The following is a 72,089-nucleotide window of genomic DNA, read 5'->3' as shown; positions in this document are numbered from 1 at the left end:
AAAATCAGAATGGACCAAATTGAAGCTAATGACTCTTTGAGACAGGCAGGAATTAAAAAAAAAAAGTCAAAAATAGGAGAAAATGCAAGTTATCTTACAGCAAAAGCAACTGATACAGAAAACAAATCAAAGAAAAATTATTTAAAAATCAATGGACTACTCAAAACTCATTGCAAAAAACAAAACAAGACACACATTCTCTCACACACAGACCCTTTGTGGGAATTCTAAGAACTCATAAAACTGCCCAAATTTCTTAGAACCAGAGATTAAATTGAAAATGGAAGTAATATATTGGTTGTTCCCAAAAAAAATTCACAACTAAAACTCTCAGAACATTATAGGCACCATCCAGAGCTTCCATGTCAAAGAAAAAATGCTGCAAGCAGCCAGAAAGAAATAATTCAACTACTGAAGGAGCCTCGGTCAGAATTACACATGACTTAACAACCACCACTATGAAAGAGTAGAGGGCTTGGAATACAATATTCCGAAGAATATAGGCTTACTGTAATGCACAGTACATTTGTAAAAAAAAAAAAAAAATCCCAAAAAACAATTTATTATATTAGGATTGCAAGACACACTCATCTGTGCATACAATTAAATTTTGCTGAAAAATAATACAAGCATCAAACCCAGTCGGAAAAAATGACTAACTTGATATCTTAGAGGTCTGTGTCTTTTACTTCTTGGAAGAGAGGTGATACATCTAGGTTTAGAAAGTGACATACATTTTCAGAAAATGTCAACATATGGACTTGTTATTTATTATAAAGAGTGGGCTTTTATATTTATTTTATTTTATGGGGATAGGAGAGTTTAGGGGAATGGACAGTAATGATATTAACACTGGGGGGGAAAAAGAAGAAAAGTTTTAAAAGTTTAAAAAATTAACAGGCAAGCAGGGAAATGTTGGAACTATCATACTGGATTTGAATTATTAAAGAAAAAAACCAAGCTGTACATAATGGAATAAAAAATTGAAATTCTACATAAAATTCAGTTTCATACAAAATCCCCTTTTATGTTACACTTTAAATATTAAATGTTTGTGTTTGTTGCTATTTAGTAAACATATTTTTAAAAGAGATTTTAGAAATAAAGCGAGGAGATTAGCTGATCTCTAAATATCCTTCTAACTTCAAATGCTTTGACTCTTTTATAAGACACTGTCCCATAAAATACTCCAGGCTCAGTAAGAAAGCATAGAACCATACATAACAGGGCAGCAGCAGTATTTTTTTAATAATATAATTTATATATTATATATATAATTAATAATACAATAATTTTAATAAGAAGAAAATAAGTAATTTTCGTATTAACATCAGGAAGACAGTGGGTCTTAAATTCACATTCCTAATCAAGCTTTCCCCTAGAAGCTAGCTGGATGTCCAACTAGATAAGAATGAAAAATCCCAGAAGGATCCAGCCCCAGAAGAAATCTGTTGTCATCTCCTCTGGTTAGGGTTGGAATTCAACGCATTCAATTCAATTCAAAGATTTATTAAGACCTACCACTAGCAAGGCAGGTTGATGGGAGTGTGGAAAACTCTGCTCTTCTCTATTCCGAAGGCAACCTAAGCCACCCCCTTCTTTCTCCTCCTCCAACCACCCAAAAGCTTCAACAACTGAAAACCACTTTTAATATCTTTTTTTCCCCGTTAGGTCCTGGGGCTGTGATCTGAAGATGGCAGTGGGCTGAGGCTAGTACTGTCATCGTCAAAGGTACTTTGTTTAAAGGACCTTTCCAACGTTACTCTCAAAGGAAGTTTGCTAAAACCTTTGTTTGAATATTCTCCTTTAAACAGACAACAAACAGACAAACAAACAAACCAGCCCTTCCCGGCGGCTGGTACTTTCTCTTGCTCCATATTCTTTGGGGGGAGAGTGTGACAGAGATTTGGGGTTGCCTCTAAAAGGAATGAACCCTGATTGCGACATGTTTACTGGCATGAAAACCCCCCAACTCAGGCTGCTTAAAATGGAAGCGTTAGCTCTTAGACTTGTGTCTTTCCACTGGGTCCCCATTCACAGCCCAAAAGACTCCAGCTGATCAACTCAATGGCCTCGGAGTCAAACGGTCAAGGCCGTGTGGGAAGGAAAGAATGGACCGCGGCACGGGCTATTCTCTCCCCTCTGCATGGATTTCACACTCTCTATCCTGTTAGGAGGCCTCACGTTTACTTTCAATGCTGCATGGGTGTGTGTGTGGTTTTTTTCCCTGTTTCAGTGGCCTCTGGATTTAATCTAGTTAGAAGATTTTCTGCCTAAAATTGTATTGTTAACAGCAATTGTTTAAATTTAGATTGGAAGGGACGCCTTTGGATCTGTGACCCTTATACCTCGGCTCGGGGACAGTCAGCTAATGTTTATATGCAAGGTGAGGAGGAGGTGGGCATCCCGAAGGAAATGTTGGAAAGGGGCCGAATCACTGCCTTCTCTCCCTCGAAATCTCTCAGCAGTGTTGGCCGACGTGCAAACAGATGTGAGCGCCTCAGCAAGTGCGCAGCGAGCAAGGGAGACGGAGGGCAGCCTTTCAGGGGCTCTCACTGGGTTTATTTTTTTAAGTGCCCTCATTAAGTAAGGAGAGAAAAATGGGCTCCCTGGGACGTTTTCTCCCGGTTTCAGGAAAGCCGGGGTGAAGGTGTTGATTTGGAGGTGGTGTGGGTCGTGTCACTTATTCGTCCGCATGCTAGCACAAGCCCCGGTCCAGGAAAGAGTGGGAGGAAAAAAAAATGTCATTTGCAGTCAGTCTACACTTCCCCTCCTGTCCAGCACCAGGGCAGCAGCGACAGCGAAGTGTGAGCCTGGCTCTCCCCAGCTGGGACTGGGACCGACCCCGCCTCTTTCCCTTCCCCCCTGCCCCCTCCCCAGTGGCTGGGGTGCACTTTTCAGGGAGCACAGAGAGAGTCGTTCACGTCACTCGGAACTTTGGGGAGTGAAAAGGGAAGGCAGAAGGTGCGGGCTGAATACTTGGGTGGATCAGTAATGGAGCTAAGGGATATATGCCTGTGGGGAATATGTGGGCATAAAGGAGCTCTCAGAGGGCCCATTCACACTGACAAAGGGAGGTTTGAATTGCAGCCGGCACAATAGCTTGAAAGGCCGGGCTCGGGGTGTTCTGAAACAAAGTGGAAATCGTCCTGCTCTGGAGGGCTCTAATAAGCTTTTAACTATTTTACATTATGGCATGGTCGCCTCTGGTCTTTGTGTGTGTGTGAGTGCGTGTGAGTGAGTGAGCGTGCCTGCCTGGGCCGCCGGCCCGGAGTGCCAGGCCCCAGTAAAAAGTGAGATTTATACTTTTTTCTTCATGGTAACTTTGCAGGAAAATAGAGTAGCCTCAAAGGCACAATTCAGCTTTTGGAAACAAACGGAGGGAAAGAAAACGCCACCATTTCTTCAGGCCACAGAAAGAGGGCTTAGGCAGGGCACTGGGGGACTGACAAGCAAAGAAAATGATCATTTCTATCGCAGGGTTTAAGAGCTGGAAGGGACTTTGGGGCTCCCCCTTTATTGGACAAATCAGCTTCCAGTCCTGTCTTCTCTGATTCACCACGATGACCAGAAGATGCTTTTGCTCAGCTCTTTCTCCCAGAAAGAGACTGGATTTCATTTTCAGTCTCTTCTGATCACCCTTTCCCTCTATTGCTAGTGACCCCCCCAAGAAAAAAAACAAATCTATTATGTTATACTTATATACGTACATTTTATCTTCCAAATAGAATGTAAGCTTCTTGGGGACACTGGTTATTTTGTATCTGTCTTTGTATCCCTAGCAATTAATATGGAGTCTGCTACATAGGAGTCCTTTGTTAAATGCTCGTGGATTGATCAGTCTGGAAAATATTGCTGGAGAATTTTGGTGAGACTTGGCACTTGGTTCATTTGGCCACTTGCTAAAGTATTTTAACTTTTCTCTCTCTGCCTGTGGATTCAAGCCTATATGATGGGAAGGAACTGGGGAAGGCCTAGGGAAGTGATTTAAAAACAGGGTTTTTTTCAGCCCAACCACAGAGGGAGTGATGCCCAATTTTTTTCTTTAATTGGCAAACATAGATTTAGAACTGGGAGAGACTTTAGACTAGTATAGCCACATTTTGCAGATGAGGAAACTGAGGTCTGGAAAGGGTAAGTGATTTGTCCAAGGTGACACAGATTGTGTCTAAAGCAGGACTCAAAGCTGGGGTTTTTTCCTCTTGTAAAGATGATTACTTGAAGCCAGATTATCAGCTTTGTTTCCTGAAAAGAAGTTAAATGGGGTTTTTTGCATAGATATTCTACACTATTAGGTCCCATTCTTTGGGAAGGAGACAAAGGATGATAGTATCTCCCTATGTAGTTTTAAAGGAATATTATATGTCTATCACACTCTGCTCAGGTCAGGAAGACATCAGGGATACTAAGCTCTGAATCTACTAGAAATCTGGCAATGACTATAGCTTTGCCCCATGGTTTGGGAATTTAGAGGGTACTGCTAATACTTGGAACTATAGGATTATGGGATCATAGATATAGAGCCAGCAGGATCTCAGAGGTCATTCAGTCTAATTCATCGCCTTTTGACTTGCCATACTTTGAAACCATGCCTCAGCTTCAGTCTCCCTTCTCCCATTGACCAAATCTTCCACTTTGGGGAGGACCCAGGCAAAGCAATCTCTGTTTCCCTCCTGGTTCTATTATGCATCTAGAAACAAGGTGGTGCAGTGGATAGACCCCTGAGCCTGGAGTCAGGAACATGAATTCAAATCTGCTTTCAAATACTAGCTGTGTGACCTAGGGCATGCCACTTCTGTCTGCCTTAGGTTCCTCAATTATAAAATAAGAATAATTATCTAATTACCATGGTTGTAAAGATCAAATGAGATAATATTTATAAAGCACTTAATACATTTTCTGTCACCTAGTAGGTGTTCAATAAATACGTATTTCTTTCTTTCCATGACTGTGTTTGATTTTTTTATTCCATTTGTGTGTGCTACCTTCCCCTACTAAAATAATAGTTTCTCAAAGGCAGACTTTCTTTTTTACTTGTATTTGTATCTCAGTGCCTGGTATACAGTAAGTGCTTAATAAATGCTTGTTGGTTCACCAGGGAAGCTAAGTGATTTTCCAAATGTCACAAGTGTAGTCAGGGGTGGGGTTTGAACCCAAATCTCATGAGCTAGAGTTCTTTGGTAATGTAGAGTAACTGATCTCAGCACCCAGTTTAAGAGCATAATTAGTTAAAGGAGGAAGCTATGGGAGTTTCCTCCCCAGACCTCTTGGATCAATATTTTGTGATATTTCCTCTAGTGTAAAAGTCTCTAAGGCTCTGTAAAAAACCAAAACCACCCAGTGGGCATCTGTGGAGCAAATGATCTTAGTTTCCTAGAATGTCAGAGTGGGCAGTACACTTGGACACTATCTAGGTCTAACACTCATTTTACAGAAGAGGAAACTGAAGCCAGAAGTGTTGTTACTATGTAGGCAAGGTGGAGCAAAGTCTGGATTCAGGACCCCTGGAGAGGCCATTCCTCTCTCCCTTCCTAAATTGAGAGGGATCAGGTAACACTTGGAAAACTGAATGGTTTCCTAATCTCCTACAGGTTAAGTGCTACTCACAGGAAAACTAAGCCAGTAGCCTGGGGTAGGGGCGGTGGGGGGTGAGGGGGGTAGAGGGGCTTGGGGTGTGGAGAGTTCTGCGTTCTCCATCCTTGGCAGCCTTGACTTTAGTTGTCTATCCCTTGACTCCTTTTAGGAGAAGAGAGAATTGAGGAAATTGGTGTGAACTTGAAGGAATCGCTAAATAAAGAACCTCTAGACCTTACCTTGGGCAGATGTTATTCAACACTTCTATCAATGACCTGGATGAAGTCACAGAAGCCTTGTCTGTCAAATCTGTAGAGGATATGAAACTGGGAAATGGAGAGGAAACATCAAGGAAAATAATAATTTTGAGTAAAAACGAATGTAAAACACTTCTGGAGGAGAATGGTGGAATATTATGGATCGTATTATTTTATAAAACAGAAAAGCAGTGGGAATAAAAAATGAAGGTTCAGAGAGGATTATGTGAAATGCATTGAACCACATCATCCCAAGAGCATTCATAGATGAAACTGGAAAGAAGGCAAAAACAAACAGAAAAGCAGAACAATGTTCTCAGCATTTCTATAAAGATCTATTATGATCCTCATGGTAATAATGATGTTATGTCACATTTCAATTCTAACACTTCAGTCTCTAACATACTGGTATTTGAGGAAGTTGAAATGATCCTTAAAAAAAAATAGAATCAGAATAAGTGGCTGGACCAAACCAAGTAAACACTGAACATATTCCTGCCGGAACTGATGCAATCAAGAGGGCATAAAAGAACAATTTTACAAGATTTCTGAGGGAGAAGAAAAAAAGCCCTAAAATGATGGGAGAAATCATAAATGATGATATTATTACCCCTAAAAGGTTACCAAAAGACTAGCATTTCCTACATACCTACTTTTTCATCCTTATAAAAACTTTATGAAAATAATTTACATATGCATTGCAAGCATCCTTGATGAAAATATGAAAAGGGGACAGAGAGGTCTTCATAAATAATTTACCATAGCAGACCACTTCCTTGCAATCTCACAATTGACCAAATCATGCAGGAAATACTAGATCCAACTGTCTTTATTATTTGCTGACTACAACATTTGACTCCCTTAAGCAAAACTAAGCCTGATAAGCTCTTCTCCAATAAAGAGTCTCACACATTTATGTAAACCACTATCACGCAAGATTATTTGTTCATTGTGAAAACAGAGATAACTAATCAGGGATCCTCCATATTTGTTAAGGAGGTTTTTTTTCTTTTTAAGTGGGAGTTGGCAAATAAAAGGGGAAAATAAATATTTGATAATTGAAAAAAATTAATAAAAAGAGAAAACAGTCAGCACAACTTGAATTTTTCTTCCTCTTTCTCCAAAAATATCGAACAAGGAATAAAAGATGAGAATGAAACTCACCAAATGTGTTCTCCATTTTCATGGAGGACTTCCTACACAGGCTACACATGGAAGAAGATTTTCTATATTTGATTATGCCCATGTTGACAGATGCACTTCTATTGATTAAGACTCAGAATATTATAGGGCCCCCTCAGTGAGATCTTTGATTACCCTAAAGAAATTAACCTAACAATCCAGATAGGAAAAACTAAAAGAATGAAAAAAAATGTCCAGTGTCCAAAATATGCCATGTACTTGAATGGTAAGCCCACAGAGTTAGTACATTGGTATATGTTTCTGGGATAGGTGCTGCAGTTGGATGCAGAACTAGAAGGACTGTAGACTAGACTGCACTTGGGGTACTGTGCAGTGCTTTCAATGTTCATAGGCACAATAAAGCCCCTACATTTTTAACATAAATATTTTACATGGTTGCCAGTCTTGGTACACTGCAGCCTCCAAACAGTAAAAGTTTTGGATGATCCAAAGGAAAATGGAAAGATGAATGGTGGGCAAAGTAAGATACAGTACATGAGATGTGTGCACAAGAAGTGGTCCAAGGGATGTCATTAAAGAACAAGGAAGAAACAGAGATACTGAGCCTGTCATGGAGTAAGAATCAAGGATGATAGATGGACCACCCAAATGCCACACAGGAACATAAGTCTACATGAAGAGATCAAGAAGGGTTCCATGAAATAAATATAATAGAACACCGACAAACCTCTCACAAAATGAAAAGGCATGAATGGATTACAAGTTGATTCTGATGGAGGGATCCATCCACATCCACAGATTCATTTAGTAGGGGTGGGGAACCTGTGACCTCAAGGCCACAAGTGTGGTGCTTTGACTGAATCCAGACTTCACAGAAGTCTGGATTAAATCCTTAAATAAAAGGATTTGTTCTGTAAAACTTGGACTCAGAAGGCTTCACCCAAGGACCTAGAAGGCCATGTGTGATCTTGAGGCCACAGATTTGCCACTCCTGGTAGATCTATTCTCTTTGGCTCCAAAGAGTAGAACTAAGTTTAATGGGTAGATGTAGCAGAGATGTAGATCTAGGTTTAATGTCAGGAAAAAAAACAACTTCTTAATAACTAGAGATGCCCCAAAGTGGAATTGACTGCGTTGGGAAGAAATGAGGTTTTACCCTTGTCTCAAGAAAGTCGGAAATAAAACATTTGCTAAGCACCAGGCACTGCGCTAAATACTCTACAATGATTATCTCCCTTGGTCTTCATCACAACCCTGGGAGGTAGGTGCTATTATTATCTCCATTTCACAGTTGAGGAAACAGAAGCAAACAGGTTCTTACCCAGTGTCACCCAGCTACTAAGTGTCTGAGGCCAGATTTGAACTTAGGACTTTCTAACACTGAGGCAACTAGATGGAGCAGTGGATAGAATGCTGGACCTGGAATCAGTCTGGTCTCAGACACTTACTAGCTGGGTGGCCCTGGGCAAGTCATTTAACCCTGTTTGCCTCCATTTCTCATTTGTAAAAGGAACTAGAAGAGGAAAAGGCAAACCACTCCAGTATCTTTGCCAAGAAAACCCCAAATGGGGTCACAGTCAGATATTACTGATAAGTAACTGAACAACAACAAACTCACTCTATGTCCAGTCCTAGCTCTGTATCCACTCTCGAAGGAGTACAGGAGGTAACTGACTAATAACTTTCCAGTCAGTTGGATTCTTTCCCTATTCCCTATCCATCAAATATGGAAGTATTTGATTACAGGATATCTCTCCCAACCTGTGTTGGGATCATTTTCTGAAAGACTCTATTTTTTGGAATCTTAAGTTTCTGTTCTGATTTTTGAGGACCTGTGCTAAGTATTATAGGGAAATATGGAGCTATGAACTGCAATGCCTGTCATCAAAGAATTTATAAACTAGGTAGGTAGATAAGACTAGAATGTGGAGCAGCATGGTAGTATGAGAAAATGAGTGGTAGACTTGAAATTGGAAGACCTGCAGCACTGCTTTGTCTCTATCACATTCCACCTTGTATTGTATTTATCTTATTTTAGTTTTTTGTCCAGACCTGAGATTCCACTGATATAAAGAACTCCCAGTGAAGTTCAATCTATGAAAGCAGATGGGCAGCAATTCTTCAACTTGGAGTCTTAGAGAGTTGCCTGGGGGCAAAGAGAGGTTGAATAATTTTCCCAGGTTCATACAGTCTATGCGTCAGAGGTGACACTTAAGGTCTTCCTGATGGAGGCCTGCTCTCTATCCACTATACTATGCTATTAATCCTTCAGCATTTATTAAGCACCTTCTATGTGCTAGGTCTGTTAGACATTGTATACACAAAGACAAAACCAGTTCTTGCCCTCAAAGACCTTACAATCTAGCTGGGGGATGGGGAGGGGGAACAATATGTACATATGTAATGCATTCAAAATAGATATAAAATAGTTTTTGAGAGAAGGCACCAGGAGCTTGGGCACCCAAGATTTTCCCTTTCCCCCCCTTATGTGAAGCTTTCCTCACATAAATGGTGGTGTCTGAATGAAGCCTTGAAAGAAATGACAGATTGTAAGAGGTATAGGTAAGGAGGGATTTCCATGCACAGAGGACATTGATTGCAGAGACACAGAAATTGTAAATGGAGTTACACCTATAGGGACAGACATAAAAGGGAGTAATGTTCAACACATCTGGGAAAATAGGTTGGAGCCAGTCTGTGAAAGACTTTGAATAAAGGCATTTATATTTTATACAGGAATCCACTAGAGCAGGAGTAGGGAACCTAGTGGACTTCAGGCCACATGTGGCCCTCTAGGCCCTTTTTGACAGTTTGGTTTTGCTCCTGCACTAGAGTCTTTTTGATCAGAGGAGTGAAATGGTTAGACCTACGTTTAAGGAAAATCAGTCTGGCAACTGAGCAGAGAATGGATAGTAGTCCGAGAGGTGATGAAGGGCTGGATTAGGATGGTGGTTATGCAAGAGATGAGAAGAGGATGGATATGAGATCCTATGAATTAGAACCAACAAGATTTGACAATTGAATGGATATGTGAAACGGGAAATAAAGGAGAATAAACGGTAGAAAATGCCACTGATTTTGTGAACATGGGTTATTGGGAAGATGGAGGTACCCTCAGAAGAAATGGAGAAGTTTGAAAGAGGCTTGGTTTTGGGGGAAAGAAAATGAGTTCTGTATTTTTGTTGTTGAGTTGTTTCAGTCATGTCTAACTCTCTGTGACTGCATTTGAGGTTTTCTTGGCAAAGATACTGATTTGCCATTTCCTTCTCCAGCTCATTTTACTGATGAGGAAACTGAAGCAAACAAGGTTAAGTGACTTGCTCAGGGTCACACAGCTAGTAAGTGTCTGAGGCCAGATTTGAACTCAGGGAAAGGAATTTTCCTGACTTCATATACAGTAAATGTGCATTCTATGCATTGTGCCATCTAGCTGACCCAAGATCTGTATTCGACATTGAATTTGAGATGTCTATGGGGCAACCAGTCCAGTAAGGTGTTCAACATATAGAATTGGAACTCAGGAGAGAGACCATGGCTGTATATATAGATCTGTGAATTATTAGCATAAAGGTGATAAATCCATGTGTGCTGAGGAGATCACTAAGAAAAACACTAGAAAGAGAGAGAGAAAAGAGGGAGGCCCAGGACATAGCCTTTAGCTGCATCTACAGCAAGGGAGAGTAATATGGTTGATAATGCAGCAAAGGATATCGAGAAAGGTCAGATAGGGAAGGGAAAAACAACATGTCTCGTAATACAAATCATACTTCATTGTGCACATGTTTTTATCTGCCCTATTAAACAGTAGAGGCAATGTGGCATAGTGGATAGAAGACCAGTCTTGGAGTCAGGAATATCTACTTTCAACTCCTTGCCTTTGACAAATACTGTCTACATGACCATAAGAAGACCCTTGGCTTCTCAATTTCCCACATAGCTTCCTGAGACTATAAATTTCATTGTCACACCTGAATTTCCCTATATAGTACTGATGAAATCTTGACCAATATCTACCTTAAAAAAAAATAAAGCATAAACTTCTCTTTGTTTTAATTTTAATTTTATTTTTTCTTATTAACTATTTATTATATGTAGATGCTAGATAGTTTCACTGCGGTACATATTAAAATTTTCCCTTATATTATGGAATTTTTCTCCAATGATATTAATATATCACTTGATATATTAATACATCTTTTTGATTGAATAACTGTTAAATTCTTATTATTACAATAAGGAAATTTTAGTCTTTGCGCTTGGAGGCCACACTGAATTAAATAGATGAAGGCAATGAGGTGTCCTCCAGGTAAGACACATGGAACATAAAGCTATCAAAAAAGCATAAACTTCTCAAAGACATCATGTTTTCATCATTGTGTCACCATTACCTACCTACAGTCTTCCACATCATAGAAACTTAAGAAATGTTTGTGGAATTGAATTAGATTGGGGGTAGACAGGTTACATTAAGTACCAAATTAGAGGAAAAAATGCATCCATAATTTTAGTTTTAGAAATTTTTTAAAATTAAATTTGCAACACTAGCCTTCCTTTATTAGCCTTACAAGGCATTACCAATACTTACTCTTGCTAAGATTCATAGATGTTCATAAGGTAATATCACTTTCCCCTACTAACTTGTCTCTTCACTGTATGAATTTAGGGCTGCTTCAGACCTCCTAACAGCTGGGATTTAATGAGTGTGGCTATTTCCTTTACTAACAGAGATTGCGATCATCTGTATGACTTGGTAGATATTCTTCCATAGTTGTTGTGATGAATTTTCCCATCCTTGGGTCCCCAGACAGTAGACATGTTGTCTATTTATATACTGGAAGTTTGATAGAACCTGTCATAATTTTTGCTTTGCTGACACAGTCTTCAAGTACCCAGAGTCACCTTCTCCTCACTATGAGACAAACAAATGGCAGAGGTGACATAGCGACACAATGGCTTAAATCACATCTCCCCCCAAACCTTCCCCCTTCCTCCAAAAAAGGAACTTGAGGTAACCAAGCCCGATTAGTCTTCACATAAATAATGGCTATAAGGGAATGTAAATTGCTTTAGAAATATGAGCTGTTACTATTCATTGGCTATTTGTTGGTGAACTGCACTAACAAAGGTGAGCCATTGCAGTCTTCTGGCCCCAGGTGATGATCTTGTGTCATTCTTGGAAGATGAAGCCTTCCTTATTCATATTCTTTCTTCCCCTCCTCCACTTAGGGCTGTAATGCTACCAGAGATGCTACAGAGATGAATGTCAAGATCATCTGTGGGCAATTAATAGCCATGGTGATGCAAATGAATTATGTTGTATTAAATATTATTATTTATGCTTTCAAGAATTATATGTATACAAGATAGTATCATAAGATCCCAGAATTTAGAGTTGGAAGGGACATTAGAGATAACCCCCCTCATTTTATAAATGATAAAAGAGAGATCACTTGTCTAAGGTCACACAGGGCTAAGTGACAGGGTTGGATTCAAGTTCAGCTCTTCCTGACTTTAGAAGTTGGCCGTTTTCAATCCAATCAGGCAATGTGTGTGGAAAAGGCACTAAATCTAGAAGTCAAGGGATGCATGTCCTACTCCCAGTTCTGTCACTAATCTGTTTTGTTTATTTGGGGAAGTCATGTAACTTCTTAGGTTCTTGGCTTCCTCATCAGTGAAACGAGGATGATGATGAGGTTATTCAGTCACATCTGACTCTGTGTGTCCCCATTTGGGGTTTTCTTGGTACAGACACTGGAGTGGTTTACCATTTGCTTCTCCAGCACATTTTACAGATGAGGAAAGCAAGGCAAACAGGATTAAGTGACTTACCCAGGGCCACACAGCCAGCAAGGGTCTGAAGCCAGATTTGAACTCAGGCAGATGAGTTTTCCTGACTCAGTTGCCCCCTAAATGAGGATAGTAATTTCTTACTTCATAGGGTTGTGAGCCTTAAATGCGATGTGAATAAAGTGGTTTGTAACTTCAAAAAAATGTAATAGCTAACATTTGTAGAACATTTTAAGGTTTGTAAAATACTTTACAGATGTTATCTCCTTTGATGACTATCTAAATCTGACTTATCACTATGATGATGACCACACCACTGGATTTGAGCCCTGAATCTCCCTGTTGTGGTGCTGCCATAATACTCTGTACAAGATAATTGCTCGGTAAATGTGTTTTATTGGGTCTGCCACTGGCATCGCCTGATGCCGCTGACACTCATTAACGAGTATTTAATAAGTGCTTGTGCTAGAAATGCTAGGACCAAAACAAAATTCCAAAGAGCTTACATTGCCTTGGGGAGTGGAGAGGATAACATGTATATAGATCAGTAAATGTGAAATCTATGTAAAGTAAATTCAGGAGGGAGAAGGGAACTAAGATTTAGGGGAAATAAGGAAAAGGTTTGTGTAGGAGGTGCCGTTTAGCTTAAAGACAGCAAGGAATTCTAAGAGGCTAGAAAAGGAATTTCCCCAAATGAAAAGGAAGGAAAAAGCCCCCAGGGCTCCTTGCTAAGATTGTGCTGGCTGCTTTCACTTCCAGTGATCTACCACTGCTGATAGTACTAAAAATAATAGCAAACTGTTCCTTTAGGTAGAAAATTACTATATGGTACAAATAGTGTCACAACCCTATTTGTCTGAGTGGTTAAAAATCTGAACGTACTTCAAAAAGAACATAAATGGCTGCTGAGTTATTTTTGATTAGGGATTTCATAACCATTAACAGTGAGTTCATCCTTATTTTCCAAGGTTTGACCCTGTCAGATATCAAAGCCTAAAAAATCAATAGTAATAAAGGCTTCCCAGAGTCACCACCTCTGGGGGCTCCCAGTCATAGACCTGGTGGCCAGTGCCCCCAGCAGGTGCAGGGCCGTGTATACAACCTTATCTTCTGATGCTTGAAAGTCCCATCTGTTAATCGCTGGAGCTTGGGGCTGTATTGGGTTTCCATGATTTTTATCTCGGTCCTTCTAGGAGTTCCTCTTTAGAAAGAGGAGACACGCTTGGCATTTCTGCAGAGGCCCCCAGTCTGAATGCTTGCAGCTGCTGGGCCTCCGCTGGTGATTGACAGCACTCATTGCCAGCCTTGCATCCGATATGCTCCCGTGAGTCTCCAAGCAGCTGAACTAGGGGCTGCCCATTCTGTTCCTGACAGACTGCTCCTGCAGGTGACCACGCACTGCTATTCAGGTAACCCCCCTTGCCCCACTCCAGGGCCACTCACTCAGTCCTAATTAGCGGCCACTTAACTTCTCAAGAGGCCCTCGTTGATTTAGTGGTAACATTAGAGAGAGGGGAAGGGGTGGGGGCAGGTGAAAAGATTGATTAAACTACTAATTAACTCCATTTCCTAACCTGTTAACAGGGGCTGGCTGATTCAGATGAAGAGATCTTGGTGTGAAGTGCTCTTCACAGAATAGATAAAGGGCTAACTCACTTTGTCTGCCCTGACATGTTAACTTTATCACTAGAGCAGTTGTCAGGACAGGAAAAAGGCTGTACAGTATGAGTTTTTAAGCAGAATGTGTGGTCTCTGGAGGAGCCTGCTTCATGAAGGGGTGACCAACTGAGAGAGTCAACATCTGAGCCAGAAAGGCCTGGGTTCAAGGCCTGGCCTCCAATACATACTAGCAGTGTGACCCCTGGGCAAGTGATTTAATCTCTGACAACTCTTTAAGACTATACATAGAAAACAAAGTTCTGAATTCCACTGGTAGAGGGAGAATAGAAGTAGAGACTCACCTGAGAGATCTTTATGCCAGCAGTTTTCTAACTATTTACTCTCAGGACCCCATTACACTTAAAAATTACTCAGGGCTCTCCCTTGTAAAAGAACTTTTTGCTTCTATAGTCTCCTTATATAGCCTTGCCCTATGCAATAATCACCCATAGTATCAAACAACTCAACAGCTAGCTATCTTTATTTACCATATTAGAAATTAAAATGTTTTAGTATTATTATTAAAATAGTTTTAAGTTTGCTGACTCACTGAAAGACTCTTGGACCACACTTTTGAGAACTGGTGCTTTATACCAATGAAATCAGGTCCATCTAGTCCCTTACATGAAAGTTTAAGTACATAAATATAAAGGTCATTTAAGAAAGAGAAACATTACACCTTGAAAAAAATACCTTTTCTGGCAAGACTTTCTGAATTTGGAGTTGCCTGGCTTTTTTTTAGGGGGGGAGACCATCAGCACCTGTTACATTCTGGCACAAATTTCCATGACTGGGCAGAAAGCTTTGGTCATCTTATCCAGGCACCCAGGGTCTCCTTTCTTGCCCTTTCCCCTCTTTGCACCAGTTCAAGGGTAGCTTCTCACAATTCCTTGTGCTGTCTCCTCCAGCTTCTAGTTCTCTGTTTTCATGATCCACATTGTCCTTGCCACCTGGGATCTGTCTCCTTGTCATGATCCTAGCTTGAAATTGTGTAGACCCTTCAGAAGGAGGCCCTTTCCCTTATTTTAAACTGCATTAACTAACTGAGCTCTAACCGCACTGCAAGGCACTCCTCTGTAGATAGGGCAAGATTTACATCCAAGAAGAAAGGAAATAGAAGGACTGATCTACTTTCCCCTTGTAAACAATAGGCACCATAAGTTAGTGGGTTTTATCCTCACTTTACAGACAGAAGCAAAATAAGGCATAGGAGGTTAAGTGACTTCCCCAACAACAAATGAGTTGGTGGCACTGCCTGAAGTAGAATCTAGGTCTTTACTTCTAGTCCACTTTAAGGGAGCATGATGTAGCAGAAAAAGCACAGGTCTGGTTGAATTCTATTCTGACAGAACCTGCTTGATCTCTGGCCACAATTTTCTATGAAATGGGTCAGGAATCTTCCAAATGTGACAGGTACTAGATAATGTCTAAGGCTCCTCCCATCAGTTCTAAATTATGTATAAATTGAGAGGCTTTACCTAGAATGAATATTGTCTGAAAATATGATGTTCTGTGTTGATTTCAGAGTTCTCAAGTACTAGTCTGTGAAGGGCATTTTAGTGGAAAGCATACTGATTTATAATCAAGGAACTAAGATTCAATTTCTGTCTTTGCTACTTATTGCCTAAGTGACCATAGGCAAGTTACTTAACCTATCTGGGTCTCAGCTTCCTAATCTGTAAAATGAGGGGGTTGGACTAGATGTTCATGAAAAAGCAAAAATTGTAAGCATTCATATAGTTCAAAACTTTACAATACTTCACGACATCTCTGTAAGCAGAGGTTCTACTGTTATCTCCAATTTTACAGATGAGAAAACTCAGTGACTTGAACTCAGATCCTCTTGTTTCAAAATCTCTTGGCTCCATCAACTGTGCCAGATCTTTAAAGTCTCTTCTAACTCTTAAAATATGGCCTAAAATGTGGAATTAGGGTCAGCTGTGCCCAGCGTACCTCCAAACCCAGCGAGGAGAGCTAGATTGTTTCCCCTTGCTCTGTACCACCAACCAGGTGAAAATGGGGTACACCAATATGGCTGAACGGGTTGGTCCTCAACCTCAGAGAGAAGCAGTAGGAGGCATAAGTCCTGTGAGGAGTGGGAGGGGGGGGTGTCACACTTCCTATAACGTGGGGTGGGAAGGAGAGGGCAAAAGCCACTTGCTCTAACTCACCTAGTTGGGAGGGCTGAGGGAGGTGGGAGTGAGGGTGTTCCAAGTGTAGATACAAAGAAGATAGAGAAAAAAAACAGATGAGTAGACAATGGAAATGGATGAGAGACAGGAGAAGAGAAGTCTTATTGTTTCCTGAGAAGCCCCTTTTGACACTATCCATCTAGGCAAAGTGGGGAAAAAGGGAATAAGGATTTATATAGCACCTACTATGTGCTACTATGCTATGCCATTACAAATATCATCTCATTTGATCCTCACAGAAATCCTTTTAGGTAGGTGCTGTTATTATTCCCATTTTTATAATTGAGGAAACTGAGGCAAAAAGAGGTTAACTGACTAACCCAGGCTCACACAGCTAGTAAGTATCTAAGGCTGGATTTGTACTCACATCTTCCTGAATCCAGGCTCACTATTCGCTTTACCATCTAGCTGCCACGTGGTGAGATATGTAAAAGAACACTCTGAGGACATGTTTGACTCAGAAAGAAGTAATTCTAACAGAGCATTAACAATGGTCACTTAGACATGCCACCTAGGATGTCTAAATCTAAGAGATCTTTTAACTACACTGGAGGTAAAGGAAAGGTGAAGTATGAGCTTGAGGTGGAGCTTTGGGGGTAGAGCTGGTTGCAATAGACACCTATGGAGGTGGAGTTATCTGTGATGGACACTTACGGAGATGGAGTTAGTTAGCTGTCATTGACACCTGTGGAGGTGAAGTTAGCTGTGATGAATGCGATGGAGGTTTAGCTTCATTTATTTAGAGCTGAGAAGGAAAGGAGGCTACCTTGAGAGATGTTTTGGTTGTAATTCCAGGAAACTCTCCTTTGAGTCTCTGTGGAATTATGGGTTAGTTGGCAAAGATCTTTGGATCACAGATTTAGAGCTGGAGGCAACCTGACCTTAGAAGTCCTCTGATCCAACCTTTTCACTTTACATATGAGAAAATTGAGACTCACAAAGATTAAGTGACTTGTCCAAGGTCATGAAGGTAGTCAGTGCCAAAGCTGGGGTTTATACTCAGGTAGTCTGACTCTAAATTTAGCACATTAGATAAAGCTGTGGTGAAGAGAGAGGTTAAGTGATTTGCCTAAGGTCAACTAGCAAATCTCTCTTGGAATTCATGCTTCTTGACTTTTTGACCAGAACTATATCCCCCATATCCTCTCTGTCCTAATAGGATGAAACCAATATTCAACATGAAGTCAAGTATCCCCCCAAGTCTTACTTCAGCACTGCTCATTTTAAAGGCTTTCCTCTGATAGATTTAGGACATACAATCTACAAACTCCTTATATTTGTTGAACTACATATCATCTACTTGGCATTGACTTCACAATATTCATAGATGCTCCTTCAAATGATTGCTGCTAGATAAAGACAAAAGGAGCTTCCTGGACAGGGCATCTCTCTCTCTCTCTCTCTCTCTCTCTCTCTCTCTCTCTCTCTCTCTCTCTCTCTCTCTCTCTCTCTCTCTCTCTCTCTCTCTGTAAGTTGTTTCTTATTCCTCTATGAGGAGTTAATAAAAATTTCTTGGCAGAGGTTTTACCTTTAGTTGTGTCTCCTTATTGTGCTTTAATTAAATGTTTTCTTTTTGGATTTCTAGTGATTTGCATGATCTGTGAGGAACATCTGCCCTTGATCTAGGCTTGAGTTACATTATTCACACCTTGAACCTAAACAAAGCAGGGAATAAAAACTAAAATGAGCCACACCCTCCTTATATAAACCACAAAGTGACAGAAATTTATAGGGTTAAGTTACTGCTGCAGCGAAAGTATTATGACTCTCAGAATTTGTTTTCTGAGGGTTTTCTTACCTCTGTGCCTCCAGCAATAATAATAGATGGCATTTATAGTTTGAGTTATTTTGCAAAGCACTTTACATGCATTATCTTATTACAACTTAAGTGAAGGAGCAGTAAAAAAAATTGAGACACAGAGAGATTAAGTAATTTGCCTAATGTTACTTAGCTACTAAACTGCAGAACCTGAATTCAAATCTAGGCCCATTGCTTTTTCCACTCTGCCACAATAAATCTTAGGTAGGGGAGGGCTACTTAATCATTTACCATACCTCTGGCTTCCTAGTATTTGTTACCAGGGAGAACTTCGTTTTGGGGAGGTGGAGGGTGAGTTATTGCATGCCAATAAAGAGAAAAAAAAGAAAAGAGTGTCAACAGAAGTTTTTTAAAAATGCAGAAAAATGAGCATGTTTAAAAGGAGTCATAAACAAGTCAATTTTGTTACAATTGTTAAATTTAATATCGAAATTTAAAAAACAAAACTATGTAACAGAAGGTCTGTTTCACATGAAATCTTCTTTTGGTTCATTATTTATTGAAATGTTTCTGTCATATAATGATTAAGTTCATAATAAAAATAAATTTTAATATAAAAATTGTGGGTTTTCTAGTATATCTGACTTCCATCAAATCAAAGAGGTTTTATGGTGCCTCACCAAAAGGTGTCTTGAGTACCAAATGTCTCTGCCTTCCAGTTTATCCATGCTATTAGATTATTTCTGCTGAGAAACAAATATTTTCTATGATACCAGGTGGTTCTGTAGAAAGAGATAATGATGAGAGTTCCATTGTGTCAGTGATGTGGGTAATTAATAGTGGTTCTGCCTTGGGCATGATTAAGGTCAGTTCCCTGGTAGTTTATGTTTCCTATTGGAATAAAATGAGATTCTGGTTCCTCAACTGTCCTGAGAAGTGAATGGAATGTACAGGGAAGAGCTACTAAATCAGTTTGGTTGGATTGTAGAATATGGAGGGGCAATAATATGCAATCAGCCTAGAAAGACAAGTTGGAATTACTTTCCATTTTCTCCTACAGCCACTGAAATTCTTCCAGTAGGGGAGTGACATGGTAAGACTTGAACTGTAGGAATATCTATTTAGCAGGTTTTTGAAGGATAAAGTGGAGATGAGAGAGACTAAAGGAAAGTATTTAAAAGGCTGTTTCAATAGTCCAGGTGAGAGGTTATGAGGATCTGAACTAGAGGTGATGGCTGTGTGAGTGAAAAGGTAGAATCAACATAAAATAGCAGCTGATTGGATATAGGAGATGAGGGAGAGGGAAGAACTATGAAATTATGAACCTTTGTGACTTGAAGGATGATGATGATGATAATTGTAAAAGTGCTTAGTAAAGCACCTGGTACATAGTAGGTACATAACAAATGTTTCTTCCTTTCCCTTCTCCCTATATATTACCTTCAGCCAGAAATAGGAAACTTTGGGGGGAAAGGTAGATTTATTGGGGTAAGATAATTAGTTTTGTCTGGTATGTTGAGTTTGAAATGCCTATGAGACATCAAGATGGAAATATAGGTAGTTTGTGAACTGGGTTGAAGATCAGAAGACAGTTGAAGGCTAGATATTAGAGTTATCTATATTGAGATGGGAGCTGAAGACATCACCTATGGAATGGAATTAGAACATGGATGATGAGCTAAAAAAGGAAACTGAGAAGGTAAAATATAAGAGCCCAGTATCACCAAAAGCAAAGGCTAAAGTGAGAAAAAAAAGTTGCACATCAATTGAAAGATAAAGACTGAAAGAAAAGACCCTGGATTTAGCTAGTTGTTTATCATTGATAACTTTGGTGAAATGGTTTCAATTGAGTGGTGGGATCAGGAGCCAGATTTTTAAGGACTGAGAAATAAATGGTATGTGAAAAAAGTGAAGGCAAATGCCTCCTTCTAGGAGCCTGTCAGGAGATATAGAAGATGATAGTTTGAAGGGTTGGAAGAATCAAGTGAAAATTAAGGATGAGAAAGACTTGGTCATATTTATTGAAAATAGAGAAAATGGTTAGAGAGAAACAGAAGATTATAAAGAGGAAAAAGATTGCCAAAATGGCAGGGTCATGAGTAGACGGGATTGGATGTGATAAAGTCGGAGATGTGGGAATTGACCTTGGTATGGAGAGAATTACCTCTTTGATGGTCTTTTAGAGAAAGGAGAGTCATTGACCTGGAGATGTGTAGACTAGAGTAAAGGAGCAGAAAATAGAGGAAGGTGCTGAAGAAACTAGAGGTATAGAAATGGAGAGAAGAAAAGGGAACTCTTGATAGATCACCTGCTTTCTTGCTAAAGTATAAGAAGTCTTCCTCTGAGAGGGAGAGAGGTAAGAGTCAGCCAATATTTAAAAAGTAAGGAGGTAACATAGATGTAGGAGAGAAGAAAAGACTCTCTGTATGATAGGGAATTATTCAGAAAAGAATAAAAGGATTGCTAGTAGTGAGGGTTAAATTGAGATCAGATAGCATAAATTTGTCATGGATTCAACAGGTTTATATGATTTTCTCTAAAGGCATTCAGGCTTCACATAAGTAGGAGAAGAGGAGGCAGATGATAAAGCTAATCCAGGGTTGAAGTTTGGAAAAGAATTAGTGATGATAGGACAAAGGACCAGGGAATTCAAGGGTAGAGGACAACATAAAGTTGAATTGCTTAAAATTTTAATATCAAGCTTTGAAGTGAGGGCCAGATCCACTGGAAAAATGTAGATGAAGAGGAAAGTGGGGTGATGACTAGCATTTGTATTGAGGATAAAGAATCCATTGAGAGGGGTGGGGCATGGGGAAAGATGGAAGAACTCAAGATCATATTTTCTATCATGTATGTGGAAGGGTTGTGGGTGATGATGAGATTAAAAATTCCCCCATCCTTTTCTCCTACATAAATTATTCCAGTTTTCCCCTAAAAGTCAATAAAGCTGTCCTGGGGCTTAAACTGAATCACCTTTGATGTAACCAAGGTTTCAGTTGAATCTCTTCTGATACACTATCATGTGAACCCCTAGCCTTTATGACAGTGGACTCCTAGTCACCTGAGGGCATAAAAGATCCATCTACAAGGAATTCGGGACCTTCAGATTTGGTAAGTGGCCTGAATCACCACACCTTGCCCTGATGACCAGACTGGTATCCTTATGAAAATAAGCTGAGACTCCCCAATCTAAGTGCTGGAGGATTGGGTTTTTTTATTGTTTTTCTTGCTGTTATGGAATATCATTTCTATTACATAGCTAAGTAAACCTCCTTTTCTTCACTGTTGAATGATATATGAGTATGCCATTTCACCTCATCATTGAACCTAAACTAACAAGGTGCCAGGCTGAGTCAGGCCTGACTCTAACAAAGGGTATGACTAATGTGTTATTATTTTTTTAGAAATATAATTTTATTTTAATTTTTGGTTTTTAATGGTATTTTATTTTCCCCAATTACATGTCAAAAGAATCTTTAGCATTCATTTTTACAAGATTTTGAGTTCCAAATTTTTCTCTCTCCTTCCCCCCCTTTCCTCCCTTCCCAAAATGGTAGGCAATTTGATACAGGTTATACATGTGCTAGCTTTTCATATTAGCCGCAGTTATGAAAGAAGAAACAGATCAAAAGGAAAAAAACACAAAAAAGAATAAAGTAAGTGAAAAAAATATGCTTTGATTTGCACTGAGTCCATAAGTTCTTTATCAGGATAGCATTTTCCTTCGTGAGTCTTTTGTACTTGTCTTGAATCATTTTATTGCTGAGAAGAGCTGAGTCATTCATAGATGATCATCCCACAATGTTGCTGATACTATGTACAATGTTTTCCTGGTTCTGCTCATTTCACTTTGCATCAATTTGTACAAGTCTTTCCAGGTTTTTCTGAAATCTGCCTGTTCATCATTTTTTATTGCACAACATTCTTCTATTACATTCACATACCACAGCTTGTTCAGCCATTCCCCAATTGATGGGCACCCCTCATTTTCCAGTATTTTGCTACTGTGAAAAGGGCTGCTATAAGTATTCTTACACATGTAGCTCCTTTCCCCTTTTTAAAAATGATTTCTTTGGGAAATAGACCTAATAATGGCGTTGCTCAATCAGTACAGTTTGCTTGCTCTTTGAGCATAGTTCCAAATTGATCTCCAAAATGGTTGGATCAGTTCACAACTCTACAAACGGTGTCCTGATTTTCCCACATCATTTCCAACATTTATCATTTTTCTTTTTCATATTAGCCAGTCTGATACATGTGAGGTGGTACCTCAGAGGTGGATTTATTTGCATTTCTCTAATCAAAAGTGATTTAAAACAATTCTTCATATGCCTATAGATAGCTTTGATTTCTTCATCTGAAAACTGCCTGTTCATATGATCATTTATCAACTGGGGAATGGCCTGTATGCTTATAATTTTGACTTAGTTCTCTCTGTATTTGAGAAATGAGGCTTTTATCAGAGATACTTATTGTAAAGATTGCTTCCCAGCTAATCTTGGTTGCATTGGTTTTGTTTGTGCAAAACCTTTTTAATTTAATCAAAATTATCTATTATCTATTTTGAAATACTCTATATCTCATTTGGTCACAGACTCTTCCCTTCTCCATAGAGGTGACAGGTAGACCATTCCTTGCTCTTCTATTTGCTTGTGGTGTCACCCTTTATGTCTAAATCATGTATCCATTTTGACCTTCTATTGGTATATGTTGTGAGATGTTGGTCTATACCTAGTTAGTGCCCTATTGTTTTCCAGTTTTCCCAGTGGTTTTTGTCAAATAGTGAATTGTATCTCTTTCTGTTTTATGGGAGAGTTCATCCCATTTACATTCATAGTTATGATTACTAACTGTGTATTTCCCTCCATCCTATTTTTCCTCCTATTTATCTTCTCTCTTTATCCTTTTCATCCTCAATAATGTGTTGCTTCAGTCTACTGCCTCCCCTCTTCTGTCTGTTCCCCTCACCTTTACTTAATTCCCTCCCCTCTTACTTTCCTGTTCAGTAAGACAGATTTCTATATTCAACTGATTGCTGAATTGAGCCAATATGGATGAGAGCTTCAAGCTATGCCTATCACTCATGCTCCCATCTTGCCCTTCACTGTAATAAGTTTTTCCATGCCTCTTGATATGAAATAATTTATCGAATTCTACCTTTCTTCCTTCTGCATCTCTGGTGTACTCCTCTTTCTCATTCCTTAATTATTTTTTATATCATTCCCTCAAATTTATCTTATGTCTCTACCTTCCGTCCATGTATATTCCTTCTGGCTATACTATTGGTGGTGCAATTTTTAAGAATCTTCCTATGTAGGGATGTAAATAGTTTAGCTCCATTGAATTCCCTGTTTTCTCTTCCTTTTTTACCTTCTCTTGGGTCTTGATATTGGAGATAAAATATTTTGGTTCAATTCTGGTCCTTTCCTTATGAAAGCTTGAAATACTTTTATATTATTGAATGACCATTTTTCCCCTTGAAGTGTTATGCTTAATTTCACTGGGTAGGTGATTCTTGGTTGTAGTCCTAGCTCCTTTGCTTTCCAAAGGATTGTGTTCCATGACCTCTGATCCTTTAATGATGCAGTTGCTAAGTCTTGTGTAACCCTGCTTGTGGCTCCCTTGAATTATTTCTTTCTGGACATTTGCAGTATTTTTTCCTTGAACTGATAGTTCTGAAATTTGGCTATAATGTTCCTTGGAACTTTTATTTTGGGATCTCTTTCCTAAGGTGATCTTTCCTGAGGTGGATTCTTTCAATGCCTATTTTGTCCTCTGGTTCCAAGATATCAGGGTAGTTTTCCTTGATAATTTCTTGAAAGATGCTGTAACTTTTGAATATGACTATGAGGTAGTCCAGTGACTCTGACATTGTCTCTCCTGGATCTGTTTTCCAGGTCAGTTGTTTTTCCAGTGAGCTATTTAAAGTTTTCTTCTATATTTTTATTTTTTTGAATATGTTTGATTGATTCTTGATGTCTCATAGAGACAACTTCTGATTGCCCAGTTCTAACTTTTAAGGAATTGTTTTCCTCAGTGATCTTTTGTACTTCCTTTTCCATTTGGTCAGTTTTATTTTTAAGGAATTGCTTTCTTCAGTGGATTTTTATATCTCCTTTTCCATTTGGCCAGTTCTACTTTTTAAACAGTTGTTTTCTTTTTTCCAAGTTGTTGACTCTTTTTTCTTAATTCTTTTGCAAAACTGTCATTTCTTTTTCCAATTTTTCTTCTACCTTTCTTATGTAATTTTTAAGCTCCTTTATGTTGTTTCTGGACTTGAGACCACTTCCTGTTTTTCTTTCAGGTTTTATCTATAGATGTTTTGATATGGTTGTCCTTTTTAAGTGTGTGTCTTGATCTTTCCTGTCACCATAATAACTTTCTAAGGTCAGATTTTTGTTGTTGTTGTTTTTTGCTTATCTTTTTTGGCCTTTTTCCTTTCTTTTAAATTGACGCTCTGCTCCCAGGGTGGAAGGGGCACTGTCTCAGGCTTCTTTTGCCAGGGGCTGCAGGCCCCAGTTGTTTACCTGGTACTGCATTGATGTTGCCCTGAGGCCCAGAGGGGATCCTTGTGACTGGGTTTGGGGTGGCTGGTGCTGGTGGAAACTGTAGAGGTCTGACAGCTTACCTGGTACCAAACTGGGGTCCTAGTGATGGTATCTCATGTGTACTGAGGCCAGGGGTGTTCTGTGTTTCTCCAGGGCTACACTCTAGTCTGGCTACTGGAGGTTGACTGTTTACCTGGGGCTATGCTGAAGCATGGCGGGGGGGGGGGGGGGGGGGGGGGGGGGGGGGAAGAAGGGATACTGTACTGGTGGCTCCCTTTTTGCTTAGGTACCATTAAGGTTTGTGTCTACCAGTTTGCCTGGGGCTATGCTGAAGCACATAGAGGTTCTTAGAGTTGGAGTTTGCCTATCCCCCCCAGCTATACTGAGGCATATGGGGGGTCCTGATGTTGGCATTTACATGCTCCACCACAATGAGGCTCAGCAACTCCCTCTGGTTTGCTGAGGTGGGGATTGCTGCTGGCTTGCTGGGATGTTTCCTGTCCTAGATTGCTTTCCCCTTTTACCCGAGTGAGACAGATCTTTCCTGGTGATCTTCCAAGTTCTTGGGCTAAAAGATTGTTCATCTCATCTTTTTTTGCTGGTTCTGCAGTTCCAGGATTTGTTTTGGGGCACTATTTGGGGGTTGGTTTTTTTTTTTTTTTGGAGGTGAATATATGAGAATTATAGTAACTTGCTATCACTGTCATCTTGGCTAGAAAGTGGAATTTTTTTTTGACTAATGTATTATTGAGTTGGCATGAAGGTGCAGATCATGGGATTTGTGGAGGTTGATAGAGGTTCATGCGTTTGAGTGTATGTCAACATATATGTACACACACACATACATATATATGCATATATATGTATGTATATATGTATGTATGTATGTATGTATCAAAGTCTCCAAGTTTAGCAGGAACTGGGTTGAAAAGGAAAATTCTGAGAGAAATAGTGTTTTTTTTTTTTTTTTGAGGAAGAAGGGTCAATGGCCTAGAGATGAATAATGACTTCTAGGATCTAGACAGGGTTCTGAATCTGCATGGAGCAAAACTGGAAGGAAGAGTTACTAAGTCATGGCAAAAGGAATAGGGTTCAAAATTGGCATTGCAGAACAAGGACTATACCTATTTCTCCTTTTGGTCCAATTTGTATGAGAAAAGGAATATTCAGTACTAGAGAGAGTGGTCAGGTTGCTGTATCTTCTGAGAGATGATTTCTTTGATTTCTAGGAGATTGAAAAATCATATGAGAAAAAGGTCTCATAAGAAAGACAGTTTGTTACCAGCAGAATGAGAGTTCCAGAAGGAACAACGGAAAGAGAGAGAAGAGTGGAGTGGGTATAGGAAAGATAGAGATTATGTAGATGGAGATGAGGGAGTGGTATCAGAAGAAGGGAGCTTTTGCCTAGGCAGCCATACACTCAGAATCATAGGGATTCAGAGTCGAGAAGGCACGCATGCTAACCTTAGGACAACAGAGTGTGTAGGTTTGCCCCAGTTATTGAACCTAATCAATGTGTGATTGTGAATATCTTCAGCATTGTAAACTGCTTTACTTCTTTCAGTCTTCCTCACCTGTAGAATTTCAGCCTGCAAAGGAGATCTAAAGTTATCTGCTATCCCTGTCCTGGCAGTTTTCACTATACTTTATTTTCTAAGTGTTTGATTGTATTCATGCGTCATTCAAATAAAATTTAAAATTGAACATAGTAAACTGGAATTTGCTGTTAATTTTATTTTTCCATAAGAAGCATGTCCATTTCTTACGTCTGGATATCTCTTTCTCTTGGTTCTTTTGAAGAGTTTTTTTCTCCAGGAGTGAAGGCAACTTCATTTCAAAGGTAACAAGACCTCACTAATAATCTAGCCCTCGCACAGTTCAGTGGAACCTCTTTGTCATCCAGGTGTCAGGGGACAGCACTGACACCATGTCACTATTGGACCGTATTATCTCAGGTTTTTACTTTATGGAATTGTATTTCAGAGATGTGATCTGACCCATGCTGTACATGACTCCATCTGTAATGAGCTCCGCTCTGCTGGGTACTGTGGTGTGTGTTTGTTCATGGTGATGAATGTCATGAATATAGTCTCTTGGAGAGGGATCTTGGGTGGGCTAGCCAGCTTTGTGAGCTGCCTTCCAGATACATGTCCCTAGTTCCAGATATATAATTATCTTCCAGATACTTGCTTATCCACTAAAGGGAATAGTGGACCACCAATGGAAATAATTTCAAGAAAATATCACTGCAGCAGTCTAACAGAGTGGTTAGAGTGTTAGATCTTAAGTTACAAAAGATCAAACCCCACTGCTGGCATTTGTGAGCTATGGGATGCTAAACAAGTTACTTAGCCTTTGTTTTCTCATCCGTAAAAAGGAACAATCACCTTGGATTTCCTATCTCATAGGACAGTGGTGAGGCTCTAACGAGACCATGTACATAAAGTATCTTGCAAACCTTAAATCTCTCCAGAAGTATCAATGATTATTATCATATTCCCCTAAGACGGTGAGGACATAATAGTTTTTTTATATTGCTACTTAAAAAGCAGAGCACAGCATCTTCAAGGCTCCTTTCAAATACAGCATCAGAAGCAGCAACTTCATCTGAAATGTGCTACATGGAATATTTTAGCACTGGAAAGAAAAAAACAACAATAAGTATATGGTGAGGAACATTGAAAACTATTAGAGCCAAAGCTGGTGTATCCTCTTGATGAGTTGATCATCTGTCCCCCTGAGACCTATATGGGGATTCAAAACATGATTTTTCCTGACCTAACTCCCATAGGAACTGTGAAATAAAAAAAGGCCACATCAAGACTGTATTTTTCATTGTATGAGCCAGAGTCAAGTTGTTTCTTATTTTTAGCATATGTTGCTCTTACTAACAAGTAAGTTGTAGTAATATGCACTGAAAGAGAAATAAATTTGACTCTGGATTTAGTCAGCTTGGCAGAATGGAAATCAATGGAACCTAACTTCAAATTTCACGTCAAACACTGACTAGGTATGAGACCTTTGACAAGACACAGCATCTTCCAGTCTACAAATGGGGATGACAATACTTTTAGCATTGACCTTACAGGATTGCTATGAGTCTTGAAGGAGGTGATGTACATGAAATGCGTTGAAAATTTTGAAACTCAAAAATAAATTTCACCTATTATTCTTCTCTGGAATTTCCACAGGAGACAATTTAGATTACTGATTTGTTTAGTTGATATCATCTGGAGTAACTTTAGTAAAACAGAAAAGTACAATCCTGGGACATCATGGTGGCTTAAGGTAGCTGCAACTGGTCAGTTCTTAGCTTTCTGGTAGGACAGTTATGTCTATTTAGAGCTGCAAATTACTTTGGAGGTCATTTAGTTCCAACCTCATTTTTCAGATAAAGAAACTGAGGCTGAGAGGTTAAGTGATTTGCCCATTAATAGGCAAAGTTGGACCTTCCTAATAGAAGCAGATTAGTGACAGCTGCCCTAGAGGGGGAGAAAAACCCAAAGTCCAATCCCAGCTTGTTGCACAGATACATCCAATTAACATCTACTGGTGGAACTTAATCCATTATTTGTGAAACAAATTCTTATGGGCTGTGGGGGCCAGGGTGGAGCATTAGGTCATTTAAAATGTTTTCTTTCTGGGCAAAGTTGTTGCTTCTCAGAGTGAAGAATATGGAATGGGAAGAATGTACCTTGGAGGAGCTTGAAGGGACTGGGTGAGCCTGTCAAAAGTCTTGTTTCAGAAATAAAACTGTTTGTGAAGCTTAATTTAGTTGTTGACAGAATTACAAAGACAAACAGTGAATGGGATGGATATAATTATAATAATAACAGTAAGTAACTCAATTTTACAGAACTTTAAGGCTTCCAAGGCATTTTCCTCACAAAAACACTGTGAGACAGTGCCAGTGATTCCCATTTTACAGACAAGAAAATTGAGACTCAGAGAGATTAAGGGATTTGTTCAGAATCATATAGGCAGCAAGTGTTGGAGCTGGAAAAGTGAAGATAGAGATTGTTCCCATAATGCCTTGAACAAAGAGGGGCTCACAGGGACCCTGAAACCACAGGAAAACTAAGGAAAAGAAATATTTTATAACACTCAACAGTAGTCAGGAAGCTAAAACCCGAACCACTGAGAATTGTTTCACAACAAGGGACCTTACACTAAAAAACAAAACCCCCACTAACCTTCCAAAATATTGTGAAAAATCTCTTAAGAATTAAGGCAATTTTAACTTATTATTTCTTTTCATAATCTCTTTATTAGCATCAGCTATGGATGGGAGCTATGAGATAACCATTGTTTAGCACACTCTGTACTATGTGGTGTTGGTCTAAACCAGGGCTGTGGAACCTGCAGCCTCAAAACCATGTGTGGCCTTCTAGTTCCTCGGGTGCAGCCTTTTAACTGAGTCCAAGTTTTACAAAATAAATTCTTTTGCTAAAGGATTTTATTAAAGGATTTACTCAAAAGGCTGCACTTGAGGACCTAGAGGGCCACATGTGGTCTCAAAACTGCAGGTTCCCCATCCCTGCCTCTATACTCTTTCAGTTTTAACAAGAAAAAAAAGACTGCCTTTCCAAGGAGGGAGTTTTAGAATAAATATTTACTATCCCTTCACTGATTAATCATTAAAACCCTTTTTGTCTGGAATTTCACAGGAGACAAATCATTTATCCTCAGCCCACTGAGCAGATATCCCTAGCAAGTCTCAGCGGTAGCATGCTCTCCAGAATTAGTACCATCCTCTTGTCATGCAGAAGAGACAGGAGGCAGGCCTCAGAATTGCAAATGGAGGGAGGTTGGGAAGCAGAAGGCCACTGAATGGGTCATTCCAAGGTGGTGGCCCATCCCCGGAGAGATTTGGAGGAGCCAAGTATCCACTGCAGCTTCTACTACGGTACTCTATGTCTGGCCTCATTCATGACTTACAGACCAACTGGTTGGTTTTTACTCTTCCACAGTGTTTACACTAGCAGGAAAATCTGGAAGACTGTTAAAGTCAGAGGTTTCTCTGCAGGCTTCAAGACTGACTGAGGTTGAGGCCTGCTCATTTAAAAAAAAAAGGAAGAAAACAATTTAGGACTTGGAGGTAGTTCAGAGATTGCCTTTAAGATTCCTTTCCACTCTATATCTTTGTTCCTAATGAAGTGAATAAAAATGAAGGAAAATCGACTTCTGTTCTCCAGGGTCAATTATTTCCAATTTAAAATTTTTTCTTTAGGGCTCAGAAGGTGAGTTCATTCCAGTCATGTACTAAGTGTCTTCTATGTACAAACCACTGAGCTACATACACAGGTATAAGCTTTGCAATAGTGATAATGCTATAAAGCTGCCTTTCTCAGTTTCCTCATCTGCACAAGGGAAAGAAATAATATTTGTACTTCCTGTCCCACAAGAGTGTTTTGAGGATCAGGTCAGATAAGTACTTTATCAAGAGGTAACCTGATGGAAAGCTCAGAGTACTTGATTTGGAGTCTATAAGAACTAGTCAAACCTCAGTTTAGGCACTTGCTAGCTGATGACCTCTGTGTAAACTCAAGTATTTTTTATCCATTACTATTACTACTAATAATATATTTTAAACATTTTATTTAAAATTCAGTAGGAGAATTAACAGATAAGACCTATGGGGAAATTTGAAACAAATAAAATGTATATATCCCAAAGACTTTATGTTATCTCCACCCTTCTCCCTGCCCCACATTCCAGCACATTTTATCTTTTGGAAAATTCAGAGTTTGGTCTATCCATGACACCCAGTCTTACATGAAGATGGCTAGGCAGTCAATAAGCATTTACTAAGCTCTTGTTAAATGGCATATATAAATTGTATTCTTAGAGAGATTAGCAGTGATGATTCCCTAATCATAACAGAATAAGAGGAAAGCAAGTGGTTCTTAGACCCAAAGCTTTGAGTTTACCCAGAGCAAGTTCAATCTCACCAATTCTCTCTCTTTAACTTGTATTCCCACTCAGTGTTTCTCCTGAGAACCTTAGAATTTGACTCATATATAGGTCTTTACAAAAAGAGTCCTCAGATCTTATGCAAACACTCAAGCTAGCAAAAGTTGGATATAGGACATGTTCTTTTTTTTTGTTTTACCCAATAAAAATACACACCTGAACTCATTAACAATCAAGGCAACTTTCTTTTCCTTTTCAGCAAGGTCAGCTCCAACTTCCCTAGCAACCTATGCAGTTCTCAAGACTTAAAGTTACAAGCCTAGGGTGAAGGGCTACCCAAAGCACTTGGAATTACTGGAAAGTCCATCTCTTACTTTCAGATGTGCCCAGACTAAATAATCGACTGACCATTGAAGGACAACGCCAACGTTTGTTCCTCCATATCATGGTTCTGCCCCTTGCTATTCATTGGCCTGGATCTCATTTGATGTAGAAAGACTTTAGCTGATTCTAGAGCACCATCTTGCCTATTTTTCAAGGTGTTATTTTCTTCAGCATTTTTTTGGTCTCCTTTAGCAATGTGTTGACCTGCTTTTCATGCTTTTCTTGCATCTCTTTCATTTCTCTTCCCAGTTTTTCTTCCACCTCTCTTACTTGATTTTCAAAATCCTTTTTGAGCTCTTCCATGGCCTGAGCCCATGGAATATTTATTTTGAATGTTTGGGATACCGAAGCCTTGATTTCTGTGTCTTTCCCTGATGGTAAGCATTGTTCTTCCTCATCTGAAAGGAAGGGAGGAGATATCTGTTGACCAAGAAAGTAACCTTCTATGGTCTTATTTTTTTCCCCCTTCTTCTGGGCATTTAGAGCACCATCTTGTCCAAAAGCTCTTCTGATAATCCAGGAATTCCTGTTACTGCACCATTGTTACTCTACCATTATTGACTCATATTCCTGCAGTTCCTGGGTTTGGCCCAAGAAATTTTCTATGTTTGGTAGCTGCCTCTGTCTGCTGACATCTCTGGGTTTAGGTGGTTCCCTGATAGGATCTCATGGGTGTACAGGTTTTCCCTCTAGGGATCCATATCCATGTCCTGGACTCTATGTGTAGGCACTCTTCTCTGATTTTTCAGCTCTTGTTCATTCTCTTTTAAGATGAAATTGAAGAGGGGTGGATTAGGTATATGACCTGACTGTGAATGAGTCAATAATCCTCAATGTATGGTTAAAGGGACAAGATCAACAATTCATCATTTATCAAAGAATTAGCCTTCTCAAGGGATTCCTTAAAGAGGCATACTGGTAGTGATTCAAGTGATTCTTTCTTGTCTCTTACATCCTTGAATATCCTCTGCACTAGAATGATTTGAGATGGGTCCTGCAGAGAGTCAAGGTGATTAAGCCCTACAATGGACTGACATAAGAGGTGGTGAAATCAGTTTTTCTAGAGGTCTTTAAGAATGTTTCGAGAATCTGGATTTGTACTAGGAAAGAATCAAGAGCTTCTCATCAGAGCTATGCTTGATCCAGGTCCAACAGGCTCAAAATGTTCAGTGTGAGCACTCATACCTCAGAAACCAGCAAATGCCACCAATCAGGTCTTGATTTATTATTTTATTGATTGTTTAGATTTAAGAAAATGATGGAGAAAATATTAATAATGCAGATTAAACGTAAAAGAATGTCCTGTAATTTTCTAGAGAGGTGGGTGTTAAACATTTACCAGTATACATCTGGCCAGTAGCCATTCCTAAAGCCAACTAAGATACACATAAAAGTCTTTCAGTGCCATATTGCACAGAGGTAAGAATGGCAACTGAACCAGGAAGGGCAGCTGCTCCCTGGTGTACCCCTTTATTGGCACATAGCTTTCCCATGAATTTCCTGGCTCCTCTCCACCTCCACCCCCCAGCCACTTAGTCACTGGCAAACTAGGAACAATGCAAGCAGGGGGCCAGAGCCCATGATCCTGAAGAGGGGTCCTTTTTCCTCTGGACATATCTCTCTCCAACTTGTCAGTGACCTCTCATACCATTCCAAGAGCAGAGACCACGGCTTATTAGTAACTGTACAACTTCAGGTACAATTTGAAAAATATATATATTGCATCAAGAATTGTTCAAATTGTTCAAAATCCTTTTCACAGGTGGATTTTGCCTCCTTCCTGTTATCCTAGGAGAGGTCTCTTGTGGTCTTTTCCTTTAACTGCATTAAATCCCCTGGTGGGTCCTGAGGGGTGGTTAGAAATACCAAGGTAAGTAGCAATAATAGTCACTAAAATACTTTCCTTTAACAACTTAGCAAGGTAGATAGTTGGTTTTGTTTGTTTGTTTGCCTTTGGTTCAGATCTGCAATTTCATCAATACTCAGAAGGAACTACCTGTGAGGAAACTTCCTCTAATGAATGAAATTATTCTATAACTTTCAGTCTTAGAGAATTGCTTAGAACACAGAGTGGTTAAATCATTTGCCTAGGGTCACACAGCCAGTACCATAGCAATCAGATTCAGACCCTAAGTCTTCCTGAGCCTGGGGCTGGCTTTTTATCTACTATGCTACATTGCTTCTCTGAGATGTGTTGTTTGGTTGCTTCAGTTGTATCTACCTCTTTGTAACCCCATTTGGAGTTTTCTTAGCAAAAATACTGGAGTGATTTGCCATTTCCTTCTCCAGTTCATTTTACAAATGAGGAAAGTGAGGCAAATAAGGTTAAGCGACTTGTCCACGGTCACACAGCTAGTAAGTGTCTGAAGCTGGATTTGAACTCATGAAGTGAATGTATTTCCATTTTACAGATGAGCAAACTGAGGCTTTTAGTGTTAAATGACTTTCTCATTATCATATAATTACTAAGTGTTAAAGCTGATTTGAATTTGGATGCCCCTAACTCCAAGTCCGGTGGCCCTGACTCCAAGTAACAAAATTTAGGGATAACTATGGTGTAAGAAAAAGTATGATAAGTGATAATAAATATGAAATAGGAAAGGTTAAAGCAAACCATTCTACTATAAGTTTACAATTCAGACATCAAAAGAGTAGATCATGATTTTTTTTTTTTTTTTTTTTGCTGAGTGACTCAGATCCTCGTTAAAAGCCCTCACATCTGTCATGGCCACACAGCTTTGCTTTGGGGAGCTGGGGCAGAGCTGTGTAGAGAACTGCTGGGCTCATCAGCTTGCCAAGTCCTTTTGAAAGGTATTTTTTTTTTTTTTTTTTTACAAATTAACTCAATTGAGTGGTAGTAGGAAACCTCATTGCAAGACAAGAGCACAATGCAGCTACGCCCAATTCGCTGTCCCCTTTCCTGTGGCCACAGGCTGGGGAGGAGGTTGGGGTGGCGGTGAGGCTCTTTTAAAAAACATCCCTGCTTTTTTGGATGGAAGCTCAGTCGCCCACACTGAGTTTTTAGGAGTGTCAGGTTCTTGTGGTGAAGAAAATCTGGCAACCCTGAATTTATCCCTGAATCAGCCTCCATCTGCCCCAATGTATTCTTTAACACTCTGATACATTTTTGGGAGAGGAGGTGGGGAGAGGAAGGAGGTGAATATCATTTGTTTCTTTCTTAACCTCTTCATGGCTGTTTGAGTCCAACATGTGAAAATAGAGTATTTTTGAGTTCAAAGGGGGACCTTTCATGGATGCTAAGTTTGAGAGTGTTCTCTGCTGCTGCTGGCTGGTTGGTCAAAGGTGTAGAAGATAAGTTGTTTGCCTTAGGAGCATAACTGGAAAGGACAGAATGATGGGGTTTTGAGGGACTAATATGAATTTGTATTCATTGAAGCTTCTGGTAGGGATGATGCAAGGATATTTTTTTGTACAAAGAGTTTGAGCTTAGGACAGTGGGTTCTCATCCTAGCTCCAATGGTGGCTCCCTGGGTATTCTGGATTGATAGGGACAAATTTTCCAATTCACACACTTTCAAACAGTCCTAGTCATCCTATTTGAATTATGTCTCAACAGGCAAGAGAAAACATTGTTGGTTGAAATAATCTTGCCCAACCCCACCTACCCCTCTTCACCTCTACCCCTTCCCCACACTCCCATGGCCATCAATAACATTAAATTTTATTACTTAACGGAAAAGCTACTTTTGCTGGGATGAAGCCTCTGTCTCAGCTATGGTGCAGTGGATAGAGTGCTAGGTCTGGAGTCAGGAAGACATTCAAATCTGACCTCAAACATTTACTAGCAGTGTGACCCTTGACAAGCTATTTAAACTCTGTTTACTTCGTTTTCCTCAACTGTAAAATGGGGATAATGCAGCACCGACTTCCCAGGATTGTTGCAAGGGTTAAAAGAGACAATAGTTACAAAGCAGTTGCCACAGTGCCTAATACGTAATGACTTTTCCTCCCTTCCTCCCTCCCTCTCTCCCTCTCTCCTTTCCTTTCCTTCCTTCCTTCCTTCCTTCCTTCCTTCCTTCCTTCCTTCCTTCCTTCCTTCCTTCCTTCCTTCCTTCCTTCCTTCCTTCTTTCCTTAGAGAATTTGGGACTTATACTTGTCTGTTTCTTACTGTATACTCTTGTTAACAACAACAATAACAGTTCACATTTATATAGCACTGTGTGGTTTTCAAAGTTATTTTCATACATATAAAACAAACTTGTAAGTCAAGTACTATTATTATTTCCATTTTAGGGTTGAAAAAACTAAGGCTCATACTGAGACTCACTCAACTAGTTAAGTGTATGAAGTAGGATTTGAATTTAGACATCCTCAGTCCAAGGCTAATACTTTTATCGATTCATTGCATTCGGATGCTTCTTATTTTGGTGATGACCACATGCAACAAACTTTTTTTAAAGTGCCCATAACATGCAGAGTACCATGCTCAGAGCTAGGGGAGGAATAAGTTTTAGTTAAGACATGGTCTCTGTTCTCTTGGAGCTTACAGGCTGGTGGATGGCTATGGTAGAAACATGGATAACAAAATGTACACTACAAATATACATGATGAGTATATAAGATGGGGGTAAGCACAGTGCCATGAGACCTTAGAGGACTTGCATGCCTAAGATGTGAGGGCTGATGGAAAGGCTATGCTGGGGCACTCCATAGAGCCCAGTTCCACTGGTTCTGTGCTGAGGGCAGTGGGTGAGGCATGGTCTCTGCCCTCAGAGGGCTAGGAGCCCTGGGAGAGTCTGTTGCTTAATATTGACTGGGACCTATTAGTTGGTTAATTTTGGAGGGATCCATGTAGATTACAGAATCATATATTTAGAGCTGGAGGGGATGTCAAAATCTACGATTCAACTTTCCTCTTCATTTGAAAGTCAGGGAAACCAAGGTCAAATGATTTGCCCAGGGTAGTAAAAGCATCAGAGGTGGAATTTGAACATTGTTCCCCTCACTATAGAGACCAGGCTCTTCCGTTGTACTTGATGAAATGGGTGAGGCAGAAACACTCCTGTAAATTAGTTATATGCTTTATAATGACCCTACAAATTTTGTGAGAGCCAACAATAAGTCGTTAGCACCAATAATGTGTGTCTGAAAAGAAAGATCAGGTACAAGGTAAATATATTGTATTTTGGTAGATTCTTATAAATTTGGATATTTACCTTTAGGACTACAGAATCATAGGCTTTGAGCATAAGGGATCTTAGAGACCATCTAGTCTTAACTTAACTTTTCAGACAAGGTAACTAAGTGCCAGAAGAGAGGAAGAAAGGTTCCAAGTTCACACAGAAAATAAATGAGCAAAGAAGGCATGTTACCCTTGTTTCTCATTACACCATTCAACTAGCTGAGCTCTTTGGTATTGCAGAGTAATGAAGCCCCATGATGAGTCTGGGGTAAGGAGATGTTCCCACAAGTCTGGCTGGGAGGGAGCTAGGAAATCAACAAGAACTCCAATAAAACTTAGATACTTTTCATTTGCTTATTTCCAAGTCTGATGATAAATTTTGTTGTTCAGACCAGCTCTCTCCTTTCTCAGGGCATACTAAAAATTTGTGCACTTGTCTTCAGGGCACAATATAGCTTAGGTTATACAGTCAGACCCACACCATCCTTGTGTGTTGCTAGTGATTTTTAGTGTCCCAGCACATCACTAGTGGGAGAGCTCTGGACATTTGGGTCTCACCTGCTTCTGTCCATATAATCTCTACCCAAGATACAAATCCATCTTAATGGATCATTAGAGTACCTAGAAACTGTCATTATACTATCATGTTTCATGTACTTACAGCAGTGGGAAAATGCTGTATTTTATAGGCAGTGAAATCAAAGCTATTGTAGATTGACAGTCATTAGAGAGTATTAATGCAATTAATTTTTTGTTATTACACATTGTTTGCATTTAATAAGGTGATAACCTAGAATTGACTTAGCCTTTTTTCCAACCTGTTTTATTCACAAAACAAGTTGTAAGTAGAAACTACAAAGCCCAAGAAATTTTTAGAATCGGCAATGCTATGTAAGATATATGACCATATTGTTTCGTAAATTTTTATGTCCTGTGTCTGAGACATTCACTTTTATAAGTTATAACAATAAATGTTTCATAAAATGGCACGTGAAAACCAAAGGGACCTTGGAGATCATTTTATAAAACTCCCTTGTTTTATAAATGAAGAAATTAAAACTCAGAGAGAGAGAAAGGGGATTTCTTAAGGCTACACAGTTTTTGTTTACCTTTTTGTCAGATTTTTCCATCCTGAAGATTTTATTCTTGATAAAGAATCACACTGATGTTCTAAAGAGTCAAAGATGCTGTACTCACATTTAGAAACTTCCTTCTCAGAAAGCTAATTCTGTCAGTGTATTAAGGATGAAAGAAGTGAAAATTTATAACATTGACCCCCAAAGGAGAGGATGATGGATTATGAATGGTTTGGTACATCCCTATCCCCACTCTTACAAAAACAATAGCAAGATGAAAAAGAAGTATTTATTAAGTATCAGTTATGTGCCTATTACTATGTAGGTTCTGGACATAAAAAAATGCAAAGAATGAAACAATCCCTATTCTCAAGGAATTTACCTTCCGAACTCAGATTCTACTGAGAGTGAATCAGTAGTTTCATCTCCATGTAAAAATTATATCTTATTAAAAATTCATTATTTACATGGTCATAAATTTCCAGTTGAAGTGGACTTAGGGAACCATCTCATCTCATCCACTCATTTTATAGATGAGGGAAATGAAATGCCTAGAGGTCAAATGATTTACCCGAAGTAACCCGGGTAATAGGCAGAAGAAGCTGATTTGAACCCAAATCCTCTTACTCTACATTAATAATTCTTAACTTTCCTTTTTTCTTGGACTCCTTTGTCATTCTGGTGACACATCATGGTATCATGGGTCTAGAGCTGGAAAGAGACCTCCTAGGCCAAAATCACACAGGAGATATTCATTCACAGGCTGAATGACAGCTTGTTAGTGATGCTTTAGAGGGGAGTTAGATGAACCAGATCTGGTTTGTGAAGTACTAGAAAGAAGGAATTGACTCCTGAGTCACTCAGGGGCGGATTAGTTAGAATGGAGAGTGGTAGTAGGATCAGTTTTACTTTCTCTCCTCTGGCATCCTGAGAGAAGCAGTAGTGATTAGGAAGATATAGAAATGGTCTCTCATCATAGAAGCTTGCTCTTTGTGGCCTAAACTTCCAATCTTGGGCAAATAACTCTGCAGGGAAGGTAAATTAACTGATCCATCCTTCTGTCAGTGTCTGAGAAAGATTAGTAAGGTTTTTCTAGTTCCAGCTTCCATCCTTCTTCACACATTTGTTATCAGGTATCCGTTTATAATTTCCTTCTTTGTCATGTTTTAAACTCTGATTATTTTCCTTTTCACATCAAACACCAGAGATCAACCCAGAATTGTATATTTTATGTGTATTCTGATCACATTCAGAGTACAAATTGGAAATCTCTACCTGTTGGGTGTCATAGAATTCAACTAGCTAGGAAGTTACTTTCCATCTTGGTGATTAGGTACCATACAGGGCAAGATAATCTGTTATTTGATTTTATTAACAATTCTATAAATTTCCCATAGGCATAACTTTAACTTGAATCTGTGGTTTCTTTTTCACTTCTAGGATATTGAGTTTATTACTACAATATACGTGTGACTCAGTAAGTCCCTCACCTCAAGAATGGATCTTGGGGAGGAGAGTGTAGCCCCTTGTCCCTTAGGGAAAATCATCTCCTTTTTTCACCTGAGGGAGAATTGGGGTGGGGGGGCAGAAAGTGGGGAAGAGGTAGTAGTCAGATCAAGGAAGGGAAAGTCTTGCCTCCAGCTAGCCTAGTGGGAGGAGATTAGCATGGTCTGGGAGGATTTCCATTTTTCTGCTTTCACTCGTGGGAACCTAGAGTGAAGAATGAATTGTCAGGGAGTCCAACTTTACTCTCCACAGTGACTCCTGAGTTTTACATAGACGTGAAAAAAGCGACTCTCTGAGCCTGTCTATAAAGTGTAGATAACACTTTACGCTGTCAGCCTCATAGAATTTTGCGAAGTTCAAGCACTTTGTAAACTTTATTTTACTAAGTAAATATGAGATTATTTTGCATATTTAGAAGCCCTTTTCTTCATGTGCTTCTTTCCTGAAAAATTTGAGTTCATTGGCTCACAGATTGACAGCAAGAAGGAACTTCAGGGGCCATCTAACCCTCTCACTTTACAGATAGGGAAACTGATGGGTAAGTGATTTGCCCAAAACCACACAGAAAGCAAAGGAAAGAGGCAGAATTTGAACCCAAGCTCACTTTATATAACCACTTTAAAGTTTGCGAAACGCTTTCTGTACATGATCTTATTTCATCCTCACAATAACACTGTAGGGTAGTTGCTATTATTATCTTTATTTTACAAATAAGAAAACTGAGTCTGAGAGGTAAAGCACTTTGCCCAAGGTTATCTAGTTAGTAAGGATGTAAGATTCAAACCTAAGTCTCCTAGACTTCAAGTCCTGTATTCTGTTTGATACATAATGTTCCTCTAATGTAATGTCATTTTCTTTTCTTGTATAATGGTTCTTCTTAATATTTAACATGTAGGATTGTAAGACCATTTTCAATTAGCCAATGAGAAAGCCTACCAAGAGGAATAGAACTTCCCCAAATCCACAGAGGTAGTAATAAGTAGGCCAAAGATTTGAACTCAGACTGCTAGGTGGCTCAGTGGATAGTGTTAATCTTGGAGTGAGGAAAATTCATCTGCTGTGTGACCCTCTGCCAGTGACCTAACTCTGTTTGCCTTCATTTCCTCATCTGTGAAAAGAGATGGAGAAGGAAATGGTAAATCACTCCAGTACCAGGAAAACCCCAGATGAGGTCACAACAAAACAACTGCTGACTCCAAATCTCTATCTCTTTCTCCTAATTCACACTGCCTCTCCCAAACATGTCTTTATTTTGATGTTAGAGATTTAGACAAGTAATTACACAACTGACTTCTAGAAGCTTCACCAATCATATAGTGCCTCAGAGTATAAAAATGGCTGCTAAAATTGTCACTCTTTCATGAATACATGTTTTGCCAAAGAAACAGGAGCCTTTGCTTTCTGTGTTCTTAATGTCATCCGCCTTGGAAAAGGGCCTTGTCTAACAATATGAGTCATTGTTTGCCTCTGGCCACAGGGGATTGATTCCCTGGGACTCCATCAATCCAGCAATCTGTTCAGTGAGAGAGAAGTGTGTATTTCCAAGGACTGACTTTAAATACCTCTCTGTGATTCAGGTTTGGGTTATTTGAGGAAAAGTGGTAGGATCTGGCTTTTTCACTGTGTAAAATGCCCAAAATGATGTGAAATAGATCTATTCCAGAGGCTTACTATCAAGAGATGCAAACGTATAATCTAGCTAGATTTGGCGAATGTTAGATTTTTGGAAAGATTGCACTGAGAAGCAGTTAGTCTTGAAATTCTGTTTTTAATTAAAATTACAATGGAGGATCCATTCAGTATGGTGTGATATAAAGCAAAGAACATTGAACTCGGTAGATTTGAGAGATAGTCCAGGATTTTTTCCACTAACCAGCTAGATGACCATGGTCAGATCATTTACTCTCCCTAGGCCTTGGTTTCCTGACTTATAAAAAGGGGGTAGCATTAGAGTCATTCATTGATTTAGAGCTGAAAGGAGCTTACAGGTCATCTAGTTCGACCCATTCATTTCACAGATGAGGAAACTTGAGTTCCAGAGAGTATAAGTGAGTGTCCCAGAGTCACCCAGGAAAATATACAAGTAGTGGATTGGGGTTTGAAAATTGTGAAATGGAGTTGTATAACTATTACTGGCCCATCATTAGGTCAGAATTTCCCATAACTAAGAGAGCTAGGGGAAATGGTAGATAAAGCTCTGTCCTGGAGTCAGAAAGAGTTCAAACTAGTTGTGTTACCTTAGATAAATCACTTAAAATCTTTCTGCCTCTCATGTTTAATAGGAATGTATATTTAGAGCCTATATCATTGCATACCATCTTGGGGAGGGGGGGAGAGGAAAGAGGGGGAAACAATTTAAAACTTATGGAAATGAATATTGAAGACTAAAAATAAATAAATTAGCTTGAAAAAATCTATCTGCCTCAGTTTTCTCAACTGTAAAATGGGGATAATAATAGCTCCTAACTCTTAAGATGTGAAGATCAAATATGATAATATTTGTAAAAGTGCTTAGTACTATGCTTCGCATGTAGTAGGCTTGTGTATACTGCACAAATGCTTCTTTTCTCCCTTCTATCAGAGACTTGAAAATAGATATCTTAAGCTCTGAATGTGACTTCATGCTCTCCTTTTCTGTTCACATGGTGAAGTGTCTTCTTTGCCCATAATGATTACTTATATTTCTATAACTCTTTAAGGCTTTGCAAAATACTTTCTTTATATTATCCTTGTGGGGCACATAATAAAAGTATTCATATTTCCATTTTACAGATGAGAAAACTAAGGCTCTGAAAGATTGGTACCTGCCAATGACTTATCTATGATCACATAACTAGTAAGTAACTGAGTTTTGATTTTAACCTGGGCCCCTTTACTCCAAAACATTCTGTCTATCATATCATGCTGCCTCCCAATATAATTGTTACCCAATTCCCTGCTATTCATCAGCAATCCCCTTAGCCTAGTAGAAGTTCACACTTTTTGGCGAAGACTTTTTTAAATTTCTTAACATAAGCTTTCTTGATAAGTTTGGCTTTTTATATCAACAGAATGTCTCCCACTATCTCTCCTTGATTCCAGAGAACCATCTCATAAAACGCATTTTTTTATTTTTAGATGCTTGTCTTTTCTCCTTCAATATTTTATTTTTTCCAATTACATGTAAAAAACAATTAGCATTCAATTAAAAAAAATGAGTTCCAAATTATTTTCCTCCTTCCTTTTCCCTTTCCCTCTCCAGACAGCAAGCAATTAAATCAAAAGTTTTTAAAGACAGCAAAGAAAAAGTGGGGGAAGACAAAGAATTCACAAAACTGATTGAAAAAGTGTGAAAATGTGTGCAATGTATCACACCCTTCTACCACCAACCTTTGCAAAGGCATGGTGTCGGAGTACTTCTCAGATTTCTTCTCTGGAGCTATATTTGTTCTCTGTAGTTTTGCAACATCTATTTTGGATTCTTTGGGGAGTGTTCTTTTCATTTACTTTCTATCAAAAATTGTGTATATTGTGTCCATTGTGTATGTGTTTTCTTATCTCTGCTTACTTCTGCATCAGATCATGTAAATCTTTTCAGGTTTTACTGTATTTATCACAGTTATCATCTTATCACATAGTAATATTCTGTTATATTCATGTAACATATTTTTTGGCTATTTCCTAATCAGTAAGCATATATTTTGTTCCCAATTCTTTGCTACCACAAAAAGTTTTGCTATAAAACTTTCGTTTTGTGTTGTGTATGGGGACTTTCTTCTTATTAAAGACATCTTTTGAGTGTAAGCCTAGTAGTGGAATCTGTGGGTCAAAGGGTGTGGCCATTTTAGTTAGTTTTTTTGCATAATTCCAAATTGCTTTCTAAATGGTGGTATTGGTTTATAGATCCACCAACAATATACTGCTGCGCTTATCTTCACACAATTGCCCCATCATTGACTACTTTTTGTCATGTTTGCCAGTTTGCTGAGTAGAAGGTGAAACCTTAAGGTTGTCTTGATTTGTATTTTTCATATTATTATTATTAGTGATTTGGAGCATGCTTTCGTATAGTTTTTAAGGTGTGTATTGCCTATGTAGGTTATGTGGGTTCACATGGGTTTGCCCAATTGTGACTAGAACAGGCTTTCTTTTCTTTTTCCTATAAAATACAAGTTGCATAGAAGAATTAAAATGAATGAGAAAAACCATAAAACAAAACAAAACAAAGTGCAAAAAAAAAAATGGTCTGTTTCTATCTGCAATCCAATTTCATAGTTCTTTCTCTGGATTTGGAAGGCATTTTGCCTCAAGAGTCCATTGGAAATTTTTTTAAGTCCATGCATTTCAATGAAGTACTAAGTCTACCAGAAAAATTCCTTGCACACTATGGTTGTTGCTGTGTACAAAGTTCTCCTGGTTCTGCTCCTTTCACTCAGCATCAGTTCATATAAGTCTTTCCAGGCTTCTCTGAAGTCTTCCTGTTCATCATTTCTCATAGCACAATTAGTATTTCATTACATTCATATACCACAACTTGTTCAGCCATTCCCCAATTAATGGATATCCCCTTGATTTCCAGTTTTTGGCCACCACAAAGAGAGCTACTATAAATATTTTTGTACATATGGGACCCTTTCCCATTTTTATGATCTCTTGGGGATACAGTCCTAGAAGCAATATTGCTGGGTCAAAGGCTGTGCACACTTTTGTAGCCCTTTGGGCATAGTTCCAAATTACTATCCAGAATGGTTAGATAAGCTCACAGCTCCACCAACAATGAATTAGCGTTCCAACTCTCCCATATCTTTTCCAACATTTATCATCTTCCTGTTTTGTCATGTTAGCCAATCTGATATGTGTGACGTGGTGCCTCAGAGTTGTTTTGATTTGCATCTCTCTAATCAAAAGTGATACAGAGCATTTTTTCATATGCTTATAGATAACTTTAATTTCTTCCTCTGAAAATTCCCTGTTCATATCCTTTGACCATTTATCAGTTGGGGAATGACTTGTATTCTTATACATTTGACTCAGTTATCCATGTATTTTAGAGTTGTCTATATATTTTTTCACAGGCACTGGCTGCAAAAATTCTTTCCCAGTTTTCTGCTTCCCTCCTAATCTTGGTTGCATTGGGTTTATTTGTACAAAAACTTTTCAATTTAATGTAATCAAAGTTATCCATTTTGCACTTCATAATGTTCTGTATCTCTTGTTGGGTCATAAATTTCTCCATTCTCCATAAATCTGACAAATACACTATCCCTTGCTCCCCTAATTTGTTTGTAGTATCAATCTTTATACCTAGATCATGTATCCACTTGGACTTTATTCTTGTATATGGTGTCAGGCATTGGTCTATACCCAGTTTCTGCCACACTGTTATCCAGTTTTCCCAAGAACAGACTTTCTTCTTCCAAGCTCTTACCAACTCTGTCTCTCCTGCAGTTATGGAGCATCCAGTAATCATTCTCTCCACCTTTGAAGAGTCTTATGAAAATTCCAAGTTTGAATCCTGAGTTATAGTTGTTAATAGCTTTCAATTCTTCTTTTGAAAACCATTTGTTCATATCCTTTGACTACTAATCTATTGGGGAATGACTTTTGATTTTATATATGTATATATATATATACATATATACGTCTATTTGTTAATTGTCTATATGTATATTGGATACCAAATCTGAGAAAGTTTATAGAATTTTTTTCTCCAATTCACTTCTTCCCTTCTTATTTAGGTGCATTAATATCTATTTTTATTTTTTGCAATTCATTATCTTTGTCCCTTCCCATAGCCCATAGGTATATATAGTCTGCTTCTCTTCTAATTTTTTTATGGCAGGATTTTAATATTAAGATCATATTGTGAAATATGGTGTAAGGTGATGATCTAATTTTAACTTCTGTCAAACTGCTTTTTAGTTTACCTAGCTGTTTTTTTAATTAAATAAGAAATTCTTTCCTAAGTAATATGTTTTTTGGTTTACTGAATACTAGGTTATTGAGTTCCATTATTTCTGATTTTCCCTTGTGGAGTCTGTTTCATTGATCTATTTTTGTATTTTTAAACCAATACTAAATCATTTTTATGACTGCTGCTTTATAAAAAAATACAGAGGTGGTATGGGGAATGCTACAGATGGGAAATGGTACATGAATTCTCAGATGAGGTCTCATTTACTTTGTCACAGGAGACTTCACGGGAATGGAGAATAATGTATAAATGTGTTATATATGTGTATATATATGCACACATGCATATGTGCATGTGTATTATGTATATGCAAATGCATATAGACATATAAGATAGCAATAAAATTATTTTCTTTAAAAATCAGTTTATTTGGGGAAAACACTCCAAATTCTCTGCCTTTGTGGAGAGAGATGGATTGAGTATAACAAAACAAAACAAAACAATTTAGCTTTCTGCCAACATTGCCACTTGAGCAGGCCCGACACCTACTGCAACAGAACCTTAAAGTTCGCATCAGACTGAATAACGAACAAGAAATCCAACAACAAATGATTGACATCTTCTACCCCAGAATAAGACAAAAGCATCTCTCCTGCATCATTTTAAACAAGTGTCCTGGGAAGCAGGTGCTGTTGTTGTCTCCGCTTTACTGTTGAGAAAACTGGATTAACAGAGGCTAAGTGATTCACCCAGGGTCACACAGGTAGCAAGTGTCTGAGGTGGGATTTGAACTCAAGTCTCCCTGACTCTAAGCCTAGCGCTCCACACTCTCACTGCCCAGCTAGCTGCCTCAGTGAGAAGGGGGCCAGAGAGAAAATCTCAATAGTTTGTGAGGCTCTATAATTTGGAAGCAGCAAGGTTGGAGGGCTCCCCCGAGAAGCCCCCAGAGGGAGGGCCTTGGAAGCCCTAGGGAGCTGGCAGTGACTGTCCTGGTAGGATACGGTGATGCTCAGATTGGGATAGCCCAGCAAGTGGTATAAAATGGAGATTTTTAGTTTCACAAAGAATCATTTTTTTTTTTTTTTGGAATGAGGTTCCACTACGTGTACAGAAATGTTTTCTTTTATTAAGTTCAATATTTAACAAAATAAAATGACAAAAGGCTAGAAAAATAGTAAAAGGAGATTCTTTTTTGCTTCTTGGGAAGATTTCTTGTCTCCCTCACATTTATATTTTAGGCATATGTAGGATTCCTGGTGCCTTCCAGTTTTTAAAAAGAAAACCAAGGGAGTAGACCTACCCGCCTCCTTATGACAATGGTATTAGTTCAGAATAAGGTAGGTCTTGCCTTCTTACCCTATATCCACAAAATCAAGAGACTTTGGTAATTCAAAAGTGTTACCTTGGGCAAGCAATCTCCCTGGGCCTCAGTTTCCACCATCTGTCAAATGAGAAAGCTGAATCAGATAGCATCTCCAGTTCTTTTCCTGACCTAGGAAATAAGAAATCCAAACCCAGAGCTATTATACACACACACACACACACACACACACAAGTATATGTATGTATGTATATTTGTTTGTATGTGGATATACATATATATATATATATATATATATATATATATATATATATATATATATATATATATAGTGAAGTTAGGGGTTATAAAGGTAGAGTTAAACAAGATTTCCAAATAACAGTTGAACAATACAAATCAAGTGGAGAATAGCTGCCAGACATTGAGGCTTCCAAAAACCTTTGGCATGATAATGGCTGACTTATATCCTGCACTTTAAGATGTACAAAGCACTTTGCAAACCTCATCTCATTTGATCTTCACATCAACCCTATAAGTTAAGTGCTACCGTTATTCTTGTTTTTTAGATGAGAAAATTGAGGATCTGAGAGGTTAAATGACTTGCCTGGAGTCACATAGTAAATGAGCCAAGTCTTCCTGACTACCCTTCTGGTGCTCTAGCCATTATGCCACACTTTTGGTAACTGAGGTGTGTGTGTGTGTGTGTGTGTGTGTGTGTGTGTGTGTGTGTGTTCATGAGCTGGGTAATTACTCTTATTCACTATTTCTGTATGCTTCTATAAGCTACCAATCTTTAAGGGAAAAATAACATTGCCAAAATTTACCTATGTTCTACATAAAAATCTGCTTGTTTGTTCGTTTTCATTCCAAAAGCAAGGGCCATTTCCTACTAAGTAAGGCAGAGATCCCAGAACAATTTGGCTTTTTGTGAACTATATTTTTTGACTCAAGTATCAGGTAGTAAACATGGATAAAAGTCTACGAAGTGCTTCTCTCTCAGTGTTCTTAGAGAGGCAAACTGAGCAGATTGGATAGAAACTGTCAGAATGCATGAAACAATGGACTTGATAAGATGAGCTCTATTCAGTTTCTGTGGAGGTTTTATACTGCATTCGATCTGTAAATGTCAGCACACTTGTAGGCACATCTGGATGAACAGAGATGTTTTGATGTTTTGTTTTTGGTTGGAGATTGAAGTCCAGCGTCTTGGGACCAGTGACTTTAGATGACCTTCCCGTGCCATGGATGAGGCTAAATTTCAGCCCCCGGAGGGTACAGCCTACAAAACCTTCTGCCTCACAAGGGCAGGTGCAAGCAAAGCAGCAGAAATCTTCCCTGCTTCATAGACCAGGACTTGCTTAGTGGCAGGAATTAGGTTTCACAAGCCCTTAAAAAAATGGAGAAAGCATGTCATTAGGAGAATCCAGACACAACAATTTATTTTTTAAACTCGTGTCTATAATCACTAAGGATGAATCTTCTTTATACTTTACTGTATAAGCCATCCATTAATGTTTATTTTTCCAGCAACTTCTAACTAGGTCTGACTTGAAAAGCAAAACAAAACCAACCCACTACACCATCTATTATCAGGGTAATGAGCCATTAGACAAAGTTTATTTTAATATGGCTATGGGGAGGGAGGAAGGGGGTGAACCTTCCTTCCTGCCAAATTGTGTTTTGAGTTTTGAAGCTTGAGGAATAAAAGGCATCTCTTCAAAATGTTCAGATGCCCTTTAAAGGTCCCTACTAGTTCCCCACCCTCCCACCCCAGGCATCCTTCCTTTTAAACCTTCAGATTTGACACACACCTGCAAGGCCTCCCCTAGACCCCCACCTCCCGATGTCAATGAGAGTCCCTCGTGCACAACAATGGCATTATGTAGCCCCTAATCATATGGGAACACCTACTTTTGTCCTCCTAAGGCTTTCCAGCCGTCTCAATAGAAGCCTTTTTCTTTATAAACCCATGCAGACTGAAATCATTTATCCAGTCTCAAAGAAACATTTTTAAAAAGCCCACCAGTTTCATTTCAGCATATATCTCCTCACTTTAGATTCTGGCTTACCTGTGTAACATTTATCCGATCAGCTAATTACAATTTTTGAAAAATTTGGTCCTATGCCATTAATCTTTGATTTTTTTTAAAATCTAGGAAATGCAATTCTTTCTTCCTATCTGCTTATTGGTTGGGACCCAGTTACATTCTTTTATGTTTATGTTTGATGTTCTTGGAAAGAAACCACTTAAAATGCTACATTCTCCGGGATGTTTGCAAAAACAAAAAACTTTCTCATAGTGGAAACACTGTATTTAAAAGAACAGTGAACATGTGGAAGAAAGGAGATTCCTGTGTATCAGTGGACACATTTTGAACTATTTATTCAATCAGCAAATATTTATTAAATGTTGCTAGGTGTACTAGGAATTATGAGAAATTCAGAAGAAGGCCACAGTCCTATAACTACCCTCAAAATGGTAAGCATTTCAACGACATAGCTCCTTTAAAATCTCATTTGAACCTCTTAACCGTTTCTGCCTCTGTATCATGAGGATCATGGATTTACAGTGAGAAAGAACCTTAGAGGCCATTGATTTTAAGCTTCTCATATCTATAGAAAAGGAAATTGAGACAAAGAAACATTCAACTGACTTGCTGAGGGTCACACAGCTAGTATGTATCTTAAGAAGAATTTGAATCCAGGTCTAGTACCCTATGCCATTTAGGGTTCCTTCAGTTCTAAAATATTTCATAAGATGATCCAAGATGAGGAGTTTGGAAGTCACAAAGTCCAACCTTCTCATTTTACAGATAAGAGAACAGGCCCAGGGAAGTGTAGTGACTTGTCCAAGGTCACACAGAAGTCAGAGAAAAGATTAGATCCCAGATCTTCTGACAATATCAGGTTGTTTACTTCTTGCCTTGATTCAATTTGACAAAAATATAGTTAAGTTCCTACTATTCATGAAACATTGCTTAATCTCCAAGAGGTAGGAAAGGTCTGACTTTGGTTCAGAATCATTATCCATCATCAAATGTATACTAATTCACATTTCTAAAGCACAACAGTTCTGTGAGGGTGTACCAAATAACACCATTTTTTTGATGAAGAAAATGAAGCTGAGAGAGGATGAGTCATTTAGCCAAAGTCACACAGCTAGCTAATGTTAGAAGCGCCATTGAAAAGGAAGACGCCTTGGCCCCAAGACAGGACTCTCATTAGAAGCCTTGTAGCTTGCATAGTAGCTCTCGGATGGTGGGGGTCAAGGAGAGGAGGAGGATGGAATTCCTAAATCCAGTATGGTGCAATAGAGAAAGCACTGGATCTAGAATTAGAGAAGCTGGGTTTAAATGTTCTTTCTGTCATTTTCTACCTGTGTGACCTTGGACAAGTCAATTAAAAATCTCTGAGCCTCAGTTTTCTTATCTGTAAATGAAGGAGTTAGACTAGATGGGCTTTAACATCCTTTATATAGCTCTAAATCTGTGAGGTGTGAATCCTACCTCCTTTTTTGTATTTATTCAAAGCTTTTAAATTGTCCCTCCTTGAGGGAAAGGTTGTGTGTGTGTGTGTGTGTGTGTGTGTGTGTGTGTGTGTGTGTGTGTGTGTGTGTGAACATTACAGAGAATGATCTCTTTTCTAGTTTCTATGTTCTCTTTTCCAGGCAACATCAGAGGTAAGTCCCTGTGAAGAATCTACTGCTTTTTTTTTCTTTCAGGCCTATAAGCCTGTGAAGAAAGCATTAGAGCCACTCAGATGTGTAGGAATCAACTGAGGCTGCAAGTACCACTCATTTAAGCATGACCTTGGTGATAGAATTTATCTTTTTATGTGCTCATGCCTTATCTCCCCAAGGGCAGGGACAGATGGTGTGTTAGTCATCTTTGTATCTGCTACAGGGCTTATTGAGCACAGGACCTTGCCCACACAAGACCTCAATAATATTGCTTATAAATCATTTATAGCAGAGTAGATAGAATGCTGGACTTGGAATCAGGCAGTCCTAGGCTCAAATCCCACTTTCAACTTGCACTAAATATATAACCTGGGCTAGTCTTCTCTGAGTCTCATTTTTTTTCAGGCTGACACTTCAATCATTACCACCTTTAATCTTACTATCCTGAATCCTAAAGAAATACTGAGGAATATTTGGATACTTCTTTTCCACTGACACAATTACAATTTCTTTTTAAGTAACTAATTAATTAGTTCAAGTTCCCTCCTAGGTGGTACAGAAAGTAGACAGCACACTGGATCTGGAGTCAGAAGCACTGAGTTCAAATTTGGCATCAGATACTAACCACTTTGTGATGCTGAGAATGTCATTTAACCTCAGTTTCCCCATCTGTTATATGGAGATAATAATTGCACTTACCTCCCAGAGTGTTTGTGAGGATAAAATTAAACAATATTTGTACAGCTCTTTTTAAACTTTAAAAATGCTATACAAATGTTAGCTATTTTTAATAATGATAATTATAGCAATTGTAGTATAATATATAGTAACTGTGCTAATTTCTAGTTTCTCTGTGTAGTAATATACATTAATCTAGGATTAAATAAATATTTAAATTGCTAAATATATGCTTTATTACCATATAAATCAATAATAAAGACATAGATCATCATTATATTTTGACTCTAAGGAAGATTAGAGCTAGAGTCCCCTCAAATCTTCACTATGACATAGTTGACTTCTTTTCACTTATGGGAACACAATCTTTGACCATTCAGTTTATTTTTGACAAATTTTTTTTGTTTACTTTTATTTTTTTGAATTCAATCTATTTTATTTTCAGTTTCAAACTGTCTCTCCTTGTTTCCCTTTCTTCACCCATTGAGAAGGCAATAAAAACAGAACCCATTGCAAAGATGAATAAACATGCAAAACAAATTTGCACATTTCATATTTTTTCCCAAGGGGGAAAATGAGAAAAAGCAAGAAATAGAAAAAATTCTTCAATCTGCACTCTGAGTCCACCAGTTCTCTATTGGAGGTGGTCCTTTGGAATTATGGATGATCATTGTGCTGATCAGAATTACTCAATCTTTCAAAATTAATTATCTTTAAAATAATGTGTTGCTGTGTAAGTTGTTCTCCTGGTTCTGTTCACTTCTCTTTATTCCAGTTAAGAGAAGTCTTCTTAGGTTTTTCTGAAACTGTCTTCTTCATAATTTCTTATAGCGCAATAGTATTTTATCACATTCATATACCATGACTTATTTAGTCATTCCTCAACTGATGGACAACGCTTCAGTTTCCAATTCTTTGCTACCATAAAAACTGCTATAAATATTTTTGTGTACACGGGACTTTTTCTTCCTCCTTTGATCTCTTCAGGGTATAGATGTAGCAGTCATACCATTGGGTCAAAGGGTTTAATAGCTTTGGGGGTATAGTTCTTAATTGCTTTCTAGAATGGTTGGACTACTTCACAGCTCCACCAACGATGCAATAGTGTACCTATTTTCCCACATCCTCTTCAGCATTTGTCATTTTCTTTTCTTTTCTTTTTTGTAACCTTAGCCAATTTGATGAGTTTGTGGTTGTACCTTAGAGTTGCTTTAATTTTCATTTCTCAAATTATTAGTGATTTAGAATACTTTTTCATACAACCAGTGATAGCTTGGATTTTTTCCCCTGGAAAATGCCTATTCATATTTTTTGACCGTTTATCAATTGAGAAATTACTCTTATTCTTGTAAATTTGACATAGTTCCCTATGTATTTTAGAAATGAGACCTCCATCAGAAAAACTTGCTACAGTGATTTTTCTTTAGTTTTCCTGCTTTCCTTTGAATTTTAGCTGTATTAGTTTTGTTTGTGCAAAAATGTTTCAATTTTGTGTAATCAGAATTATCCATTTTATTTCCTGTGAATTTCTCTACCTTTGATCATGAACTCTTCCCACAGCCATAGATTTGACAAGGTGCTTTCTTTCCTGCTTCACTAACTTGTTTATGATATTACCCTTAATGTCTAAATCATGTATTCATGTTGTGCTTATTTTGATATACTGTGAGATGTTGGTCTATGTCTAGCTTTTGCTGGATTACTTTTTTGTTTTTATCAAATAGTGAGTTCTTGCTGCAATAGCTGAGATCTTTAGGCTTATCAAATTCTACATTACTGTACTCATTTGCTTCTGTATATTGTATATTTCTTCCCAATTGTTTTGACTATTACAGCTTTGTAAAGTAGTTTGAGATATAGTACTGTTAGGCCCCTTTCCTTCCCATTTGTTTTCATTGATTCCTTTAATTTTTTTGATCTTTTGTTCCTCCAGATGAATTTGTTACAATTTTTTCTAGCTCCATAAGGTAGTTCTTTTGGTACGAGTTGGAATAAATGAATTAATTTAGATGGTATTGTCATTTTTATTATATTATCTCAGCCTACCCATGAGCAATTAATATTTTCCAGTTATTTAGTTTTGTCTTCATTTTGTAAAGAATGTTTTGTAATTTTGTTCATTAAGTTCCTACATGTGTTTTGGCAGGTATATTCTCAAGTATTTTAGAATTTGTGTAGTTCTTTTAAATGAGATTTCTTTTTCTATCTCTTCCTGCTGAGTTTTGTTGCAATATACAGAAATATTGATGATTTGTCTTTTATATCCTTATATTTTCTTGAAGTTTTCAATTATTTTTAGTTGGCTCTCTACAATTCTCTAAAGAAACCATCGTACTATTTGCAAATAGTGATTTCCTTATTGCCTATGTTTATACCTTCAATATCCTTATCTTATTACCATAACTAACGTTTCTACTACAGTACTGAATGTAATGATGATAATGGATATCCTTACTTCATTTCTGATATTATTGGAAAGGCTTTTAGCTCACCTCCATGATAAATAATACTTGCTCTTGGTTCTAGATAGACACTACTTTTCATTTCTGTTTATTCCTGTGCTTTCTTGTGTTTTTGTTTTTTTAAACAGGAAAGAGTGTTATATTTTGTTAAAAGTTTTTTCTACATCTATTGATTCATATAATTTTTTTCTTGTTAATGTAGTCAATTATGCTTAAAGTTTCCTAAATTGAACTAGCCCTTCATTCTTGGGATAAAACAGACCTGATCATAGAGTAGAGCCTTCGTGATATATTGCTATAATCTTTTTGTTGGTATTTTGTTTAAAAATTTATTATCAACATTCATTAGAAAAAATTGTTCATAGTTTTCTTTTTCTGTTTTTGACTCGTCCTGGTTTAGATCAAGATCATATTTGTTCCATAGAGGGGACTTTGTAGAATTTCTTCTTTACGTATTTTAAAAAAAAGAATAGTTTATGCAGTATTGGAATTTATTGTCATTTAAATATTTGGTAGAATTTGCTTGTAAACCATCTGGTCCTGTGGTTTTGTTTTAGTTTTTTTCCCTTAAGGAGTTCATTTATGGATCGTTCTATTTCTTTTTCAAAGATAAAGTCATTTAAATATCCTATTTTTTTCTATTCTGTTAATCTGGGCAATTTATATTTTTGTAAGTATTCAATCATTCAGTTTCTGTCACTTCAAACTACCAGCATAACCCCTCTTTTTTGAAATGTTCCTTTTGTGTCTCAAAGAAACAGGGACTGTATTGGAGAGTCAAGTTATATATGAAAAGTATTTTGGACAGTAAATAAAAACTTGGAAGGTAGCAGAGCAAAAGCACATCTTCACCTCCACTTTATGTAAATGGCAAAACTTTTCAAAATGAAGCTAATACAACAGTGACAAAAAGAGGAACATTAGAAGACCACACCACAATGTAATTCTTGTAAAAAAAAAACAAAAAACAAAAAAACCAAACCAAACAAAACCAAACAACCACCCTGAACTGAAGATCAGTTTGTCAGAATATCAATTCTGATGTTTTTATATTTGGAACCCAGTGGTAGGAGTGACACTGTATCCCTTCAGACCACCTTAGTTTTAGACACTGGCTTTTAGAGTTAATCACATGGCTATGGACTGACCCACACCCTGAATAGGTTGAGGTACTTCAAACCAAATTAACCCTAAGGCTTGAGGGTGAAGAAAAGGGGTTGAGAGACAGAGTGGTCTAGTAGATAGAGCACTAAACAAGCATGAAAAAGACTTTGGTTTGACTCTTATCTCAAATATTTCCTAGTATGACACCCTATATAAGGTGCTTATCCTCTCTGGGCCTAGTTTCTACCTCTATATAATGATGGAGTTGAACTTGATGAGCTTTAAGTTCCCCACTATCTTTAAATCTGTCATCCTGAGAGTTGGCAATAGGGGAGTGTTGAACCTGTGGGAGAGGAGAATGGAGAAAGGAAGGGCTCAAAAGTAGTGAGGTTGGGGGGCTGGTTACCTATCTTAATACTGTACAGGAGGAAACAGTCAGCCAGCAGGAGAGAGAAAGATGGAGCAGACTTTGCAATCATCAGGATATAATAGTTAAGAGATCTCAAAGGCCAATTAATCCATCCTAATAGGAAAGGAAAACCCACTGTAACATACTTGACAAGAGTTCATGTAACCTCTGCCTGAAGACATTCAATAAAAGGGAATACACTGCCTCTTGAGGCAGGCCATTCCACTTTTAGAGACTGCTAATTATTAGGAATTTTCCCCTGACATCTAGCTTAAATTTACCCCTTGGCAGCGTCTATCCCCTGCTCCTGATTCTGCCCTTTGGGGCCAGACAGAACAATTCTAATCCCTTTCCCATATGGCAGCTCTTCAAATTCTTGAAGATAACAATTATATCCCTCTTGAGTCTTCTCATCTCTAGGCTAAATTTGCCCAGTTCTCAACCTTTTCTCATAATCAACCCCTTTTGTCTCCTCCAGAGTTAGCCTAAATAGTGAAGGAAATTAATTGCAGAGAATAGGTTAGATTGCAGAGGAGTTGCCTGGGAAAGGTAAAAAATAGGTCCATTTATTGCATCCCCTCATTCTATCCCAACAGGTTACCCTTATCAACAAAGAACAGTAGGAAAGTACTTGGGGGTGGATTTGCGGGGATAAGATGGATGAATAGACATGCTTGGCCCACTGACGGGTAAGGATTCAAGGTTTAAAAGATCATATTTACAGCAAGAACGTGAAATATAAATCATAGACAAACAGCAAGGAAATCATATAAAAATCAGGAGAATGACTGATAGACAGATAGTGGATGACTGAAGAGAAATAAACATTCAATGATAAGAGCTATTTTCATGGAATAATCAATTTGAGGAAAAGAAAATGGAATCAAAACCACCCTGAGGAAAACGAAAAAATTATTACAAATTCTTCCCCTGCTCCCCCATCACAACAGAATGACTCTAAGAACTCCTAGAATGATTGAGAATCTCAGTTTAAAAATTAAATGGAAATGCTTAAGAAATAAGGAGAAAGATTAGAGCTCCTAAGGAAGAAATGAATAAGTTCATTAGAGAATAGAAATTTTAGAACAAAGGTAAACTTTCCCAAAGAATAGTTTTTTCAGAAAAAGATAATGGTGGCATTGGAATGCAAAAAATGCAAATTCAGAAGAAAAATCAACTGAATAAAATGAAAAGATGACAAGACTGGAAGAACACATGAGAGTTCTGCAAAATAAGAGCTTGAAAATAATATGCAAAGTGGCAATCTAAGGATTTTAGGTCTTCCCCCCAAAAAAAACAAAACAGGAAAAGAAAAATCTGAATAACCATACTTAAAGAAATCATATCTGAAAACAGCATAGGTAGATGAGAGAGAGAGAGACAAGAGAGAGACAGAGAAAGAGAGAGACAGAGAGATAGAGCAAGAGACAGAGAGAGAGTCAATGAGAGAGAGAGAGATTTTAAAATTGAGCTCTGTATAACTGAAAAACCAGTGATAGTTCTGAAGAGCAAGAGAGTGAAATGTACTTCCCTCCTAATGACTGTGAGGGGGGCAGGAATGTGTGTGGGGAGTACTAGGATGAAATGTTTAATACACTGCTGATCACTGTTGTTGTATAAGTGATTTTTGTTCAATTGTTTTTCTTTGTTATGAAGGAGTATTCAATCTGGAGGGTGTAACTTCCATATCCAGAAATGTTTGTGACTCAAAGATAACAGTAATATATACATGAGCATGAGCGTGTACATATATATTTAATGGAAGAAAACATTCTAAATGCAGACAGGTTAAATCCCAAACCTATAATATTATATAAAGGCAGCATGATTTAGATAGATAGATTAGATTAGATAGATAGATAGATAAAGATATAGCTGCAGCTGTCAGAAAGAACTAGACTGAAACTGCACTTACTAGCTATGTGAACTTGAACAAGTTACTTAAACTTCTCTCATCTTATTTCTTCACTTCTAAAATTTGGACAATAATAATCCCTACCTTAGAGGGTTATGATGTGAAAAGGTGATAATTTACGTGTAAATCACTCTTTAAATCTTGAGTCAGCTGCTTTATTATATGGTGACAATCTCTACCTTTTCCTTGGTGAGGGGTAGAAAAGAAAGACGAGAGAGTGGGTGCATACATCAGGTGTATTGCACCAGAGAAGATACCAGTAGGAAAAGACTCCATTTTCCTAAATGCAGTGGATCAAAGGTCCATAGAAGAAGAAGACAGCTGAGGGGAACAAAGATGGGCTTCAGGTCCTAATGTCAAGGTATCAACTAGCAGGATAAGAAAGATTCACTACTGGCAAGAAGATAACTCTGCTGAATGAAAAAGACATCTTAGTCTGAGACTCCATTGTAAGAAGAGTAGCAAAGCTGAAGATGTCCAATAGAATTGAGATAAGCCACAGTACTGATGCAGTACAGGGGACTCAGAGATTCTCATTTAGTGGTATGAGTTTTCCAAAGTGACTAGTTCTTTCCTTGAAGTGTGTGCAGTGGGTTCTTTTAAATTCCCTAGAGAGACTGAGGAATATTTATATGTTTTAAGTACCATCTTGCTGAGAGCTATTACTGCTACTTATTCTAAGTTAGTTTCAGTTGAATGTGCATTCTTGAGTGATCTGTATTTAGCATTTATTATGTCCAGAAAAATTATTGCCTCTTGCCTCACTCATAATGTATCTTTCCACTCTCCCCTTTTGTGGACATCCTAGATATGAACCACACCTAAATCTTTTGAAATTTTTCCTTGGGAGCTGGGTTGGAGAACATAATGAGCCAAAGAACATAAGAAGTCTGACCCTTTTCTAGGTGGTCAGACTCCCCCTAGGACTGAATCCAGTCAAGACTGAACACATAGACCCAGTCAGATATGCTCCTTAGTGAAAAGTAGGTAGATTTGGTGGCCCAGTCCACTGGGTCAAACAACAGGTCCTCATTGTTAGACTCTTAATTGTTGATAAGTCTCCAAATTTGAACCACACTGCATGTCAGTTCAAAGTACCAGGCCTGGGATGCTCTGTAGTGATTGATAACCCTCCCTTTTCAGTCTTAGCAAAGAATTTTTTTGGTAGGAATTCTATGGCATCTGTCAGGAGCATACGATATTATACAGTTGACACACTTTTAAATTTCATCTGGGCTACTAACATTTTCTCCATTGCTCTCTGGAGTCTAGACAATCAATAAACCAATACACCAAATCCTAATTTGTAGCTTTTGCCAATTTCTTCAGTGTCAGTACTCACACTGAAAATTTAATAATCTGAGAGCCTGTTTGATCTGGCTTTGACACACTCCTCCTTGTGCCTCCCTTTCTTAATTTCAATCAGGGGTGATATTTTCTCTCATGTTGAGAGAGAGGAAGTCTGTTCCTAGGTATACTTCTGTCCCTTGTTTTCAGTCTCCTGTACACTGTTGTTCTCCTAAGGAGATCTTACTTCTCTTCCTCCGCTTCTCCTTGATTTCTCAACTAACTGAGGCCCTGTGACTTGTACCTATTGGGCAGTCAGCCTGGTGGGTAAGTAAGCCAGTCTTCACTTCAGCAAACTAGATTTATCCAGCCCCAGACCTCTAAGTCATGCTTCATCCTTTCAACCATACACAAGGACACCAAGATAGCTATCAAAGGTATCTTGTCAATTGGCTTAATGCCACCTGCTATCTCTCTCTCTTCTCTCCTAGTCCTACTTTTCACCTCTTGCTCATGTACAATAATAAAATCAATATTGCTACTGGAAAAGGAGAGAAAATTTGTTGTCACTTCTCTGCTCTCTCATATATATGCTGTTCTACCTCTAATAGATGCAAGTTCCTTGAAGATAGGGATTGCCTTGTTTTTATATTTTATACCTAGTTTGTTTTGTACAGGGTCTGGCAAATGACAAGTGATTAATAATTCAGTGCTGATTGATTGTTTGCTTGAATGACTGAAGGTCATGAAGTCCAACCCTTTCATTTTGAAAATGAGGAGACTGAGCCATGGAAAGAAAAGTAACTTCCACAGGGTCACTAAAATAGCAAGTGCCAGAGCTGGAATTCAAAGCCAAATCTACTCACTCTGAATTGGTCACTCAGATACGAAGACAGAATCATAGATTTAGAGCTAGAAGGAACCTGAAAAGTTCTCATGTTCAAAATGAGGAAACTGGGACCAAGAGAGGAGAAATGATTTACCCAAGGTCACAGAGGTAAAATGTCAAAGGAAGAACTTGAATTCATATCCTCTTACTCCAGGTTGATCTATGAATATTTATCTAGTCTGCTTTTTTATTCTATGATTAGCTTTGGGCTACTTCTGTAATATGCAGCTTCATTTCCCCAGTTTATGCTCTCTTCAGAACATTGATGAATTTGTTTTTAGAGAGTAGAGATGGAAAGTTCTCTTCCTGAGATGGTAAATGTTGGAGAAGATGTTGGAGAGTTGGAACACTAATACATTGTTGGTGGAGCTGTGAGCTGATCCAGCCATTCTGGAGAGCAATTTGGAACTATGCCCAAAGGGCTACAAAAGTATGCATAGCCTTTGACCCAGCAATATAGCTTCTAGGACTGTATCCCCAAGAGATCATAAAAATGGGAAAGGGTCCCACATGTAAAAATATTTATAGCAGCTCTCTTTGTGGTGGCCAAAAACTAGAAATCAAGGGGATGTCCATCAACTGGGGAATGGCTGAACAAGTTGTGGTATATGAATGTAATGGAATACTATTGTGCTATGAGAAATGATGAACAGGAAGACTTCAGAGAAGCCTGGAAAGACTTATATGAACTGGTGCTGTGTGAAAGGAGCAAAACTAGGAGAACTTTGTACACAGCAATAACCACAGCGTGCGAGGAATTTTTCTGGTAGACTTAGCACTTCATTGCAATGCAAGGACTCAAAAAAAATTTCGCAGTGATCTTCTAAGGCAAAATGCCTTCCACACCCAGAGAAAGAACTATGGAATTCAGTTGCAGAATATAGTAGATGATTTTTTTTGGGGGGGGGGGTATCATGTTTTGGTTTGTTATATGATTTCTCCCATTTATTATAATTCTTCTACACAGCATGACTGTAGTGAAAATGTTTTTAATAGGAATGTATGAGTAGATCCTATATAAAATTGCATGCCATCATGGGGTGGGGAGGGGGGAGGTAGGGGAAAATAATCTAAATTATATGGTAGTGATTGTAGAACACTAAAAATAAGTAAAATTAATATTAAAAAAGAAAGTTCTCTTCCTGAAAGAAAGCTTTTCTTTCTTTGTCTGATTTTTATACATAATGGTGTCATTTGACCCTATTTATTCATTTTTTCATAAACTTGGATAAGTATTTCTATTTTTTTTTTTTAAGTATGGGAGGATGGATATGAAAGGGACTACGCAGTCCTGGCAGTTGTATTTCACTTTGTGTTTATTCCAAAAAGTTATCCCATAAAATATAAGAAGGATAAATGTAAAATTCTACTCTTAATTTTTTTTAAAATAATGACCATTTAAGAATAAGAAGAGGAGAAACCTGGCTTTTTCATGGAAGATAATATAAACATCAGGGTTTTAGCTGACTAAAATCTTAATGAGTCAACAGAATGACTTTGGAGACTGCATTTAATAAGTCTCATATTCACAGTAAGGGAGGTAGTAAGGGAGTACCACTGAGATCTTCAGTGGTTAGATCAATTTGGGGCTACATATAAAAAAGATATTGATAAATTGAAGTAAGACTGGAACAGGGTGACCAGAGAACTCAAAATTATAGCATATTAAGGTCAATTGAAAAACTTGGAGAAGAAAAGATTTAGTGGGGTTCTGAAAACTACCTTCAAATATTAGAAGGAATTTCAATAGAAAACAAAAATTTCTCTTAGCTAACAAAGGAGAGAACTAGGATTAATGAGTGGGAGTTATGGAGTGTCAGATTAAAAAAAGGACTTTTTAATAACCAGAGCAGCTCTATAATGTAACAGATTGCCCAGTGAGATAGTAAGCTCCCTGTCCCTAGAAACTTCAAGTAGAGGATGGATGTTCTCAACAAGGGATGATGAAAAGGGAATTCATACATTGGGAAGGAAGTTTGATTAGAGGAATTCCTCAGTCCTTTGCAAACTCTGGGAATCTAAAATTAAATGGGATCTCTCCTCCCCCCGCCCCCCCCCCCCCCACTTTATAAGGAGCAAATTACAGAAAAGCAAGCTGATAGTTTGGATTCAGTTCAGAAAACAATTTACTGGGGTTAGGGTACCATTGGAAATCCCAGTTACCTATGTGTACATCTATAATATAACATAATGATAACATCTGTAAAATAACAGCTATTAATCAGTAAGTTTTATTGGGCATACATCTATAATATAACATAATGATAACATCTGTAAAATAATAGCTGTTAATCAGTAAGTTTTATTGGGCATCTATGTGCATGTCACTGTAGTGGATATTATGGAGGATACAAAAGTTTATGCTTTCGATGAACTCACGTTTAGTTGGGGAAGCAATACCCATGGGGAAAACAGACTGAAATAATGTGTATTGAGTAGTACATGTGTGACTACTCAGGTTTGAGCAAATGATGCTGAGAGGTAAGATGGTAGTGGAAGGAGCATTGACTAGGTCAGGAGTTCAAATCCTATCTCCTGACTTTACTTTCTTTGTGACCAATCTGAGCCTTGGTTCCTTCATCTTTAAGATGACATCAATAATATTTCCAGTACTTACTCACAGGATTGTTTGCCATAGAAATATGGGTAAAAATTAATTTGAAGGGATGTGCCTGAGCCCAAGGAAACTCCTGATCTATCTTTCTAAGGACCCAAATTGGTCTTTGTGTAGAGTAGAACCTTAACAACTATTGGCTGAATTAGATCGGTGATTGATCATCTCCTAAAACAGAACTAGAAGAAACCTTCAAGATCATCTTGTCCAATCTCTTTATTTTATAAATGGAGAAAATGAGTCCAAGAGAAGAAAAGGACAGGATCATAATCTAGTTAGGGGAAATGCTGGGACTCTGCTCAGGATAGGCTGAGTCTTAAATTAAAAAAGAATCCATTTCTCATTCTTTAAACGTTGGGAGCCCCTGCAGGCTATCTATGTTAGTGTCCATTGACCAGAAAATTCTGGATAAACACTTGTTTATCTTGTCTATTCTGGTCAATAGTATAGAGACCACACCAGATGTGTGAACAAGGATTTTAACTACCTTTTCTCTACTTTTTAAAAACTACTCCCCCCCCCCCCCCCCCCCTTTTGAGAGGACATGTGCTGGGCTTTCCTACAAGAATAACATTAAGCAGGGAGTGGGGAACAGCAGTAGTCCTGGTGAGCCCTTAGCGATCGATGTCATTAAGGACTTTTCTTGCCTGTTATTGTTATGGAGTTGGGAATATGGTTTGCTTTTCTTGGTCTGGGAGGCAATAATGATGATTCTCCTTATTTTAAAATCCCTGCCTGCTGCCTACAGCTACATACAGCTGTGTGAGACAAAGGCTTGAGACCCTGTGCCGCTGGACTGGCTGCAGGATGCTAGCTAGAGTGTTGGGATTTGTTGCCTGGTGGGTCTCCTGAGGGCTTTAAAAAAAAAAAAAAAAAGAGGACAAAACCTAGTGTTCTTACCCTCTATCCCAGACACGTGCACCTACAGCAGGGCTGAACAGACACCCTTGGTGAAGGCACAAATAGAGGATTTACTCTTTCCTCTGCAAACAGAAGGAGCCCCCCAGCCAAAGACTGAAGTGAGTCATTTCCAAGAGCCCTTATGCATAAGGAAAATGGGAAAATCCCATCTTCCCAGGAACATGCTTGTCTTTATTACGAGAAAAATAAAGCCAAAAATAAAGCCAAATGCAAGCAGTGGAAGGATGTAATTCAGTGGTGGGAGGGACGGGGGGAGGATGGAAGGGAAAGAGGAGGGAAAAGAAAGCCTTGAACTGATTATTTTTCCTCAGAGGTTTTCAGAGAATTAATTCCTTTCTGAATTCTGATGTCGGTGTCTTAAGTCTTCCCCTCCATTGTTGTGCTCTCTTTGTCTGTTTGAATGCATCTGCAATCAACCACCCCACCAAACTGCCCTCTCTTTTGCCCCAAAGGTACATTAGTATAGCCTAGAAGCTGAGGCCTTTCAGAAATTGAGGCAGCTCAAGGGATATGGAGTCTGCTACTTGAGGCAACACCTGGGCTCATCACGTACATGTTTTTAGGAGAAAGGAGCTCAGCAGCATACATCTTAAAGGTGGAGTTGTTCAAGGCTGTTTCTGGACAGCTCTCAACATACATTCTTTCCTGCGGTGTTGTATTTGTCACTTTCTCTAGCCCATTTTCTTGCACCATTTTCCCCTGTGTAATCAAAGAAGCCTGGCCTGAGAAGTTTTGTTCTAAACCCTTCTTGGAAAGCACCCCATGCATATCAGAGCTTCCAGAACTGTCACTTGTAATTACCCTAGTTTTGAAATTAAAAACAGAGGATCCTGTAGACTAATACCCCTTGTTGGCTAATTGTCTGACAACAAATAAACAGGAGACAGCCAAAAAATGTCCCACTGTTTGGATGACTGATTTCACTGTCGGAAAATGAAGACCCCCTCAGCCTTTGTTGTCCCCGTGAGAATGTTGTTTTCTTTGGAGTTGACTGAACAAATATAGAGATCCAACCCTGGAGCACTGCTGTGGAGTTTCAGTTTAGGCTTTTCCTAGGCAGACCGGCTGGTGGGCCAGCCTTCACTCTGTCTGAACAAATGTAATCATCCGTCTACTTACAAGCAGCCCTACACCTACCTAGTGTGACCAGTCATTCATATTCCAAAAGGCTGATGTTTCAGGGTAACCTGGGTATTCAGTCAGGAAACTTCAATAGAGAACAATTCTAATGTATTGTTTACAAATCAATTTCCCCTTTCAAATTGGCTGTTGGGAGAGTAGCCTAGCCAGGGCCTGTCTGCCCAGTGTCCCACACCTGTCACTCTTCACTTCCTAGCCAATGGCCACACTCTATTGATTCTCTAATCCTCTCTCTTTGAAAACCTGAGCCAGCTGATGCTCAGTAACTCAAAAGAAATTTCTTTCCTATAGAGCCCACCTCTACAGGTAGTGGCACACCCAGGGCTAATTCCCCCAGAGAAAATCTTAATTGGTTTATTGTGAATGAGCCGGTAAAGCTTGTAATGGTTTTCTCTGAGGTTGAAGGAAACCATGGCCCCCAAACTCTAGGGTTGATAAAATGACCTTTGAGGCCCCTTCAAACTAAACCTTACTTTAGAGAGACCAGAGAAAAGACTCTCTAATGTCTGATGACACCAGAGAGTGAGGATTTGAATAGAGGACTATTAGAACAGGGTTTATCTCCCTCCTAGTCTCTTCTCCACCCCACCCCACCCCCGCCTCCGCCCCAGTCATGAGTGGCAGCTTCCCCAAAGGGTTGATATACTTCCTCAGCCTTAGGAGTACCGAGAAGCCCGAGTGACCCAAGTACCAAAGAAACTTAAACTTTGAAAAAACAAACAAAAACTTTTTATTTACACGGAGCATCTGAAATACAGAAAGTGTAAACTTTCAGATCATATACATAATAATAGAATAAACTCTTTATGTACAAAAATACATTTTCATATGAATGAAACATCTTGAATAAATTAAACTCCTATGGAGCGCCAGGGCTGAATAGCCCGTGTCGGCTGCGCTGAGCCCTTCTCTATAGCACTACGACGGTGCTGGAGGTCACGATCCATAATGCATGAAGCCCACTCCTTGTCTCTCCTTTTTAAGCCTTTTCATTGTATTGTCAGCCCGTTCAAACCAAATTTTCATGCTCGTTTTTCTTCATTAGAGTTCTACAAATTGTAAAATTGACTTTTCACCTCGTCTTCAGCAGCTGACCTGCCCCTTGGCTAACTCCCCCGGCAGTGGGGGCTCAGCTCAGCGGCGCCACAAAGGGAGTCTTGGGGAAGTCACAAAGTGCAAAAGGGAAGGACTCTGCTAGGGACTGGAGGGGGCTAGATGACTTAGAGCTCCAAGGGCGAACCCAACCCGGATAACTGAGCAGGCGGAGGAGGACCGGGTCTTGAAGCTGCCTCCCCACCCACATACACCCCCCCCCATACCTACTCCTCCACCCTTCCTCCCTTTTGGAGCTCAGGGGACCTCCCCGGGGTCACTTGTGACGTGCCCGCGTGTGTCAGAGCGAAGTCTGTGTGTGGGCGCATCGCAGGCCCGGCTAGCGATAGGGCACGAAACACGGAGCGCCGTGGGCTAAGTCTTTGGGCAGGCCCGGGAAGAAGAGGGGGTCAGGGTTGCCGTAGCCAAAGTCCTCGGAGGCCGCGGGGCTGCTGGGGTTAGAGAGAGGGGATGAGGAGCAGCAGGAGGAGGGCGGGGAGAACGAGGAGGAGGAGGCTGAGGCTGGGGAAGCGCTGGACAGCCACGACTCCCCATCACTGGCCGAGCTGGGGGAGTCGGTGGGGTGGAGGTAGGCGGGCAGGAGCAGCTCCTTGGGGGGCCCTTGCAAGCACTGGTCAGCAAGGCGCAGGGTCTCGGCGAGGGCCCAGATGTAGTTGTAGGCGAAGCGCAGGGTTTCGATCTTGGTGAGCTTGGTGTCGTCTGGGAAGGTGGGCAGCACGCTTCGCAGTTCGTCCAGGGCCGCATTCAGGTTGTGCATGCGGTTGCGTTCGCGATCGTTGGCCTTCACCCGCCGGGTCTTGCGGATGGTATGCAGCAGAGCCTCGCTCCTCACCCGGCCGCGGCCGCGCCGCCTCTTGCGCTCCTTGTCCTCCTCGTCGTCGTCCTCCCTCCGCTCTTGTCTCCGGCGCTGCTCCGAGAGCGGCACCGAGGAGGCGGCTGGCAGGAGCCCGCTGCCGTCCTCCTCGTCCGTCAGAAAGCAGGACAGATCGCTGCTGGTTTCGAAGTCAGAGAGGTTGCTGTCCACGAGAGAGGCCATTCCTGGAGGGAAACAGACAGGGAGAGGGAGAAAAGGTGTGAATGAAGAAGACATTCTTTGCAGGGGAGAGGATGAGGCAGGAGAGCGGGATCCCTCCTCAGCTGCGGTGGGAGCTGCGCTCTTTTCAGGGCCCACTTACTTTGGGAGTTTGGAGTCCCGGCCCGACCCCTCCCCCTAAGCGAAGCTCCCTAGACGGGGAGGAAACTGAAAGTTCCCGGAAACTTCCGAGCTCGGCCGCCTTGGAGGGGCCACGCGACCGCCTTGTCTCCGCTTCTATCTCGCCCGTGATCAGCTCGTGTGAGCGCCGAGTGTGGCACACGACCGGCCTCAGGACACCTTATATACCCTGAAAAACAATAGGTGCCCCCATCCCCTCCAGCTCTCCCTCTCCCCCCCTTCCCCATCGGGCTCCCTGCTCCCAGCCCCCCACCCCCGCCTGAGAGAATGAATGGAGAGAGGCAGCAGGTCGGCCCCGTGCTGCACCCTGGATGATTTGCATAATTTATGCAGGCGGGGGTCGAGTCCCCCTCCCCTTTCCCCCCTTGGTCCCCGGAGTGTGCCTATAATTACTGCGGGCCAATCGCAGGGCAGAGCGGCCGCCGGGCCACGTGAGTTATCTCCAGGCTAAACCCCGATCGGGCTTCATTAGTATATGGGGAGGGGAAGGAAGGGTAGGAATCCCCAGCAGGTTAGGCTTGGGGGTGAAGGGGGGCACACCCCTCCCCTCGCCACCTCCCCAAAGCCCCGCGATCCCGGGGCACAGAGGAGGATGGCATTGCTACCTCCAGCAAAGCTGTAAAGTTCCCTGACGGGAGCTGGGACCCCCTACTCCCTTTTCCTGCAGCGCCTTGTCCTTGGGGGCCATCGCTGAGCCTGGGATCAGGGCCACAAAGGGACAGTGGCTCCGGGTGTGAATCGGAGCGTCCTGGTACTTGGGAAGCAGAGCTGCCTGGCTTCCCGCACCTCCCCCTGCTCCCCCATCCCAACCACACCACACCACACCACCAGAAAAAGGAAAACTAAACAAAAGAACACCTTCCTTCCGGCCCTGGGCAGAGGAAAAGGGAGCCCCTGGAATCCCTGCTAAACTTTCCTCTAGTCTTTCTCTTAAGTGTGTGAATCCTGCCTGACCTACGTCCGAAAGGGCTGCTGAGCGCTTGCACCCTTGCCTGGGATAGAGTTGTGAGGGGGTGGCTGGAGGTAGTAATGATGTATAATAGTTCCAAAGCGCCTGGCGTGAAGAGATGAAGTCCCGAGGGACCCTGTTCCCATCTCCACGGTCTCCGAGGGGGAGATGCAATTTTTTTTAGGGCATAAGGAGAAAATAACCTATGCCTGTTTCCCTCTTCTTTGCTGCCAACCCCAAAGGGGTGATTTTGATAACTTTATTACTGTGGCTTTTAAGTGTCTACAAATACGCTGGGGAATACTTGTCTAAACCTCTTCTCTCTCTCTAGGGAGTCAGACTTCTCTCAAGTTTTAGGATGTAATTGTCCCACATCACCAACTTGGGGGAGGGGAACTTGACTATAGAATTAAGGGAGATCTTATGCTCATCAAGGCAAATAAGAATTAAGCTTAATGAGGTAGATAAGCCCTGCATGGGCATTTCCCAATTAATTGCCTAGGTGGTTTTAGCCACTTTGGATTATCAACAACAAATGTTTAATTCCCTACTGCCTTCGCTCTCAAAGGAGTCACCGTACTACTCCCCATCTCCAACCCATGCACTCAGGGAACGGGAAACAAATTTTAGTATCACCGGGAGTCAATTAGCCGGGGGGGGGGGGGGGGGGGGGGAATCTGCCAATCACTCCTCCCTCACATTAATCCCACAGCCAAATAGAAATGATTTTTGAATTATCCACTTGGTGATCCATTAAAATGGGTGTCCTTTTTACTAGTGCCGATAACTGAGCCCCAAAACTATACTTTTTGAAACAATGGACAATAGGACCTTACCTACTCATTTTTCTTTCAGGTGCTTTTCTTTTTCCTGAAAGTTTACCTGAGGTCCTAACCTGCTTTTGAAAAGTAAGCGGAACACATATTGAGAATCCAGCTACTGTAGTCACTGTAGTAGTCACTGGCTACTTCTAAAGGTCTGTTTTGCTTGATCCCTTTTTGCTGTTGCTGGATAGGTGGGGAAAAGGGTGAGTGGGAGTAAGCTGAAAAACCCAATCTTGGCACTTTTGACTCATTTTGTTAGTTATTTTGTCTTAGCCCCTGCTTCCTTTTGTTCAGAGCCAAGGAAGCAGGGATCTCAGATTCATTTCTTAGCATCTGTAGTTTTTAAGAATGTTTTGTCTACGTAGATACCTCCCCTCCTCTCCTCTCCCCCCTTAAGATAGGTCTTAGGTTGGTTAAGGCTGTAAATCAACTCAGATCTTTCAAAGGACATCTTGAAATAACTCACTGAAAGGAAATTGTTTCTTATTTTCCAAATGATTGCTACAAATGCCTGCATGTATTTTGTGTATATTGTATTTTGATACCATACCTTTTTTTATGAACTTTATATAAATGATCTTGAGCTCTAAGGTCTATACACACACGCACACACACTCTCATTGTTCTTGTGCTCTCTTTCACTCTTGTATACATTTATTACCTCTATTTTTCTCTCATATATTAATCAATATAAAACAATTTATTAAGTACCTAGTTTCTGCCAGACACTGTGCTAAGCCACAGGAATTTTTTTTTTTAAAAGCAAAAATAACTCCTGCTGTCCTCAAAGAGCTTACATTCTAATGATGGAGAAAAACATGCCAGTCAGAACACAGGAAATAAATACAAAACAGATGGAAGGTAACTGTAGAGTGGATGACATTAGTTGAAGAAGGAAAACCCTCCTGGAGGAGGTGCTGTTTGAATCTTAAAGAAAGTCAGAAATTCTCAAAGAAATGGGAGGGAAGAACAATCCAAGTATGGGGAATAGGCAAAGCAAAGGCATATAAATAGGAGATGGGGTGTTGTGTGATAGGAATGGCAAGTTGGCCAATATGGAGGGACTGTCTATTTCTTCCTCTTCCTCTTGTTTCTCACCTCTTTGGGTACATAATTCTAGACCTGGAAGGGACCTCAGAGGCCATTTGGTATGACTCCTTTCATTTTACAGATAAGGACACAGAGGCTCAAAGGGATTAGATGGCTTTCCCAAGGTAACAGGTAACATCAGACCTGCCTAGTAAGTGTTGAACTCAGGTCCTCTGATTCCATAGCCAAGACTCTGTCCATTTTTCTCTCTTCCAATGTGAGAACACCTTACCATACACATGAATTTATCTTATTACATCCTTGGTCATAGAATGGGGTCTTATAAAGGGCTCTCTTCTTATCCTCTTTAATTATATCCAAAAAACAGTCTCAGGACAGTTGAACACCTTTAGTTTGATTGGGGAAAAAATCTCTTAGAAGGAAAGAATTCATCATTCAACATAGTCACTGCTGACCATGTATGTTGGAAAGGTGCCAAATTATTGGCCCTGAAGATTTATCTCAGGGTATTCACAATTTGAGTAACTGCTGGATCATTCTGCCTCAGCCACAGGTCTTCCTCCATGGTTCCGAGGGGCCATCTGTAGAAGGAGGCAAGTAGGTAATATCCCACATTCTATTCATCCCCATGCTTCCATGATGAGAGTGAAAATAAGGGTGACATCTGTGGTGTTGGGTTTGATGGTGAAGTCCTCTGTCCCCTAGAAACTATGCTGAACTATCCTTATGTTGAGCAGTCATTAGGTAACATTATTTCTGTGCTACATCTGATCTTGGGTGAGTGAATAGTGCTTAACTCTCAGTTTGGTATCATATTTTAGGCATTTTCTCTCCCCCTTCATTTGATCCTCTCTAAGACCTGGTGGGGTAGATAGGACAAGTAAAGTTTACCACATTTTACAGATGAGGAAAAAGGGTTGTTTTTTTTTTTTCGCATATTGACCTAAAATATATCCCCTCTAATGTTTTCTTCATCTCACTCAACCCCACTCTATTTTTCTCTTTGTTCTCCCTCCCACTCCAGGACCACATAAAATAAGTCTAATCCTTTTTAAATATATTTTAGGCCTTTACATATTTGATCTGCTAATAGACATTAGATCTTTCTAAGTCTTCTCTTTTCCAAAGAGAAATAGCCCCAATATGGAAGCTTTTCTTTATATTCAACAATTCAATTCAGCAATCCTTTATCAGCACCTACTGTGTGCATAGCATCGTGCCAGGTGCTAAGGATCCAAAACCAACACAAATAAAACCAAGACCTCTTGCTTCAAGAAATTTACCTTCTCTCATGGAGGCATATAATAGTTGATAGATAAATCTAGCACAATGAGGAGAGTGAAGCAGGGCAAGGGAACTATCAGAAAGAATGCCCTTGGAGAATTTGAGGAGGGAAAGACCATTGTCAATTGCCAAGGAAAGGCTAGAATAAGGATTTGCCCCGGGCAAATAATTTAACCTCTTAGAGCTATACTGTAGAATCTATAATAATATATTCAGTTCACAAGGTTGTTCTGAGGATTCAAGAAAAGAATGTGGTTCAAGCTCTTTGCAAAGCTTGTTTCTCACTGTTATTATTTTGGTAGCTATATGATGGGGGGATCGGAGAGGGAAAAGACTCCTTATGAGGCTAATGAAGATGAAAGATTTGGCCAAGGACACGTAATAAGGAAGTGGCAAACCCGAGTTAAACCCAGATCTCTTGACTCTAGCATTGCTGTGCCGTGGATGAATGAGGTTACAAAATGGGTTCCAAAGTTATGATTTTCTTATAAAAATAGATATGGCAAATAATGCCTATATATGTACAATTTTAAAGAAAGTGTTTTCAGGGTACTTTCACATCTCCTATATCATTTAATCTTTGTAACAGGTAAGCAGAATTTAAGAGTTTAAATTTAGGATTGTGAAGGAAAATACCTTGTAAATCTTTAAGTACTATAGAAATATGAGTTTTTGCATTATTACATAAATGTGAGTTATCAGTGAGGCATGAGAAAAAAATTCTGGTGGTGTTAGTAAATGTTAAGCTCAATACTTGACAATGTTATGACCTTGGAATCAAGAAAGCTTCTATGTAGTACCTTGAGTTATACCTATAGAGCCATTGTGCCCAGGACTATGGAAGGGACAGTTCACTACATTCTCTATTGTGTTCACTTCTGGGTGCCATCTTTGTGGAATGTCTGGAGCTATAGAATATCTGGAGAGGGTGACTAGGATGGTGACTAGCCTCAATGTCATTCCATAGTGGGATATGTTGAAAACACTTGGGAGTGCAGGAGAATGAGAATAATAGCTCTTTTATACTTATTTGAAGACAGTTCATGTGAAAGAGGTCCCCAAAGGACTCTATTAAGATGGAAGTTGCAGAGAGACCAATTTTGGTTTAATAAATCTGTCAGTCAATAAACATGCCTACTACCATGTACCAGATACTGTGCTAAGAAGGTGGGGTTTTAGCTGGGACTTGAAGGAAGCCAAGAAAGAAAAGCGGTAGAGATGTGGAGGGATAGCATTAAAATTTCAGTAGTCAGGAGCTACCAGCATTGAGAATCTTGGAGTAGAAATGAGGAGTTCTGTGACCTACATATGACTACCACTAATTTATTTAGTGTCCTTGAAGAAATCATTGTCTTTTTCTGAGCCTCAATTTCCTTCACTGTAAAATGAAGAGATAGGACAAAATGGTTACTAAGTTCTCACCCAACCCGAAGAATTCATGAGTTTTAGAAACTCACCTTCTTTTTGGTGAGATAACTCTATAAAAGGGAGCACTTCACAGTAGTATCTGTGATTTCAGCAGTGAGGTTATTTCCTCCAATGGCATGACTGACAACCAGCACCCCATCTTAATAAATGCTTTTCCTGAGGATGGGTGACTGACAAGTGACATCATCTAATGGTCAGCCTTCTGGGGGTGGGTCTCTCTGTCCTTGGACCATGAGGTCCATGATCTGTGCCCAGAACCATCCATACTTGAAGCTTTTCCAGCTTATAGGACACATTCATATCTGACAATTCTCTTGAACAACCTTTGAGATCCCAGGGGTATCTCCATACCAAGGTAAGGTTTCAGGGGAGGAATTTACTTGTGGAGTATGAAGTAAATATGAGCAAATATAAAATAAGGCAAGACTATTCTGTTTCAGGGTATGGCCATAAATGTATATGGCTCTGCAGCTCCAGGAAGAAAAAATTAGCTCATGTATTTTGTACCACCAGATACCTCATAGAGAGAAAACCCAATACATTAATATCCTGGAAAAAAGATTATGAGACTTTATTGAAATTCCTAGTATTTCTGTGTCACCTACTTTGTCATCTGTTATCATATTTTATCTTTAATTGACCCTGTGAGATTGGCAGGACAGATAACATTATCTCCTTTTTACAGATGGGAAAGTTGAGGGTCAGAGGGAGGTTGTGGCAGTTTTTTAAGTGGTGTAGCTGGAAAAGAATAACACTTAATAACAATAGCTAATGTGTATAGTGCTTATGTTGTACCAGCTACTGTGCTGAGCACTTGGCAATTATTATCTCATGATCCTCACAACAACCCTGGGAGGTAGGGGCTATTATTCTCCCCCTTTTATAGATGATGATACTGAGACAAACAATAGTCAAGTGACTTATTCAAGGCCACACAGCTGGTTATTATCTGAGGCCAGATTTGGACTCAGGTC

General features: G+C 39.4%; 1 protein-coding gene and 1 long non-coding RNA gene across 2 annotated transcripts; one reads left to right on the top strand and one right to left on the bottom strand.

Annotated features, from left to right (window-relative positions):
* The first annotated feature begins 14,079 nt into the window (after positions 1-14,079).
* On the top strand, positions 14,080-42,725 carry LOC140518095 (uncharacterized). The gene is made up of 5 exons (XR_011971830.1): positions 14,080-14,170; positions 21,406-21,482; positions 32,979-33,086; positions 41,715-41,778; positions 42,184-42,725. It is a non-coding gene; the product is annotated as an uncharacterized lncRNA (long non-coding RNA).
* A 21,282-nt stretch (positions 42,726-64,007) lies between these two features.
* NEUROG1 (neurogenin 1) lies at positions 64,008-65,680 on the bottom strand. The gene is made up of 2 exons (XM_072641327.1): positions 65,543-65,680; positions 64,008-65,405 (listed from the first exon to the last, which is right to left on the bottom strand). The coding sequence occupies exon 2, from the start codon at positions 65,401-65,403 to the stop codon at positions 64,687-64,689; it is 717 nt and encodes a 238-aa protein (XP_072497428.1). The 5' UTR covers positions 65,404-65,405; positions 65,543-65,680; the 3' UTR covers positions 64,008-64,686.
* Positions 65,681-72,089: the final 6,409 nt, after the last annotated feature.

This window comes from Notamacropus eugenii, chromosome 1, assembly GCF_028372415.1.
Source record: "Notamacropus eugenii isolate mMacEug1 chromosome 1, mMacEug1.pri_v2, whole genome shotgun sequence".
In the NCBI taxonomy this organism is placed as follows: Eukaryota; Metazoa; Chordata; class Mammalia; order Diprotodontia; family Macropodidae; genus Notamacropus; species Notamacropus eugenii.
Note: the sequence above shows the minus strand (reverse complement) of the source record. Positions and strands in the feature narration are given on the sequence as shown.

Coding starts and splice junctions, on each gene's coding strand:
- NEUROG1 (XM_072641327.1), bottom strand. CDS start 65,403: ATGGCCTCTCTCGTGGACAGCAACCTCTCTGACTTCGAAACCAGCAGC.